The sequence below is a fragment of the Sarcophilus harrisii genome, chromosome 4 (genome assembly GCF_902635505.1).
Source record: "Sarcophilus harrisii chromosome 4, mSarHar1.11, whole genome shotgun sequence".
NCBI lineage: Eukaryota > Metazoa > Chordata > Mammalia > Dasyuromorphia > Dasyuridae > Sarcophilus > Sarcophilus harrisii.
In genome coordinates this window covers 443,733,444-443,805,532 of record NC_045429.1, presented here as the reverse complement: position 1 = coordinate 443,805,532, position 72,089 = coordinate 443,733,444, and positions in this window count along the sequence as shown.

The window sequence follows — 72,089 nt, the reverse complement described above, 5'->3', positions numbered from 1 at the left end:
ATTTGGGCTCCCAATTAACTCCTCTGGTTTAAAAGTCACATAGTGGTCACTTCCTTTTCCATAAGATTGGTTTAGTGTTTGTGGCAGCCCTTTTTGTAGTGGCTAAAAACTGGAAACTGAATGGATGTCCATCAGTTGGAGAATGGCTGAATAAATTGTGGTATATGAATATTATGGAATATTACTGTTCTGTAAGAAATGACCAGCGGGATGATTTCAGAAAGGCCTGGAGAGACTTACACGGACTGATGCTGAGTGAAATGAGCGGGACCAGGAGATCATTATATGCTTCAACAACAATACTATATGATGACCAGTTCTGATGGACCAGGCCATCCTCAGCAACGAGATCAACCAAATCATTTCTAATGGAGCAGTAATGAACTGAACCAGCTATGCCCAGAAAAAGAACTCTGGGAGATGACTAAAAACCATTACATTGAATTCCCAATCCCTATATTTATGCACACCTGCATTTTTGATTTCCTTCACAGGCTAATTGTACAATATTTCAGAGTCTGATTCTTTTTGTACAGCAAAATAACGTTTTGGTCATGTATACTTATTGTGTATCTAATTTATATTTTAATATATTTAACATCTACTGGTCATCCTGCCATCTGGGGGAGGGGGTGGGGGGGGGTAAGAGGTGAAGAATTGGAACAAGAGGTTTGGCAATTGTTAATGCTGTAGGGTTGCCCATGCATGTATCCTGTAAATAAAGGGCTATTAAATAAAAAAAAAATAAAAATTAAAAAAAAAATAAGATTGGTTTAGCTCTTGCTTGAACTCTAAGAAATCTTATCTTCCACCATTTCTTCTCTTATCCCCTCCTATTATATTAGATTAGATAAAGCATTTATTAATCACTTGTTATATGCCAGGAACTGTACCAAGAGATAAGAACACAATACATGCAAGTAAAAATAGATAGTCCCTGACTCAAGAACTTACATTCTTATGGGGAAGGTAACTAACACAGACAAAAAGGTGGGAAAGATATCTCGAGGTAAAAAAAATCCAGAAAGTCAGGCACTGAGCTGGGCTAGAAATGGTATCAGAAGTAATATTCCTTCTCTTTTCCTATCTAAGGCATTCTAGATGGCTGTGTCCCTTGCTATAGCAGTCACAGAACCACAGTTCCATAGACTTAGAGCTAGAATGGATCTTGGGAATTATTTAGCCCTGCTTCCTTTTTTTATTGATGAGGAGACTGAGGGCCAGGAAATTAAGTGAAATGTCCAAGATCATACAAAAACTAAGTGTTATAGACAGGATCGCTCTTTTACATTGCCCCAGGCTACCACCGCCATATTGTTCCCTTCTGTCCTGAACTCTCCATGTTCCTAGAATTTCAGAATTAGAAGGGACTTTTGAAGCCAACCCTTGTCAAGGCAGCTTGTGATATAGTGGTTAGAGTGTTGAGTCCAGAATCAGGAAGGTCTGAATTCAAGTAGAGCCTCAGACACTGTGTTCCTCCTGGGCAAGATGCTGAACTGTCTCAGTTTCCTCAGTTTTAAATGGATATAAAAGCACTTACTTCCCAGGGTTGTTATGAGGTTTAAATAAGATAATATTTCTAAAGTGCTTAGCACAGTGCCTGGCACATAGTAGGTACTTAACAAATGTTTTTTGGCCCTTTTTTCCCTCAATTCTCTCCCCTGGTCCCCCTGTCCCCCCAATCCTTCCCTGCTGTCCACCTTAAAAAGACCTGCTGTTTTGGCTCATCTGATCCTCTTGCAATAGAGCTATTTCTGTCAGTACTGAGAACAATAATTCTCCATGAGGAGAAATAGGTGAAAGAACTAAACCCTTTCACCTTCAGACAGAGCAGCTCTGTATTTCTGATTATCATTAATACTTGAAAGAATGCCTCAAGGATGCTAACTTGGCAGGAGGAAATCCTATCCTGTGAAAGGAAATTGGGAGATAGAAGGAGGACGCTGAGAAGGGAGGGAGGAAGAAAGAGCCATCAACTTATGAAGTCAAAGAACAGGGAGAAGGCCCTTCCCCTAAGAGATGGGATGGACTCTCTGGAAAAGGAGCAACCTCTGATGCTCCAAGGCAAGTTGGTATGGAGTCACAAATATATATAGAAGCAGATGGATGATAGATGTAGAAATGGGTAGAGGATAGATATAGAAGCAGACAGACGAATGACTGACTGGATGTAGAGATGGGTGGAGGATAGATATAGAGGCAGACAGACGATTGACTGACTGGATGTAAATGGGTAGAGGAGAGATATAGAAGCAGACAGATGATTGACTGACTGGATGTAAATGGGTAGAGGAGAGATATAGAAGCAGACAGATGATTGACTACCTGGATGTAGAAATGGATAGAGGATAGACATAGAAGTAGACAGATGATTGACTGACTGGATGTAGAAATGGATAGAGGATAGAGATAGAAGCAGACATAAATAAGAAACAGTTGCTACACGAGAAGACATAGATATAGAGATAGAAAACAGAGAAATAGAAATAGAGATACACATAGACATAGATACTCACAGATAAATACAGATAGAGCGTAGCTGGATATGTATAGGTACCACTGAAAACTTTCTTCCTTGTTGTTGGGCATGGTACCAAGTGCTGGGGTTACAAAGACAAACACATTAGCCAGTTTATGTCCTCCTGGGTCTTCGATCCTATCAAAGGAAGACAGCACAGAGAGGGGATCTGGAAGAGCTGGCCTTGATCAGGGGAAGGGTGAGATGCTATCTGGGGAGTGGGGTGCAAGATGAGGCAAAAATTCTGAGAGTTGAGAGAGCCACAGGTAGAGTCCCAGATTCCAGTGGGAAGGAGACAAGGCCAGTGCCTGGCTTGAGCATTGGCAGCATAAATAGTTGGCCAGGAAGAGCCAGGGGCCAGCAGCCAAGAAGGGTAGGAGTCAAGGTGTGAGGAAGCAGAGGCAGGAGGCTCTTTGCCAGCCCATGCCATCAGGTCTTTGTCTCCGCCTGGAATTAATCCAGGATGTGACAGATAGAGTTCTCAGACACAAACTATCTAGTGACCATTTCTCACACCTGGGGATAAGCGATCCACAGATTAAATGTCAGTCCAGGCTGGAATCCTGGGAGACCAGGTACCTAAGAAGTGGGAAGGAATGGACCCCACCTGCACTTGTGGACAGAACGCAGATGGGGGACTGGGTCTTGTGCCCTGCGCAGGCCCGATTCTCTATCCTCAGTCATAAGAGCCACCCACACCAAGAATCTGCAGCTTCACTGCTCAAACTGGTCATTTGCACAAATTTTTCTAAAAGAAAAGAGAACAGAAAAAGATCAATTATTTTGGAAGACTCACATTTGCTGCTTTGGAATTAAAGACAGAAAGGTGGGAATCCTGCTGTTCGCCTTCATCCCTTTGTCACTAATAATCAACTATAAAGTTTCTGTGTGGCTGGGTTTATCTCTGGGATGCAGCTAACGAATGTGCTAATCCCCCTAAAAGACAATGTGGCATTTCTTCATGTCTTTTAATTTTCCTTCCCCTTTTCTCCCACCACGAGTGGCACAGGAGTCCCATGGAAGGGACATTGCTCATTGCTGGGCAGAGTGGTTGGGTTTCAAGTATTGCTGCTTCCTTAGAAACCGTGGTAGCTCCCTTGTTCCAAGGGCAAGTTGGAGACATTTGACCACGTAGGAAATGATGGTGGGCCCTAGAAACTTACCCACCTTCTGCTGGCACCCAGTGGGCTCTGGGTGGAGTAAAATATGGCCACACTCTTAGCAACAAAGTCCTAGTTCCTACATGCTGGGAGAGAATAGCCTGAGGTGAGATTGATGATTCTATTTAAATTTTGCCCACTCTCCTTGAGATGGCATCCTAACTGATATCAAGACATATGCTATGACAAGCCCTCTTCCTTCCCAAGCCCCGAAGTCTAGACACTGTGTCTATAAGTCCTGACCCTGGAACCTCCACTTTGGGGCTCTCATATACTATGCCTTTTCTTGGTGACAGCCCTAAATATCCCTTTGACCTGTTGTGTCCCCACTCGGAGTTTATTCTAGAAAATCTCTGAATATAGATTATGGGGGGAAAAGGAGGGGAAAAAAGCATAGACCAAAGAGAACAATTAGTTTATTAATTAAGACAATAATTAAGATAACAGCTTCAGACAACCTTGTATGTGATAAGTGGGCTGTTAACAGCCAGTGCTTTTATGATACCAACAGAAATAGAGCACATTCCTAGAACCCACTGTAATTGCATGTTGCCATTTCTTTTTTTCTGGGAAAATCCATTCTTTTTTGTGTGTGTGGTCTTCAATTAGCTTTTTATTTTCAAAATATACCCATAGTTTTTAACATTCACCCTGGCAAAACCTTGTGCTCCAAATTTTGTCTTCCTTCCTCCTCCCCTAGACAATAAGTAATTCAATATATTAAACATGTGCAATTTTTCTATACGTTTCCACAATTATTATGATGTACAAGAAAAATCAGATCAAAAAAGAATTAAAAATGAGAAAGAAAACAACAACAAAAAAACCCAAGCAAATAACAACAAAAAGGTGAAAATGCTGTGTTGTGATCCACATTCAGTCCCCAGTCCTCTCCCTGGGTGCAAATGGCTCTCTCCATCACAAGTCTATTGGAATTGAACTGACTTACCTTGCTGTTAAAGAGAGCCACGTCCATCAGAATTGATCATGGTATACTCTTGCTGTTGCCATGGACAATGAGCTCCTGGTTGTATTCATTTCATTCAGCATCAGTTCGTGTAAGTCTCTCCAGGCCTTTCTGAAATCCTCCTGCTGGTCATTTCTTACAGAACAATAATATTCCATAACATTCATATACCACAATTTATTCAGCCATTCCCCAACTGATGGGCATCCACTCGGTTTCCAGTTTCTTGCTACTACAAAGAGGGCTGCCACAAACATTTTTGTACATGTGGGTCCTTTTCCCTCCTTTAAGATTTCTTTGGGATACAGATAAGTGGAGACACTGCTGGATCAAAGGGTATGCACAGTTTGATAGCTCTTTGGGCATAGTTCCAATTACTCTCCAGAATGGCTGAGTCGGTTCACAGCTCCACCAACAATGCATCAGTGTCCCAGTTTTCCCGCAATCCCCTCCAACATTCATCATTATCGTTTCTAGTCGTTTTTGCAATCTGACAGGTGTGTAGTGGTGTCTCAGAGTTGTCTTAATTTGCATTTCTCTGATCACTAGTGATTTAGAGCATTTTTCCATATGAGTAGAAATGGTTTTAATTTCTTCATCTGAAAATTGTCCAGATCCTTTTGACCATTTATCAATTGGAGAATGCTCGGATCTAACACTCTTATGAATGGATATTATTGAAGGAGATGTTTCTCTCCCTAGCCTTGTCTATGAAGCATTTGTTCCCTAGCCCAGGAAAGTGCTGGACCCTGGTGCCCAATATGTGTCTGTGGTGATTATGGAGCATGATATTTGTCATGAGTGTGGCACAGGCTTTGGTGAGGCCCTTTAATAAATCCTTCTGGCCCACCATCTCTGACGTGTCCTGGCTGGGTGACCCTGGGCAAAGCACTTCACCTCTTACTGGCCCAGACAACTTTCTGAAGTATCAATATGCATTGGTGGTGGAAGGAGGTCCCTCACCCGAGTGCCCGATATCAATAAACTCCCATTTTTCATCCTAAATCCCTAGTTCCCAAAGATGTGAGGACCTGTGCTGGGTACAAAGATATAAATATAAAAACAAAGTAATCCTCTTTCTCTTGGGGCCTACTTTCTATGGAAGAGGGGGAGAAAACAACAGGGATGCTCATAGAATTAGAATCTGGTTTGGGGAGGGGGATTTGGTCCTGGTTCATGATTTCAACAGTATAGGAAACTCCTGGGTAAAAATTCCAGTAATGCTGGTCAGCAAAATGTATAACTCACAGCCTGTGTCAACTCCCTGGGACCCGGAGGATTTATGTCATTCTCAGGGTCACCCAACAAGGGCCAGATGCACTCCTTGAACCCAGGTCTTTCTGGTTCTAATGCCAGTCTTTCAGCTACTGTCTCTTTGCCCAGATCATTGGAACTCAAAGCAAATGGAACACAGCCTGACCAAGAATGAAGGGAGCCTGTTCCCCCAACACGCTCCCATGTACCCCATCTCCACTTCAGTCGGAGCCGTTACAAATATCTGGAAGACTAACAAAAGGAGATTGTAACCCATTCTATTCTGCTTTCTGTGCTCGTCTGTCCAATTTTAGAATGTCTTCAGAGATGGGTGCCTGGGAGACGAGCAGAGAAGGGGTCAGCCCGAATCCCTTTCAGGCATCATTTGCCCAAATAATAAGCAATTCCAGGAGTGCAGACTAGCCCCCGCTCTCTCTCCCTTGGCAGTTGTCACATTTTTTCCCTGAACCGCGCTGGTTATGAGACATTTCATCAGAATGACAGTTCCTTCGACGGCCTGCTATTTCCATCATACACATGCCTTTCTTTTCCATTTCTAACATCAGCGTTTCACCTTTGAAACCTAAAAGGCTGTCTGAGAGACGGTGAAAGGGAAAGGCAGGAACACGGTCCTCTGTGGACAGGCTATCAGAGGCAGAGTGATGAAGGCCAGAGGAAGGGAGGGTTAAGGGTGGAACCAGCAAGGCTGCAGTGGGAATTTCAGACATGGACTCCCTCATGTTTGGGGTTTGTAAGGAGAGAAAAACAGCTGCAGGCTAAGGTTGGGATAAGAGTCCTCAGCCCAAGACCTCTTTTCCTTTCAAATTTTAAAAAGTAGCTCTGTCTCCTGGTACATCTAGTGCAATCGAGTTCAATCAAATTCATAAGTATTTCTTAAGGAACTACTATTTGTCAGAACTATAGACCTCAGAGGGTCCTTATGGCTCAGATCCCCAGCTTTAGATTTGATCAGGATAAGTTCAGTCCTGTGTGATGCTGAGGAAAAGGCAGAGAAAGGCCTTATTATCACTTTACTCACCAGGGTTTCCCTTGGAAATACTAGAATTAGCTTGGGTCTCTATGGAAATTGTTAATGTGTTCTTGACATTCTACCCAGAGCCCTGGGTCTCAAATGCTTTAAGGGTCTTGCCCATAGTGAACATCAGAGGGGGAATTTGAATTCTCAGCCTCTTTTTCCAAAGATTCAATTTCATTTTTCTTATTCATCCAAAAAAAAAAAAAAGCTGCTTTCTTGAATGTATGAGATTTCCTCCTCTTGGAAAGGGACCCACATGTGCAATAACGTTTGTGGCAGCCCTTTTTGTGGTGGCTAGAAACTGGAAACTGAGTGGCTGCCCATCAGTTGGAGAATGGCTGAATAAGTTATGGTATATGGATGTTATGGAATATTATTGTTCTATAAGAAACGATCAGCAGGAGGATTTCAGAGAGTCCTGGAGAGACTTTCATGAACTGATGCCGAGGAAAACGAGCGAAACCAGGAGATCATTGTATGTGACAACATCAATATTATATGATGATCAATTCTGATGGACATGACTCTTTCTAACAATGAGATTACTGATACCAGTTCCAATGATCTTGAGATGAAGAGAGCCATATATACCCAGAGAGAGGACTATGGGAACTGAGTGTGGACCCCAATATAACATTCTCAGTCTTTTTGTTGTTGTTCACTTGCATTTTGTTTTCTTACTCATTTACTTTCTTTTTTGGTCTGATTTCTCTTGTGCACCAAGAGAATTATATAAATATGTTTATACATAATTGGATTTAACATATATTTTAGCATGTATAACATATATTAGATTACTTGCCATCTAGGGGAGGGGGTAGGGGGAAGGAGGAGAAAATCTGAAACACATGGCTATGCAAGGGTCAATGTTGTCAAATTATCCATGCTATATTTTGAAAATAAAGAGCTTTATTAAAAAATAAAACTTAAAAAAACCCAAGAGATTTCCTCCTCCTCTGGGAAGAGTCACCATCCTTCTCAGATCTCAACCCAGATCTGAGGTTGGATTTGAACTCGGGTCCTCCTGTCTCCAAATCCATTTCTCATTCCAATGCACAAAACTACCTTCATAACTGTTATCATTCAGTCATTTGATAACTCCATTTGAGGTTTTCTTGGCAAAAATGTGCTTTGCCATTTTCCAGACCAGGAACTTCATCTTCCTCTGCAGTTCTCCCATCACACAAAAGCTGGCTCAGGGAGTAGGGCTCCCAGTTGTTCTCTCCACTCAGGGGAATTTCTGGCTCACGTGCCAGCCTCGGATACAATTACAAATCTCTCTTACACCCAGGGAAGGGTATCTTTTACCCAAGGGAACATTCCCCACCTGTTCAGGAGTGACAAAGCACCCCAACACCTACCTGATTATCTTTCATCCAGGCTGCAAGTTGGCAGGTGCTCCCAAGCCAGAGGCAGGGAGGAATTCTAAGGTGGCAGCTGGGGGAGCAACGTAGAAGTGACTGGATCCAGGAGAGCTGTAGTGCTGTGTCCAAGGGAAAGGCTAGTGCCAAGAGGAGGGACTGAAAACATTCTTGGTATCACTGGCTCGGAGCTGGAGGGGACTTCAGAGCTAATGCAGTCCAACCTCTCACTTTGCAAATGAGGAAACTGAGACTAGGGGATGTCTAAGTTTACATGGGTACAATTATGGATGATATTTGAACCCAGGTCCAATCACTGATTGTCCAGGTCAGAAATCTCCAACTCTTCCCACATTGCAGGGACTTTAAAATATATATATATTCATCTTTATATATTAATGTATTTAATAAATATATTTGTTATATAAATATATTTGTTTTAATATATTTTATTTAATATGTATTTTCATAATTACACTGAAAAACACATTTTTAATTTTTAAAAACATTATGAGTTCCAAAACTTATCCCTTTTTCCTTTTCCTTCTCTCTTCCTAACACATTTTTTCATAGATGTTGGGAGTTTATTAATTTTTGTGAAGCAATCCTACAATTTCCTCTGGCAATGCAGATCATCATTTATTCTGAAATTTATAGTTTTATGAAGTTTTGTGGGAGCAATGAAAAGTTAATTGATTTCCCTGAGGCCACACAACTGATGTGTCAGAAACAGGACTTTAGCCTAGTTCTGTCTGACTTCACGATTAGCTCTCTGTGTACTACTTTTTTGTTTTTTGAGTAAATTGGGTTAAGTGACTTGTCCATGGCTAGTAAGTGTCAAGGATCTGAGGTTGGATTTGAACTCGGGTCATCCTGTCTCCAAATCCACTCCTCATTCCAATGCACAAAATTACCTTCATAACTATTATCATTCAATCATTCAATAACCCCATTTGAGGTTTTCTTGGCAAAAATGTTCTTTGCCATTTTCCAGCTCATTTTACCAATGAGGAGAGTGAGGGAAAGTGGGTTGTGTGACTTGCCCAGGGTCACACAACTAGCAAGTGTTTGAGTCCAGATTTGCATGCAGGTCTTCCTGACTCCAGAGCTCTAATTACTGTGCAACTGGGTGTCCACTAACAAAATTAGGACTCTTCAAGAGAGTCATGTGACCAAAAGCGATTAAAAACATGGAAAGTGTGAGTGGAACAAGCATGGTTTTGTTCTCTAAATCCCAAATCTCTAAAAATACAAGGTGACATTTAGAAAAAGCAGGTAAGAGACAGTTGTATATGAAATAAAAGGAAGTCTGAAATTACACAATGCGTTATAAGTTTAAGAAGCAACATGGTGGAGTGGAAAGTCCACTCACACCAAGATTTAAAAAACCCGAGTTTTATTCCTTATCCTTCTGTTTACTAGCTGATAAGGGAATTGAGGTTGAGAAGGCAAGGAACTTATCTTTAAAATGAAGATCACAATTTTCAAATTGAAAGGGACGACAGTCAGCTAGAAGAATCTAAAAAAAGTGCATCATATCAGATAGATGATCTTCTGGCCCTTACATAAAGATCTTAAATGAGCATGTAAGGTGAGGGTTTTTGAGTTGTACCATTTCCAGTTTTCACTCCTTGTTTCTATTTCTTCTATTTCTGGGGTCAACCAAAATAAGTGGCAATTTTTGCCCTTCAAAGCCTTAGAGTTAGAGATTATATGTATCCTGAGTTTTTTCTACTCTAGATTGAACACTCCCATTTCTGCAGAGGAGTCCTCATGGGAAAGATCTTGAATCCTTTCACCATTTAACTGCCCTCTTTTGGACATCCCGCATGGCTTCTCAATATCTTCCCCAAAAGGAAACATACAAAACTGAATACTATAAGACAAACTCTGACCAGGAAAGAGAATAGCATGACTATTTCCGCCCTACATATGACTATTATACATCTTTTAATGCAGTTCAAAATCCCATTAATTTTCTTGATTTATTAGTGATTCACATGAGCTTGTAGTTTGAGAGCCCCAAATTTTTCCCAGAGGAATTTCTATGTGTTCACTCTTCCCTACAACTTATGAAATTGATTTTTCGAACCCAAATGTGAGACTTTGCATTTGTTCTTATTAAATTTTATGTGATTACATTTGGGCCAATGTCCTATCCTGCCAAAGTCTTTCTATATCCTAATACTATCATCCAGTGTGTTTTCAATTCCCTTTGAGTATGATATCATCTGCACACTTGATCAATCTGTCATCTAGCATTCATTCAAGTTATTAATAAATACCAAACAGCATAGATCTGAACACAGACCACTCCCCTGGAGACCTTCTTCCAAGTTGATCTTAATCCATTAATGACTGCATTGGGTTAGGCTCTTAATCCAGTTGGAGAAATCCTTGTAATTGTAATATTGTCTAGCCCGTGTTTTTCTATCTTTTCTACATTAATGACAGAGTAGTCCATATTGGACTTGATATTATGAAGGAGAAGCATGTAAAGCCCGTCATCAAAGAATGACTGGGGGAAAAAAAGTCTACCTGTGTTGAGAGCTAAGGATCACAAATCCAGAGATTATATTAGAAACTACATCAAATGCTTGGAAAAATTCTATATAAACCACAGCTACACAATTCCTTTGTCTTCCAGGTTGGCTATGAGAATATGGAGGTAACAACACACAAAAGACTACATATGGCTTCTGGGCTAAAAAATAAAAATGCTAAAAGACTTCATCCCTTTGCTAGCAGACCCTAGGCAAGTCATTTAACTTTGTCCGCCTCAGTTTCCTCATCTATTGAAAAAATGAGCTGAACAAAGAAATGGAAGTCATTGCAGTATCTCTGCCAAGAAACCCCCCAAAGGGGCCACCAAGAGTTACACAGTGAAACTACTGAACAACAACAACAGACCCCTTTCCACAAAGTCTGGCAGCAGCAGAAATAATCAACACACAGCAGCTTAGGTGTCCAGTGGTGGAGGCATCCTACAAAAAGTACTGGGGAGAGAGAATAATTCAACTGAGGATCCTGGTTCAACTTGCCAGGTGACTTTCCAAGGGGACAGCAGCAGCTTTTTTGTGATGGAGATAAAGATTCCCCCAAATATGAATATATCCCTGGTAAGACTTGTGACCTGCCATTTGGCTTCTGGAGCCATAAATCTTGCATAAAGGTTCATAGTCTGGGGGAAGGTATATCCCATCCCTCTTTATGTAAGGAATTCCTTCTGGACATTTATCTTACCTTGCCTATTTAATTAAATATCCTTAACTGGAAAGACTGTGTTTTCTAACTGGTTGCTAAAAAAAAAAAAAAAAAAAAAAGACATCAGTTGGGGTCCATGAGCTGTAGTTCCACACCTACAAGGCACCTCAAATCTGTGCTATTTTTAGGGAATTGCGTAGTGAGAGGTATAGCAACACAAAAAAGCTACAGATGGCTCTTGTGACTAACAAACTAAAGAGCTAGTGGATCCCTTCCCACTTGTGGAGGGGCAGGTGCTTCTCATGCATCCATCTATCCATCCATCCATCCATCCATCCATCTACTCATCCATCCCTCCATCCATTCATCCCTTAATTGAAGGGCCATGAAAGTCCAGTAGGAAACTGAAGGACTAACATGAACAATATGCAAGGGTAAGGCACTTGAACCCAGCAGAAACAGATCTGATGTTTCAGACACACATTGAAGAAAATATCTCTTATTTTCAGCTTTTGTTCAAAAACACAGCTTTCTTCTAGCCTATTCCCTCATGCTCACCTTTTTCCCATTTGCCTCAATTTCTTTAGCACCAAATTCTCAACATGAAAAATCAATTACATGATAAGGATTAGAATTGAAATGCATACGCTTTCCTAGGGTGAGGAAATTCACAGCATCTACAGGAATCTCCATCATCAAGCACTTGAAGGGAAATTTAACCAAATGCTCATTCATGACAGCACAGCATGTAATTGGACACCGAAATGTTGACAATGTGTAGTCAAACTTGGATTAACCAGAATATAGCCAATTGAAAAGCTCAATTAATTAGAATTTCTCTCTACACTTGACTTTTAAGTTAAAGAGAGAAATGAAAAGAAAATAAACTCAAATTAAGGAGAATTTACTCCACAAAAAAAATCACCTTAGGGTCAGTATAAGACAAATCTAGCTCCTAATTCCCCCTCCCACATCTCTAGCAGTGAACAAGAATTGTAAAATGAAGCAGCCAGAGTCAAATGGCCTAGATGGAAACTTGCCTTTCTTTTTTTTTTTTTTTTTTTTTTTTTACTATATGTATAACTTCAGGCTAATCCTTTCATTTGTCTGTACTTCAGTTTTAGGACTACAGAAGGAGTGTGGAGATCATCTATTCCAACTTCCTGATTTTACAGAGGAGGAAACTGAGACCCAGGGATTTGTTCGAGGTCCCATGAGTAGTAAGTTGTGGAACAAGGATTTGACTCCAGGAAGGTGGACTAAACTCTGAAGTTTCTTCTGGCATTAAACCTATGACTGTACTTAAAAAACAAAACAAAACAAAAAATTCTAAATACGATATGAAAGGAGAAAAAACTTCCCAAGCAACCTGGGTAGATTCTAATTTATGGAAAGTGTGAGAGGGCTTAGCCCTTGGTCTGTGGCCCTAAATTTTTCTGGGGGTTCTGTAAAGGGGTTCTACCTCTCTGGAGGTCTTCAAACAAAGATTGGGTGAAAACATGTTGAGTTGGTATAAGTTGGGCTCATTGGTTCACCATTTGAAAAGTCTTTATCTATTGCTAGTCTACATGTCCAAGGTCAGAAAAAAAGGATTTTCAAGATCAGAAAAAAAAGAAAAGAGGGAAAGAAGGAAGGTTTGTGGTTGTTGACCTTCATTCTCAAAGAGGAACAAAATGGCACCGCTACGTTGGAGTCAAGGTACAATGTATAGGTACAAGGTACAAACTGGGTCTGATCAGAACAATAAGCACTTAGTAGGATCTACCACAAGTTGGGCACCAATCAGTCAAGAAACATTTTTAAAGCATTTACTATATTCGAGGCCCTGTGCTAAGAACTAAGGAAACAAAACAAAACGAAAAGGTAAAATAGACGGTTCCTGCTATCAAGGAGCTCACATTGTAATGGAGAGACAACAGGGACACACCTGTGAGCAAACAAACAAGATTTAATCTGGATAAATTGAAAATAACCAACAGAAAGTCAGGGTTTGAGCAGAATTGGTATAGTTGATAGAAATTGGTGGAGAGATTCTTCACTGGAAATTTCCTCTACCAGTGAGATTGCAGGCCTCCTCCCACTCTGGGGGGAAAAAAACCATTACTAGGCCTTCCTGCATTACAAAAAGGAAAAAAAAATGTTACAATCTTTGCCCTCAAGGAGTCTACATTCTAGTCTTAATTACATTCTAGTGTTAATGTGTCAATCAATTATGCTTCTTTCCCCATTCTCTCCATTATTCCCTAATCAAGGCCTTTGTTCCTGGAAAGCCATTTGCTCGATTTCCTTCTCTTTTAGCTTCTGGTTATCTTGGTAATTTGAAAATGTTCTGTCCTGTTTAAAAAGACAGAAGAAAATTAAATCACATTGCTGCCAGCAGGTTCAGCTCTCAGTTACTGCTGAAGGCTCCCCCAGGACACACAGATATGGCTTTCTTTAAATGAAACACTTCCTTTTTGTACTTTTTCCCCTGGGTTGGATCAGCCATCCCTGATGGGAACTTGGAGGCTGGCTCAAATTTTAGAGAGGAGAGGGTTAGTGAGGATGTCTGAGGACCCTAGTCTGAGAAAGGAACTCTACCAAAAAAAAAAAAAAATTTATATCAGATGTGTGGTTTCATTGATGTAGGAAACATCCAGTGAAAAAAGTTCCTTTTCTAATTCAGATCAGTACCTGCCTGGTAATGTATAGCAATTTATATAGAGAGATATAATAACTTGCCCAGAATCATATAGCTAGTCTACATCTGAGGTGGGCTTTAATTCAGGTCCTCTGATTAATAGGACAGATTTTTTAAAATTTATTTTATTTCAGTTCTAGATTCTCTCCCTCTCCACCCTTCCCTCATCCATCGAGAAGGCAAAAAAAAAAAAAAAAACCATTAGAAATATATATATTTATGCAAAAGAAATATTCACATAAGTTACATTATGGGGGAAGGAGACAAGAACAAGAAAAGAAGAGAAAAATATTCTTCCTTCTGCAGTTGGAGTCCATCAGCTGTCTCTGTGTGATGTAGAAAGCATGTTTCATCACTAGTCTTTTGGAATTGTCTTGGACCATTGTTGTGGGGAGCCGTCACTAATCTACAGCCACATAAGGCCAACCTTGAATAGGTTGAATCTCCTAATCACATTATACCAAAGACTTCCTGAACAGGAATCTCCTAATCACATCCTAACTTTGAATAGGCAGATATCTAGGCATCCCCTAATCACATCATAGAGCTTCCTGCCACCTGAAACATCTGAGCAGCTCATCCTTGGGCGGGATACCAACCCTTTGTTTAGGACCCCCACCCTGTACTGTGTTTGAACAAACCCTGCCTTCTTTTCTACTGCTATATATATCTGTACTATTGTACCCATTAAAAGGAGGCTTGATCAGAATGATTTGACTTGCCTCCATTTTGCACGTCCCTCTCTCTTGCCCTTATCTCTTTTCTTCCAGGGTCCACACACTCTGCCTCGCGGGCCGAGGCACATTGTCTTGAGCAGAATAGCCAAGTCTTTCACAATTGGTCATCTGTACAATATTGCTATTACTGTGTAAAATGTTCTCCTGGTTTTGTTCACTTCACTTTGCATCAGCTTGTACGAGTCTTCAGAAACCATTCCCTTCCTCGTTTCTTACAGCACAATCATTGATCATAACATGTTCAGTCATTCCCCAATTGATGGCTATTCCCTCAGGTTCCAATTCTTTTCTACCACAAAAAGAGCTGCTACAAGTTGTGGTATAGGAAGGTAATGAGATACTATTGTTCTATAAAAAATGATGAACAAGCTGATTAGAGAAAGGTCAGGAAAGATTTACACAAACTGATGCTGAGTGAAACAAGCAGAACCAGGAATACACTGTACACAGTAACAACAAGAATGTGCAGTGATTAACTATGAAAGACTTGATTTTCTCAGCAGTTCAGTGATCCAAAGCAATCCCAATAGACTTTGGACAGAAAATGCCATCTGCATCCAGAAAAAGAACTGAGAAGACTGAATATAAATCATTACATACTATGTTCATTTCTTTTTTCTGTTTTATTCCTCACTCATGGTTTTTCCCTTTTACTCTGATTTTTCTCTCCCAACATGATTCATAAAACAATTTGTATTAAAAAGAAATACTTTAAAAAAAAACAGCTGCAATATATATGTTTTACCTATAGGTCCTTTTCCTTTCTCTTTTCTTTGGGGCAAGGAGTAGTGGTATTGCTGTGTCAAAGAGAATGCACAGTTTAATAGATTTTGAGGTGAAGCTTCAAAGTACTTTCCAGAATGGAAATTATTTCATAACTCCACAATAGTGCATCAATACCTCTGTTTTTCTATATCTCATCTTGCGTTTGCCATTTTCTTTTTTATGTTATCTCAGCCAAATTGATGAGTGTGAGGTAGTACCTCATAGTTGTTTTTAATTTGTTTTTCTTTGATTATTCATAATTAAGAACATTTAAATAATAATTATTGATAGTTTTAATGTTTTCCTCTGAAAACTGCCTATTCTTCTCCCTTGACTATAAGTTGGATAATCGCTCTTATTCTTCTTAATTTGGCACAGTTCCCTATCTATTTGAGAAATATGGCTTTTATCAAAGAAATTTGCTGAAAATATTTTCCCCAACTTTCCTGCTTTTCTTCTAATTTTAGCTGCATTGGTTTTGTTTGTGCAAAAGTGTTTTATTTTATGGAATCAAAATAATCCATTTTATGTCTAGTGAATCTTTCTATCTCTTGTTTGATTTTAACTCTTTCCCTACCTATAGATCTGACCAGTAATTTCTTCCATGTTCCACCAATTTGTTTATGATATCACCCTTTATTGCTCAATAATGTACTAATTTTGAATTTATTGTAATATATAGTATGCAGAACTCATTTTTCTATCCACTTCACAATATTGTCCCTCCAAGAATCATGGGATCAGAGATTGAGCACCAGAAGAAACTTCAAGGTCATTTAATTCAATCTCTTTCTCTTACAGAAAAGGAAAGCGAGATCTGGAGAGGTTAGATAGACTTGCCCAAAGTCATATAGCTAGCATTACCAGATCTCATATTTGAATCCAAGATCTCTGATTCTAGAACCTCTTTCCTCTGCATCTCATTGGGGGGAAAAGGCTAGAAGGTAGGAGGGCAAAGGAACCAGGAATGAAAGAAAGATGGGAGCAAGGAAGGAAGGAAGGAAGAAGAAAAAGAAGAAAGGCAGGCAAGAAGGAAGGAAGAAAAAGAGGGAGGGAGGGAAGAAATAAAGACAAAGAAAAGGGAAGGAAGGAAGACAGGAAGGAAGAAAAGAAAGAAGGAAGGGAGGGAGGGAGAGGAGGGAAAGAAAAAAGGAAAGGAGGAAAGCAAGGAAAGAAATAATAAAAGGAAAAATGATATTTAAAAAGTTTAAAAGACAGTTTCTGGGTAATTAATCATTTCATTAATCTTGCTAGCATATAATAAAAGGGGCAGTTGGCACTCTCATATGCCAAAGACCGCTCATGGAACCCACTCAATAATTATATGCCCTTGAAAAATGGGTGTTCCTGAGGACGGCAATCAACTCTGATTGGTCAACAAATAATGAGAGAGAATGAATATTATAATGAGGCAGACCTAGTCTAATGAGGAGCTGGGGGACTTCATTTTGATTATGTCATTTACTTCCAAACCACCTCCAGCCTTGGCAATCTAATCAAACAATTTTTCTCTGTTCAAACCTGAGTAGAACACAATGAGCTTCTAAGCAAGATTGAGGAGAAAATGAATCCAATCTCCTAATTAGCAAGTTCTTTCAGATGCTGGCCTGGCTTATTAGAGAAAAAGGTTTCAGAGAGAGAGAGATAAATCTCCTGTCTCTCCAATATTAACAATTAATTATTTAATAAGCATTTCTCTCAGAAGGAAGGGTAAGAAGGAAAGAATGGAGGAAAGGAGAGAAAGATGAAAAGGAAGGAGGGAGGAGGAAGGATTTTACTTGCTTCACATGGTGCTGGCTTCTTGCTACTCTCGTGGTGCTGTGGCTCTCAACTGCTCCTGGCTATGATCTCTGTAGAAATCCACGTTCTCTAGTCACCAACCATTTGGCTGACATGGCCTTCCTGAAAGCCCAGATGGTCAATTAGTGTAAAGAAGGCAGCAATCCAATAGTAGATACCACAGCATATCATTTGTATCCCTCCCATCATGTCTTATGGCTTCCTGCTACAGAAAATGCTCAGAGTCGAATACTTTCTTTTGTCCTCTCTCTGACATAAAGAGGATTGGTGCTCTCTTGTTTCACAAATTCTATTTGGTTTTTCTCAAAAAGCAGACTTCTTGGTCTCCCTATAAATGAAAAAGTCAATACAGAAGCATGAGTTACTCAACAGAGCAGGAAAACAATAAACTACCTTTGGCATTGTAGTGAATAGAGCCCTGGAAAAGAAAGAAGGAAAATGGAAAGAAGAAAAAGGCATTTATTAAGCACCTACCAAGTGCCAACCATCATGCTTAATGCTTTACAAATACTATCTCACTTGACCCTGACAACAACTCCAGGAAATTGGGGGTATTATTATCTCCATTTTACAATTGAGGAAATTGACTTGCTCAAGATCAAACAATTAGCTAGTGTCTGCTCCAGGATTTGAACTCGTGCCTTTCTTTTTACAGCTCCAGTGCTCTGTCTACTAAACCTATCTGGCTGTCCAAGAAAAGACATGGATTCAAAATTTTCTTTTGATATGAGTTAGCTAGCTGACCTCAAGAAATCTCTTAATTTCTGTAAAGCTTAGTTTCCTCATCTATCAAATGGGGATTTCCCAATGGAAAATGACAGTCCTCAAAGATTTAAATGCAAGGATCACCCAATGGACAATGGGAGTTTGATTATTGCCATGCGTAGGATGTAATGCATTACCAATGAATACATGAGAAGATTGTTACAGGTATTTGAGAAATAAGGCTTTCATCAAAAAATTTTGCTGAGAATATTTTCCCCAACTTTCCTGCTTTTCAGATGCATACATATATACACACATACATAAGTGCACATATATGTACATATATACACATATATAATTGAAAAAAGAAAATCATATAGATAGATGAGAGTGAAAAATAATCAATGGGTAGTCTATGGACATCACTAGTATTCTGGAGTATTCAGAAGAGCTTGAAAAATAAATTGATAGACCCTTGTAATAAATGGATGGAGTGAAAGGTGACAGGAGCATGGATGAGAATAGATGGTCAGTCATTGATGATTTGTAATTTGCATCTGTCTCCCTTTAATTTTCAAACCTCTCACCTGCCCGTTGTCTAGTCCAGTGGTTCTCAAAGTATGGTCTAGAGAATCCTGGGGATTTCTGAAACCCTTTTAGAGGCTCTACAAATTCAAAAATAGTTTTTATTTCCAATATGGTAAATGCTTATAAATATAACCCAGATAAACAAAAACTCTTTGGAGAGATCCTCAATCATTTTTAATAGGATAAAGATACTGAAAACAGAAGTTTGAGAACCACTGGTCTAGTCCATCTGCAAAGCTCAATCAGAGAGGTAACTTTTGTCTTGGAGCATCACAAACAGATGAGATCTCAGGGACCTTCAAACCACTTAAGATGGATGCCTCTGAACCTTTGGGGATGAAGGTGGCAGTTCTCAGAATACTCCTCTCTGACAGGGCATCCTCGGATTCTATTTCCTCACTGGTATTCTTTCCATAGCCCCCATTACATCTAATTTAGACTTCCATTGGTAACAAATAGAAGAGCCTCCAGCTTGGTTCAAACACATTAATTCTCAAATTGAGTTTGCCTTCTATCCTATTTTTAAAACCCTCTTTGGTAAGCATTTCAAAAAGCAATGGCTCTGAAAAGTCCAGATTACTTTCCCATTAGCCAGGCTTAGCATGAATTCATTCTTATTCAAGAATAAGTCAAAGGGAAGGCAAATGTCATGGGAGTTAGAAAGACTCATCTGGTAGTAAAAACTCCTATACTCTTAGGGAATCACCCAGTAGCAGCAATGTTTGTAGAATTTACTAAACATTCAAGACCCCCTTTCCAAGCAATGGTCTCACCTGAAAGCCCTTTTGTGCGGAGGCTTGGAGACAGACATGGAAAAGCCAAATTCAAGTTTTCAAGAATGAGCGGGCAAGGACATTTTTGTCATTTTGCTGTATTATCAAATGGAATAATATTTGCAAAGTGATTCATCAGCTTTAAATGCTATCATTATCATGCCTTTATTTTCAAGAAATATAAGCATTTATCAGGCATGTGCTAGGCTGGTTTTATATATGTGTGTGTATATATGTATATGTATGTGCATATATATGTATATGCATATGGGGTCTATGTATGTATACATGTATATGTGTGTATATGTATATACGTGTATATATGTATGTGCATATGTATGTATATAGGGGTCTATGTATATATGTGTGTATATATGTGTATATATATATTCTCTCTCTGTGTCTCTCTGTCTCTCTGTCTCTCTGTCTCTCTCTCTCTCTATATATATATATGTATATATATATATATATATATATATATATATATACTGATTTAAATAGTACACAACATATGCTGAGTTTATGCTGTTTCCCTTTAAGGGAATATAAGCTCCTTGAGGACAGGGACTGTTTCATTTTTGTCACTGATTCCCCTAGCACAGTGTCAAGCAATCAGTCAGTCAGCCAGTCAACAAACATTACTAAGTGCCTACTATGTGCCAGGCAATGTGTGAAGTGCTAAGAATGAAAAGAAAGGCAAAACCCAGTCCCTGTTATGGAGATTCTTACACTCTCATGGAGAGACAACCTGCAACTATGTTCAAACGAGCTAGAGCGAGGTTAGAGAGAACAGGGAAGCCAGTAGAACAGAGAGAGGTTGGGAAAGGCTTCCTTTGGAGTGGACATGAGAATAAGAACGTCTCAGCTGTGGAGGCAGCCAGGGAGAATGTCTAACGCGGGTCGATGGGAAGGTCTTGTTTGTGGGACAACAAGGAGGCCGGCGTCATTAGATTGAAGACCCATGGAGGTCTATGGGGGGATGAGAGAGAGCTGGAAGAAGCCTGGAATGATAGGGACCGGTCAGGTTAAGAAGAGCTTTGAATTCCAAATGGAGGATTTTTAAATTTAATTCTGGAGATTTATTGAGTGGGTGGGAGGGGGAGTGGGGAGAACAGGGTTGGACCTTGTGCCCTCTAGGAAAACCATCTGGAGGCTAAATGGAAGGCTGGACGGGAGTGGGGAGAGACAGGGAGCTCCCCCAGCTGTTGTAGCAGTCCAGGTGGTAGAAGGAGAGGACCTTGTACCCGAGTGGGCAGTGTTGGGGAGAGAAGGAGGCATGAGCCAGAGATGGGAAGTAGATGATCTTACTATCCTCCTTTTACAGGTGAGGAAACTGAGGCAGACAGAGGTACAATGATTTGTCTACACAGTAGGAAGTGAACTCGGGTCTTCTTGATGTCAGGTCTACCGCTCTATCCCCTATACCACTGAGCTGCATCTATTAGACACGACTTCCACTGAACACTGGCCTGAGGCAGCAGCTTTGGGGATACCCATGCTCACTGAGCCTGTTATCTCTTGGTCTTTCTTTCAGGAGCTGCAGGATCTAATCCAGGGGTCCTCAAACTATGGCCCGCCGGCCAGATGCGGCAGCTGAGGACGTTTATCCCCCTCACCCAGGGCTATGAAGTTTCTTTATTTAAAGGGCCCCAAAACAAAGTGTTTGTTTTTACTATAGTCCGGCCTCCAACAGTCTGAGGGACAGTGAACTGGCCCCCTATTTACAAAGTTTGAGGATCCCTGATAATCAGTGCAAGATTACTTCCATTTTTAAAAGATGAAAATAATCTCCTGTGGTCCCAGTGACTTCCACAGAGCTTTTTAAACTGTTTTTATTTGTGACCTCTTTTCACTGAGAAATTTTTATGTGGGAGTAGCTAAGTGGATCAGCCTTGGAGTCAAGAGGATCTGAATTCAAATCTGACTTCAGACAGTTGACATTTACTAGCTCTGTGACTCTGGGCAAGTTACTTAACCCTGATTAGCCTGCAAAAAAAAAATTATGTATTCCTGGGAGTTTAGGTATATAAATTAGATATATAAATCAAATAGTTACTGATGATAAGTAATAATTTTGCAACCCCCACATTCAGTAATGAGACCTCACAGGAGATTACGAACCACAGTTTAAGAAGCTTTGACCTACAGCACTCCATGATCCCATTTTAATTCCAAAGACTTGGCTTCTGGCACCGTCCCACACTAAACAATGACCCTGGGGTATCTATCACACATTCCTCACTTTTCTGCATCAGTTTCTGCCTGTTATAAATCATGTAAGTAAAGTGGCCTGATGGCAGTGATGTGTGTGGGTATAGATCGTATACAGTGGTTTATCCACTGTGTATGTTCAGACATTCAATGAAATCTTAGACTCACTGAGGCTATCCAACTACTAACTCGGGAAGATGAAACCTAAGATAAATGAAGAAGTAAAAAGAGACTTATTTTTATTAAACTTCTAATTTCTTTCAGAAAGCCCATAGGGCCAGATGAGCTACATCCCAGAGTGCTAAAGAAGTGGGAGATATGACCTCCCAGCTGCTGTCCCTGATATTCAAACCATCCCAGAGAATGGGAGAGATGGCCGATACCCCAATTTTTAAAGAATTGAAGAGGCTGGAATTGACTATTAATAGACTCAAGATCTTGGCTTTAATGCCTGAGAAAATTCTTGAATCCCTTATTTAAAAATTAATTTTTTTCATATCTCTTGTTTTTATATCATCTAAATTTCTGAATATAGCACTCACTCTCTTTTACCCAGGGATACGTTCCTTTGTAACAAAGAAGAAAAATGGAAGGGAGAAAAAACAATTCAGCAAAACTAACCCAAATAGTGATTGAATTTGACAGTACAGTCTATATTGTATTCCATACCCATAAACCCTCACCTCTGCAAAAAAGGGAAGGGCCCAGCTTTCTTTATAATTCTGCAGCATTTGGTTGATTTTTTTCCCTCCATTTCCATCGTTAACATTGTGTATCCTGTCTTCCTAATACTGTTTTCTTCCCTCTGTATGTTCATATAAGTTTACCCATGAATCTCTGCATTTTCACATTTGTTGTTTCTTATGTTACCGAAATATAGACGGCATTAAATATATAGTTCACAAACACTTAGAGAAGCATTTATAATTAAAATTCAACACAGCTTCGTCAGATCATTCCAAACTAATCTTACTTAGCATACTCAGATTTCAGTAAACCAACTGGCAAAATCTCTCATATTATCCTTGCAGACAATATGGTACAGTGTAGGTTTGTTTGTTGATACTTCGATTAGTTAAATATGGAAGTAGCTGAATTAGATCCAAAGAGGGGTCATTACAGGTAGGAATGACAATAATTATTTATGGCATTAAGGTTTGCAAAATAGTATCTCATTGATCCACACAACGATGCTGGGGAGGAGGGGCTTTTATGGTCCCCTTTTACTGATGAGGAAACTGAGTCAGTGTCTGAGGGCAAATTTGGACTCGGGTCTTCCTGACTCCAGACTCATCTTCCGAAGTTCAAACACTTCCTAGCCATGTGACCCTGGACAATCACTTAGCTTTATTTGCCTGTTTCCTCATCTGTCAAATGAACTGGAGAAGGAAATGGCCAGTCATCCCTGTATCTTTATCCCCCAAATGGAGTCATGAAGAGTTGGACACAACTGAAAAAAACAATTTCCTTGCTCTGTTCATTGTGACAATTTTACAAGGAAAGAACCAGCAGATGGGAGAGTCAGATATAGAAGATGGTTCTTGAAGAAAACGAAGCATTCCCAGAGGCAGAGAAGGGTGCCCACCTTCCGGGTAGGGCAAAGATCTGGCGCTGGGGGCTGGGAGAGTCCCTAGCGAGGACCGCTAGCTCTAGTCATGGTCAAAAATGGGACTTGGGGGCAAAGTGCATTATTAAGAAGAAAGATTGTCTTTGTTTCCACAAAGTCTGGGACCCTTCCGAGATTTTTTGGGCACCTCCAGAGGATTTATTTCGTAAATACTACTGCTCATTTCCTGCTCTGCAAGATGGGGTTAAAATGAGTTAAGCGCATGGAAGAAGAGAGAGACTTTGAACTTTCCATCACCTGACTCAGCACCAGAGCAGGAGGCAGGAATTGGATCTGCAGCAGCCCCCTGCTTCTGACACAGGGCTGGCCATGGGTAATGTTCCTTGATGTTCTCCTAGCGTGAGGCCAGATTTTCTAATAAGTGCTGACAGGCACCTTAACGGCAGCGCATGGGAGGAAATCCGGGGAGAGGAAGCCGACAATGAGCAGATTCTCCAGACAGACTTACATTTCCAGCGAGGGCCTGAAAATCCCTGGCAAGATTGTACTTCAGAAGGGAAAACAAACTCATTAAAAAGCTGCTCCTGTCTGCCTTTAAATGAAGCCGCACGGGGGATCACGCAGCAGAAATGTTATCACGACTTCCCCGGCTTCCGAATTTTCATTTAAAGGACAGTATTTGCCTGTATATTTGCAGGAAGGATGAAGGTAATTGATGCCCTCTTGTGCAACAGCAGCCCCTTCACTAAAGAAAGCCTCGCTTCTATTATGACAAACTCCATGGTTCCTCCAAATTGTTTTGTTGTCGTGGAGTCTAGATATAATGAGCCTATTACTAGAAATCACATTCTCAGCCCAACGATAGAGATGGAGCCGTGATGATCCCCAGCTGCTCTGTAATGAGATACCCAATGGAGAGAAGTGGGTGTTGTAGGAATGGCTCCCCACTCCATCCAGCTCGTGATGCCCCTTGAGGGCCCCTTTTCTGCTTTCCTCCAAGTTCTTCTGTGGAAGAAAGGCCACATAATTGGCCATCTCTCACATCCGTCTTCCCTCCTCTAGTACAACCTTCATCACCTTTCACCTGGACTATTGCAAGAACCTCCTAATTGGTCTCCCTGCCTCGTTTCTCTTCTCTAACCCAATCTAAGCAATACTTCTCTGGTCATGTCATACCCCTGCTTAATAATTTGAAGAACATGTGAAATCAGAGGTGCTGCTCACAGTTGGAAAGAGCCTTTTAGTCTAATCGTTATTAAAACAACAGAAGCGATTTCAGTCAATGGCATTGGATTGGGTAACTTCAGCTCTAAAATTCCATTCTTGTGAGGATTAAAAAAAAAATAACACTCATCAACATGTATTTAATAAGTGTCTACTATGTTCCTACTATGGAATTAGCAGCTAGGGAGACAAAAATAAATATGGAATAGTGCCTGTCTTCAAGTAGCTTGTTGTCTGTAGAGTGAATTCTCTCTGGGTGGGGATCAAAGAAAATGTTGATGGTACGGGCTTATTCCCTATAGAAATTTTTTTGGCAACAAAATAACTCAAAATAAAAACAGTGACCATGGGCCTAGGACCCAAAGAGGTTTTTTTGGCTATATAAAATCTGTGTGCATTCTTCTTAGTATGGTAGTATGGATATAAAGGATCTCAGACCAAATCCCAGCTGTGACCCTTCCTACCTCTGTTACATTGGATGGCACAGAACTTTTCGAGACTCAGTTTCATGTTTTGTTACATGAGGGAGTTTGGGCTCAAAGATCCTTTCCAAATCTAGATTTATGATTCATTGATCTGTCAATCTATGATCTCAGGGAAATGATCCTCAATTTTTTTATCTGTAAAATGAGAGGGGAAATGAGTGTCAAATTAGATGGTCTTTAATCTATGATCCTATGATCTTAAGGAACAACTAAATTTGATCTCCCCTAACAGCTAGATTCTAAGAGTTCTTATTTTTATTCCAAAGAAAATGGCCTCTTCCATCCACCTTCCCTACTTCCCTTCCCACCAATTCTCTCAGGATCATAATCTAACAGTTTATAGTTGTAGAGAGGTTATGTAATACATCTGACTCTGTTCTTGGTTTTTCCATTATGCTCAAGTATTTCTTCTCCTCTGTGTCAATGAAGTTACCAGGGCAGTTCCAATACAAGATACAGTTACTAGCCAAAAGTTCACCGTTAATTCCTCTTGGAAGATACAGCTGCTGAGATCACTGGTATTTTCTTGATTAAGTGCCTCCGTTGGAATTCTTGAGTGAAAGATCATCTGTCCTTTCTGTCCATATTATAACACACCCGCCTCTGGCTAGCCAAGCTTTCAATAAAACTTTTGGATAAAAAGCAGCCTCTTAAGTGCAGTTGGGTCCAGTTTAGGATTTCCCTCGAAGGAAAGAGATGATGGAGGAGCTACCCAGACTGTGTAGAATAGTGTGTGATTGAAAATCCAGTTCCTTTTTTTTTTTTAACCCCTCTCCCTTCTTCACAGACAGGGGGAACTGTGGATGTAGCATGCAGCAGTACTATAACTTAGTTGATATGTTGTCTATTATTACTGAACTGCTTCTTTCTTCCCACCCCCTTCCTTCTTTTTTTTTTTTTTAATTGAAGCTTTTTATTTTCAAAATATATACATGGATAATTTTTGACATTCTTCCCTACAAAACCCTGTATTCTAATTTTTTCCCTCCCTTCTCTCCACCCCTTCTCCCAGTTGGCAAGTGATTCAATATATGTTAAACGTGTGCAATTCTTCTGTACATATTTCTTGCTGCACAAGAAAAATCAGATCCAAAAGGAAAAAAAAAAAAAGAGAAATGAAGCAAAATGCAAGCAAACAACAGAGTGAAAAACACTACGTTGTGGTCCACATTCAGTTCCCACTGTCCTCCCTCTGGGTGCAGATGGCTCTTTTCATCACAAGCTCATTGGAAGTGGTCTAAATCACCTCATTGTTGACAAGAGTCATGTGTGTACAATGTTCTCCGGGTTCTGCTCACTTCACTCAGCATCAGTTCATGTAAGTCTCTCCAAGCCTCTCTGAAATCATCCTGCTGATCATATCTTATAGAACAATAGTATTCCCTAACATTCATATATACTATAACTTGTTCAGCCATTCCTCAACTGATGGCCATTCATTCATTTTCCAGTTTCTTGCCATCCCTTCCTTCTTATACTTTGTACAAAAATGTTGCCTTTCTGGATAGGAAGGAGAAGAGACATATTGGGAAATAAAGATGATGTAAAAATAAAATTTAAAATAAAATACAGCTCTTTAAACCCAGCTCCCTGTTAGCTACATTCATGTCTTGATCAATCACAACAAACATTTCCTAAGCTTCTACCAGATGCCAGGTTCTGGGACTCATCTAACCAGGAACAGAAATGTAGTAACAAATGGCCAGTGGGCTCCTATCATAGCCCACACCATTCTTTACCATCAGTCAACTTCCATATCCTATGGCTTTCCCTCCTTAAGAGGGGATGGCAGAGAACCAAGGGGCAAAGGCAAAGTGACCATCGTATGCCTGCCCTAGGTCCAGGCCAGCTAATTCAGCCTTGCCAACACTGAAACCCAACAGCACCAACTTCTAGTGGTATTCACTGTTGCCCTACAGAGATTCAGGATTGTAGTTACTAGATCATACATAAGATTTTACATTTATTTATACATAGAAAAGACTTTAGACCTTAATTGAGTCCACTCTTCACTTTACAGCAGTAAACTAAGTTCCCAAAAAAGTGATCCGAAGGTCACAGAGTTAATAAATAGTGAGCTTTAAACCCAGGTTCACTGGCCAGTGGCTGGTTACCTTACAGGACTATTATTCAAAGTCTTACTCTTTCCCCTTAAGGGATCAGGGGAGGGTTGGATGACAGCAGCTATTTGTTAGAAACTTGCTTGCTCAGCCATACTTGGCAGTGTTTTTAGTTATCAGCTGATGTCTAGTAATCTAGCTTTTGGGAACTGGGAACACACACACTCTCTCTGTCTCTCTCTGTTGCTGTCTGTCTCTGTCTCTATCTCTCTTTCTCTTTGTTTATCTCTGTCTCTCTGGGTGTCTGTCTCTGTAACTCTTTGTTGCTCACTCAGTTACAGCTACTGTAGAGGATTTCAGGAAAAGATGATCATGTTGACTAGCTTGGGGAGGAAGGGCAAGATCATCTATTCAAAATGGACTTGTTTCTTGCCATCCTTACAAACAATCATCTTGTATTTCTCTTTTTTATTGTACAACTCTTAGAAAAAAGGTATCGCTATTTATTGCTTCTAGCTCTTCATTTCTGCTCAATTCTCCAACCCCTTGCAATCTCCTTTCCTCTCCCAGCTCTCAAATGAAACAACACTCTCTCAAGTAACCAGGGTTTTTTGTTAAGAAAATTTTTCTGAGAAATCATTCTTTTTGAACTCTCTGTGATTTTTGTTCCCATTCATTGCTCCTTTCTCCTAGATATTCTCACCTCCCTAGGTCTTTCCTATGAGTCTGTTCTCCTCCTCCTTGTTCTATGATTTCTTCTCAATCTCCATGGATGGATCTTTAGCCATCTCTCTCCCCTACATGTGAGTTCATTTCAGTTCTGTCTTGGAATCTCTCTTCTCTCTCTAACTTTCTTGATGACCCTACCCCAGATTCAATTCGTACTTCTATAAACACAATTCCCAAATCTACATCTCTGTCTCTCACTTGCAACCACACATTTCTATTTGCATGTTCCCTTTTCCATAAGTATCTCAAACGTGACTTGTGCAAACAGAACTCTTCTCCAAACCCAGCCTTTCCAGACTTTCTTATTTCTACCAAAGACATCCCCATCCTTCTAATCACTCAGGTTGTCATCTTCACCTCTTCACTTTTCCTCACCTTCCATATCTAATCAATTGCCAAATTTTGTTAATTTTATGTCTATAACAAATCTCATGAGCGCCTTTCTCTTTCATTCATTTGACCAGGTTCTCATTACCTTTTTATGTAAGTATATACAGGTGTGAACTATCTCAAAAAGCTTCCTAATTTATCTCCCTGCATCTACTCTCTCCCCTCTATTATACATCCTTCAAAGAACCCCAGAATTCCTGTCACTCACTTACTTAAGAAACTTCAATTCTTCTTCTTTTTTTCTTCCAGAATCAAATATATATTCTTTTATCACCATTCTCTTCACTCTGCTTCCATCTATCTTTATAGATTAATCTTACATTCATTCCCCTCATCATCTCTCCATTCTATCCAAACTGATCCACTTGGTTTTCCCCCATACATAGTATTTCTGAATAAGTTACTGCCCATAATGGACATGTTCCATCCAGACCTCTGTGTTCCAGAAGCCTCCAATGCCTTCAGAAACAATGCTTCCTTCAAGAGGACTTTCCGATCTCCCCAACTTTTAGTTCTTGTTTAACACTGCAATTACTTTGTATTTTTGCTGCTTACGCTTTGTATATTCTTTTCTGTATACATGTGATTTTTTTGGTAAAATGTAAGTTTCTTGAGGGCAGGAATTTTTCCCCCCTCCCTAGGACTTAGTTAATAGTAAGAACTGGATAAATACTTAGTGAATTAAATATCTTTTAATATTCACTTTATATATGCTATTTCCTTTAGTGGGATAATTGATAGTACACGTTTGTATGTTCCAACTTTTTTCATCTGTCATATCTTGGTTGGATGCCTGGTTTCCTTCCAATTTATTGCTATTATGTACAATATTACTAAAACTTTTTTTTTTAATACAAATGGATCTTTTTTTCTTTTAATAATAACATCCTTAGGAAATAGTTTCAATAATAGGGAGGGTCAAAGAGTACAAAACATCCTGTAGCATTTATTATGGAATTCCATATTGTTTTCCAAAAAGATTGTTATTGACTCAGAACCTCATCAAGTGTGAATTTCATCATTTCAAATTATTTTTGCCAAATTGACATGTATTAGGTGGAATCTCAGAGTTCTTTTATCTTGTATTCCTTTAATTATTAAAGAATTTGAACATTTTTCATGTGGCTATTGATAACTTGTGTTGCTTCTTTTGAAAACCACATGTGCTGATTCTTTTATCCCTTATCTATTGGAAGAAAGAACATTTTACTATTAACTAGAAACAGACATGAAAGTGCTTTGTGTCATTAAGAACCATATTCGAAACATCATTAATGCTGTAATCTGTTGTTGCCTGAATATGCAGTATTTATATTTGGGAGTGATGGTGATCTCTAGACATTTTCAAAAGGTTGAAATTTGGGATTATTTAAAAATGGTGTTAAAGGAACTGTTTGGGATTTTTTACACGGCATTTAGGAGACCATTGGAAACTATACCACATGGATTTGGCTGTGACTTTTCAGTTCTGCAAATGTCAGGCTTCTCACATCCCTGAGGTCAGAATTTCCAGTAACAGCCTAAAAGCATGGCTGTGGAAGGTTCTGTAGAAGACATTTAGAATCTTGCCATTAAGAGGTAGACGATAGAGTCAGAGCCTATTGACATGCTCTAGTCCACACAAGAGATGAACTTGTATGAATAAGATAAAAAAAGGGGAATATCAAATAGTCGTGTTAGCAGATCATAAATATGGACATAATATATGGATAATAATTATGGACATAATATATACGTAAATGCAGATATAGACATAGACATAAGTTTATTTTAGCTTTCATTTTTTTAAACATGTAGGCTTATCTAAATTGTCCTTTTTGTGCTGATTTTAGATACAGCTTCAGAATTTTGTTATTAATTTCTGTTTTTTGTGGGAATTAGTTTTTATATAAAAATGTTAAATATAATATTTATATAAATAATAAATTTATTAATATAAAATGAATATTTTATATAAAAAGTTTTAATTAAACAAAATTATGCTTGTTTTACTCCTCTATGGTAAAAGGTATCTACTACTGATTTCCTATATCATTTTAGGGGTAGAACATCTTTCCCTAACATTTGAAAGTAGCTGGCCAACAATCTTAGTCTCCATTCGCCCTGTCTATTGATTTTCCACTGTAGGGATTTCTTCATGAACACCATCCCCCATATTCATCACAGATATTACTAAGAATTTCTGGGAAGAAGTACAAATGAGAATCCAAGAAATAGATTTGAGTGGCACATTATATAGCATTTCTTTATGAGTTCTGAGAAATTCATCGACAATTTCTTGGTAAGTTTTTCCCTTGAAACTTGCCCCAAAAGTTCTTGGTCCTTTTTTTTTTTTTTTTTAAAAAAATGGGCCCCATTTTGTTCTTTCAGCTTCATTAACTGTTCTTCAAAATAAAACCTTATTTCAGGTCCAGAGTGTATTTCTTTTTTCACTGTAGTGGTACTGATCCTTGGAAATTTATTTCTCAGATAAAAAAAAAGTCTCATTAACTATTCATTAAACTAAGGTTAATGGGCCCTCCCCTTTTTCTCTTAGAAGCCACTAGTTGTTTTACCACTTTTTTTTTCTGGAACCATGTATTGACTTTGAGGCTAGTATGTGTGTGTGTGTGTGTGTGTGTGTGTGTGTGTGTGTGTGTGTGTATGTTTCTACCATCTCTGCTGTCCCATTCACAAATAAAGTTGAAGTATTTGGAATAACCAAATTCTCAACTTTTTTTTTTTTTTTGGCTTTTGTTGCTTTTATTACTCCCTTCTTTTTCTTAATTCTTCTCAAGATAAATTTCATATGTTGAACTTATTTGGGACCTCTCTTTCTAAGAGAGTTCATCTCTTTTAGTCTCATAGTTTAGAGTTTAGATTGATGTGGGAATAGTTTAAGATTAGGAATGAATTCATTTGGATCTACTTGGATTTATGAGGGTCTGAGAGCAAAAAAGTGGCTTTAAATGATGGATCACTAATTTCATTTTCCCTAACTGAATCTAAGTCCGTTTAACTGCACACTAGGAGACAGAGACTTTTCTCACAGGTCCAGATATAATATCAAAGCCAAAGGGATTTTATGTGATTCTGTTTGTCCCAATACTGGTACATATCTGAGGCAATCGATCAAATCTTTAAAAGATTGTTTGCACCTCTAATGGCCACTTCTTGTTGAATGCTTACTTCAGTTCTGTTTTGGACCTCTGGGCTTCTGACTGATAAGCATCTGCTGGACTTAGCCTTACCCAGACACTCCCTGGCTAGCTCCATGCCATATTTCCTTGTGGCCTCTTCTCTTCATCACTCCCACTTCCAATTCTTGTTCTGGATAACCCTAATCAAAGCTAACAGTACCATTCCAAGGAAGGTCATGTCAGTTTATTCCTCGAGGACTCTATTTACCATCCCAGTGTCTACCACAGTCAAGGCTACCCCTTCTCTGACTCTTCCATCAGTATATAAACTCTGTGACAACAGGGACTCTTTTGATTTTTGTACATGTATTCCCAGAGTTTAGCATCGAACTAGACATATAGTAAATACTTGATAATTATTGTGTTGGTCCATTACTCATTCATACTTAGTTCATTCATACCCGAGTTCAAATCTGGCCTCAGACACTTCCTAACTGTGTGAAGTAAGGCAAGCCACTTAACCTCCATAAACCTCTGTTGTAAGATGAGAGAGTTTGCTAGGTGGCCTCTGAATTCCCTCCTAGCATTAGTTTGAGGATCCTATCATCCATGAGTGAGTTACTAATGATAATATAGTTAGCAATGATAATATAATTTGCTGCAAACCTCTGAAAGTTAGCCACCCTAGAAAAATCTCTAGTTTTGGAAGATTTTTTGGTTCTGGACAGCCTACTTCCCTGGGTTTATTTATTCTCTGAGTCCCCTATGCTTGAGAGAGACTTTGCAATCTCACACTCTCATTAGTACTTTTTTCTTATTTTTAAAGGCAATGGGATCATCCTGATCCTTATCACAGGGAGTTCAAGTAACCAACTTTTCCATGAGGTGGTAAAAGTGATCTGTGCTACCAAGATTACATGGGACACACATTTGAATGGATTAGAATCCTGTTTGGCATATTAGGTCTGTCTTTTCCTTTTTTCTTCTGCCCTGGTGTCTAATATGAGGCTTCTACCTGCCTTACTCAGGCTACTGCAATATCCTCCTAATTGGTCCCATCCTACACATGGCTGCCAAAGTCACATTCCTACAGTACAAATTTGACAGCCCTGCTCAATAAACTTTAGTGGCTCCCTATTACCTCTAGGCTCAAATACCAACTCCTCTGCTTGATATTTAAAACTCTTCATAACCTGTGTCTATCCTACACTTCCAGCCTTATTATCTGTTCCTTCTTTCCCTTATACTTGCTAATTTACCCATACTGGTCTTTTTTGTTTCTTGCCCCCAAAGAGGGTAAGCTGGCCTTTGGCACACATGGAGACTGGCTGGGCACTCAGCCTGATGAGCAGGTGATTTTAGTTCTCTTAATTGTGTCTACACAAGCCTAACTTCTCCAGTGTGGAGAGAATAATCAGGTATGAGTAATTTGGAAGCTGAATTCCATGGCAATACTAGAAGGATCAGGAAGAGCGCCACCTTCTGCCTCCTCTCCCCATCTCAGTTACTTCCCATTGTGTTATGTCTAATTTTTTCGATCTAGAATCTTATTATTTGTCAATGACATAAGAGATTGAAGAGTTTTGTTATGGCAGATAATGGATCTTAGATGATTATCTTGTAATTGTTCTTTGGTGCAAAAGATTTTTAGACAATATAGGAATGAGATCTCTGTGGGTTAGATGAGCTTGCAATTCCTTTTTTTTTTTTTTTTTTAATAATACCTTTTAATTTTCAAAATATATGAAAAGATAGTTTTCAACATTCACCCTTTGCGATCCACCTTTTTCTCCCTCCCTTTCCCCCACTCCCTCCCTTAGACAGCAAATAATCCAGTATGTTAAACATGTGCAATTTTTCTATATGCATTTCCACAATGATCACACTACACACAAAAGAATCAGATCAAAAAGGAAAAAATGAGAAAAAAACAAACACACAAACAACACAAAAAAGGGGAAAATACTATTTTGTGATCCACATTCAGCCCTCATAGTTCTCTTTCTGGATGAGCTTACAATTCCTTAAGAAAGTCGTGGCTTTTCTGATAAGAAAAGTCAACCATGGAACTGTGAGGTGTTCAGACACATCTCAAGGATGTCATCCTTGATCAAGACCAACTCCCTTCTTTTCAAAGTATTAGAAAAATACTTTAGTCAGCAAGCTGGGGCTCAATGTTTTCAATCTCCTTGGTAATCCAAGCCTCCTTGGCAGAAGCATCTGAGAAAAGAGAAGCCAGTGGTGACAGAATGCATCAAATAAGGACTGACTCTTTCACCGCAATGGTGGATGCTGAGAAGTTGGATGCTGGTAATTCTTTTGCTATTGTTCAGTTGTTTTCAGTCCTGTCTGACTCTTTATGACTCATTTGGGGTTTTCTTGGCAGAGAGACTGGAGTGGTCTGCCATTTCCTTCTTCAGCTCATTTTACAGGTGAGGAAACTGAGGGAAGAAGGATTAAGGAAATTGCCCAGGGTTAACAGCTAGTAAGAATCTGAAGCAAGATTTGAACTTGGGAAAATGAGAATTCCTGATTCCAACCTGGTGCTATATCCACTATGGCACCACCTAGCTGCTTCCCACTAACCCTAGTGCCTGACAAAGAGAACAGTCATATTGAGGATTTCCGATTTATCCTTTGTACAGTTTTTTTTTTTTTATATATAATTTTTGCATATTGTCTTTCCTATTAGGCTGTAAGATCTTTGATATCCAGTAACTGTCTTTTGACTCTTTGTATCTCCAGTTCTTAGCCCCAGACCTAATACACAGTAGGATCTTCATAAATGTAAAATATATTTACATTTGTAAATATATTTATTAATACAAGTATTAATAAATATTTAATAATAATAATCAATCCTGACTGAATGAATTTTGGGAAAGGATTGATGGATCATACAGGTAATGTTAGAGGACACAGGTCTTCCAACTCAATGTTGGGAAGGATTGAAAGAAAAAGGAAAAGGGGATAGCAGAGGATGCTGGACAGAGCTTGGACAGACTTCAGGAAATAGTGGAGGACAGAAGGGCTTGGTGTGCTGTGGTCCACAGAGTTACAAGAATCAGACAGTATTGAAGGCCTGACCAACAACAGACCTCCAGTAGCAGTGCTATAGCACTATGTCTATCCACTGGCAAGAATGATGGCACCCATTAAGAAAACATATTACATACCTCATAGGCTGTTGATACATTGGTTAGTTTTACTGAAGCACTTTTTCTCTCTTATGCCTTTTCATTCTTTGTTATGGCTCTCCAAGTATGTGGGAACAGGGGGTGGGCAGAAATCATGAGGAAATGAAAATGATGCAAAAACAGAACAAAACAAAACTAGGAATACGGTTTTTTTTGGAAGAACAAAGCATATTATAGGTTAGAACTAAATTCCTTTTTGAATTTGGAATCTGAGCAGAGATGGTGCTGTATTTGCATTTCCTAGTTTGCCAGAAGATACACATGATTCAAAGCAAAGCTGTTTAATGTAATGACACGATAAAAAAAAAAAGGGAACTTGAGCCACACTATCCCATGACTCCGTGGGTCATCACTGGGGAGACTGGAAACATGTAGGGATAACACATAGTAAACCATTTGTAGAGAGCACCCAGGTACATATATGGAGAGATTCAAACACTGAGAATGTCCAAAGTTGGGCAACAAAGCAGGGAAGGGTAATCCACATCTCTGATGCTGTAAGACCACTCTTGTTTTCTTTTGATATCATTGAAGTTCCCTCCAGTTTAGGACTTCTACTTGCTAGGGGGTAGGGGCTATTCTCTCCTGGCCTGTCTGCTTGGAGGCTGCTCACCTCAGTGAAGTGTATTTTTTGCTGTTTCCCACCTTTCTCTTTTTCCTGGTCTTCTATGCTCTGTGCTTAATGTCTCACCTTGCTGGGTCAGTACTAGGTATTATTCCCTGCTCTGGGCTGACCTTCATCTCCTTAGGGCCACCTGCTGGCCATCTCAGCTCCATTTTCCCAAGGAACAGAAAGTCTCTTTTGAAAAGATCAGGCTGACTGCTCTTAAAACATGAAAAAAAAAAACTTTTCCTCAAGAAATGTATATTTTACTGCAGATTATAACATGTAATCAAAAGAGTGAGTGAATGAAAGAATGAAAATGCATCTGTTAAGGCTTATTATGTGCCATACAGGTGGTACAGTGGATAGTATTGGATGGGGAGTTAGAAAGACTCATTTTCTGAGTTCAAATCTGGTTTCAGGCCCTCCTTAGCTGTGTGACCCTGGGCAAGTCACTTAACCCAGTTTGCCTCAGTTTTCCTTCTCTGTAAAATGAACTGGAGAAGGAAATGGCAGACTATTTCCATATCTTTGCCAAGAAAACCCCAAATGGGATCATGGAGAGTCAGACATTTCTTGCCCTCAAATAGGGCCTAGGCACTGTATACATACATACATACATATATACATACCAGAGGTAGCTGGTAATTGGGTCTATAGACAAGAATAGCTGTGTGACTCTAAGCAAGTCACTTAATTTCTATTTATCTCAGTTTCCACAACTGCAAAATGGTCATAATAACAATACCTACCTTGCTGAGTTGTTGTGAAGGATTAACAGAGATATTTGTAAAAACCACTTAATATAGTGCCTAGAACACAGTAGGTACTTAATAAATGCTTATATCCTTCCCCTCCCCTGTTCAGTTTCTTCAAGATTGCTTTTCCTGTTATTCTTTGAAAACTTGCTCAAAGTTTCATTCTCTAATCTTAGCTCTGCTCTCAACCCTGTAAGAATCTTCCTCTTTATTCTTAGCCATTTAAAATTACTTAGGCTAGACAAAAAGAAACAGTTACTTAAAATATTGTGAAAGCAAAGAACTGTACCAATTGCCCACATTACAAACACTCAGGGACCCAAGAAATCCATTTTTCTTCTCTCCTCTCTTCTTGGATCAAAATATGCAAGTCCAGCCTAGTCCCGGTCCAAGTCTCAGCCCTGGAAGTCAGTATAAAAGATTCAAGATAAAAGACTGAAATGACAATTTGTGTATCACCATAGGAATACTTTGTCTTGAAGCTGTCCGTGGTAATGTTGCTTCCATGGAAGAAGTGTGGGCTTGGAAGAGGGAAGACCACTTTAAATTTTATAATCCAGGTATTAGTGGGAGCAATAAAATCTTCCAGAGCAACATCAATATTCAATATTTAATTTCAGTTGTTGTTCAGTCATTTCAGTTGTGATTCTTTTCGATCCCATTTGAGATTTTCTTGGCAAAGAGAGATTCACTATTTCCTTTTCCAGTTCATTTGACAGATGAGGAAACTGAGGCAAACTTGAAGTGACTTGACCAGCTGGATTTGAACTCATGAAGTCCCCCTGCCTCTAGCCCAGTACTCTGTGCTCTATGGCACTACCTCGAAGGCCCAATTTCAGTAGCAAGGTAGGGGAAATCTCAGCCCTTCCTAAATCTTGGACAAAACATACTCACTGTGAGATTTTTTTTCTCTCTACCATCTTCTCTTCCTCTTCTCCTTCCCCCAGTGTTGTAGTTTAAAGTCCTATGTTATTTCAGTGCTATTTTTAAAAAACCCTAGGTATTAGGAGCTGATCCAATCAGAATCCAACTTGAGATTATGTCCTTTCCCTCCCAATTCTGATAAAGCTTAAAAAATATTTTTCACACATCATTATTCACGTAAAAAATGATCCTCCCGGTGAGTAGAATAGCACTTTTCCTCTTCAGTAAGACTGGAGATCATCACATCCTGGAAACCTGAAAGTGGATTTATCTGACAGATGGCCAAGGTTAAAGGTGAAGACCAAGACTTATATACATGAGAAACTAATTGGTCTGTGCAAATCCATTACCTTGGTCTTAACATTATTGCGACCAAACCAATTGAACTAATTAGTTCAGAACAAAGCTTTGATGGAAGATGGAAGATGAAGTGTGGAAAAGTAGAAAATGAGCAGGTTCTGGAGTCGAAGGGCATGGGTTCAAATCTTCCCTCTGATGTTAACTGATTGTGAGGTCTTGGACAAATTACTTAGCCTCTCTGGGCCTCGGTTTCCCCATTTATTAAAAAAAGACATTGGATTTGGTGGCCTCTAGTCCTAGAGCTCTGAGCCTCGAGGCGAGAATGAGTTAACAACAAAAAGCCCCCTCCCCATGTTTATATAAAATGAATTTGGATATAGACAGATGCATGATGGTAGTTTCTTTCTATGAATCTCATTTAATAGGATCATTCTTCAGAGAGGAAAATTTCTTCTTTTGAAGCATTTTTCAACAGAGTGAAAATAGGAAGAAGGAAAAAAAAATCCCTCACTTTTCACATGTTCTTTAATGTGTTACTTGGTGTGTGTGTACAACATAGAGGCAGGCATATGGTGCTGTTCAAGCCTCAGGCTGCTGCTTGGAGTGCTTAGTTTGAGATCAATTATCTGCCCCCCCCCCCCATCCTTTTTGAAATGTCCCTCTTTTTCTCTGAGAAGGATTTCAAAATATTGGGAGGTTTCTGGAGGGGGTGAGTGACTGGGCGGCAAAGAATCATGTTAATTGCCAAGAGCTGGCTCAGGCCCCCTTTGGGATTTATTTCTAATTCTGGTTGCAATTTCAGAAGGCCAGCTTTAGCTGCCTTTGACGCCAAAGACCCTCTGTTCTCTTGTGCTCTCTACTCCCTTTCCTGTTTTAGCATGTGTTATCTGCCCTGTCCTGGCAAGACAGTGCATTTTTGCTAACTTTCTTTCTATTTTCTTTCCTTTTTACCCCTTTTTAATAGCCTCCTCCTTATTCCCTTTCAAGCAGTCTGGTAGCATTCTACCTCAGCTTCCCTCTTGTAGAAGAAAGGGAAATAAATGAGGATCTGACGGTCTAATCTGCTTGTGAACAAAGCTGACCAAACTTAGGGTCTCTCAAAGCCGCCAAGTTCTCCCAAGCCTGGCCTGCTCTACTGGAAAGCTCTGTAACTTTCCAAACGGGAGCACCAAACTGCTGCGTACTCAATTTATTCCAAAGCAGTAGGTACCACTAACCACATGCTATTTTGCTGTATGAACAATATAGAGTCAGTCAATAAACATTTATAGAGCATTTACTAGGTGCCAAGAACTGTGCTAAGCATGAAGAATATGAAAAGAAGAAACAAAAGAAAGAGGAAGGAAGGAAGGAAGATAAGAATGATTAAAGAAATAAAAAAAGAAAAAGAAGGAAATAAAGGATAGGAAAAGAAGGCAGAAAAGAAAAGGAAAAGAAAGAAGGAAGGCAGAGTGGAAAGAAGAAAGAAAGAAATGAAGGAAAGAAAGAAGGAAGGAATATATAGCCTCTGTCCTCAAGAAGTTTCCAATCTAATGGGAGAAGCTAGAACTCAAAAGGGAGGAATAAAAAGTAATCCATATGATGGAGAATCAAGAGGAGTGAGACCTGGATTGGAAATGAGAAGATGGTTGACGTGGACTCCCTCCTTAAATGGAGGAGCTCTCCAACTCCATCCTCTTCACAGGGAAAGCCTCTTGGGACAATGGTTATTTATTAGTTCTTGGGTACACAACCAATTACTGGCAGTAAAAGATGACTATTAGTGAAGGAGTCTTGAGCCTTATTTATTTATTTTTTCTTATTTTTCCCCTAATTAATAAGCACCTATTCCCTTTCCCTCCCACTTTCCTCTCACCCCCACGATTATACAAAAAAAGAAAAGGAAAATAAAACTCTCCTAACAAATATGTGTAGTCATTTAAAACAAAGTTTTCCATCGTCCACATTCAACCACATAAGTTTCACTTGCATTTTAAGTCCAGCACTTCTCTGTCATAAGGATATATAATTATTCATCATCAGTCCTCTGAAACTATGGTTCATCATTGCATTGATCAGAGTTCTAAAGTCTTTCAAAGTTATTTTTCATTATGTTATCTCTTTATGTTATTTTTTTTTTGTTATGATGGTAATGATGATATTAGATTGTGTTGTTGTTTCTATGCTATTGCCATTGTTTAAATTATCCTGGTCCTGCTTCTTTTGTTTTACATCCATTCATTGAAGTCTTCTAAGTTTGCCTGGAAACAATCAGTTTCATTATCTTTTAGCTCAATAATATTCCATTACATTCATATACTGTATTTTTCTTAACCATTGTCCAATGGATGGATACTCACCTTAGTTTCTAGCTAATTTTTTAAAAAAAACTATAAGTCCCTTCCCTTTTTCTTTGATCTCCTTGGGTTACATTCAAGGCTTGTTTACAGTGGTATCCAGAGAGGGAGAACATTGTAATCCAGGGAAAGAATTGTATTGGTCCCTCTAAGGTCTAGTACAATGCCTGGTATATGTGCCAGGTGCTTAATAAATATTGTTCAAATAATTGATTGGATTTGGATTTGGAATTAGATGATCTAGTTTGAATTCTGCCCCTATGATCTATAAGATTTTGGCAAATCACTTTTGCTTTCTGGGCCTCAACATTCTACTCTAAAAAATGGATTTGTTCTCAAGTCTCTTCCGATTGTAGAATCTGTGACCTTGTGATCCCACCTGCGTGACCTTGAGATACTTGACTGATTTGGGCTTCAGTTTCCTCCTCCATAAAGTGATACCCATTCCAGTTCTAGATCTCTGTAAAATGGGAACTAGAAGAGATGACCCATTCTTCCAGTTGGCAAAGTCACACTGGATTCACACCCAACCCTTTGAATGCCTAAGGCAGGTGACAAAAGACTTCAGTTCATTCTTAGAACTTTTAGGATTTCCTTTGTTTCCCAAAAGCCTGAGTGTAATTCAAGCCCTGAGGTAAGGAAAATGGGAGCTGATCTTGACTTCTTCCATTTGGCGGCACAAACAAAAAGGCCTCTCATTCCCTCCTCCATGCCTCCCCTTCTCCCCCCAGCCATCTGCTGCTTCAGGCTTGGCAGTCTGGGGATGAAATGGGAATAAAAGTCAACCCAAGAAAAACAGAAGGTTACTCTCCTTCTCTCCTCCTTATCCCCTCAGACTTGCTATGAGCCAAATAGGGAAGCAGATGAAACTTGGAGGCTCTCCTTCCCCATTTCTGTTCACTCAGGGCCCTTATGTTGCCCTGGGACCCCTCAAGGCACCATCCATTGGGCTCTCTATGCCAGGGTCTGGGCATCTCATCCCTCCTCACATCACAGCCGACCTGCCCATCCTGTTGATGGACTTACGGTTCCCCTCATCACTCAGGCTTGGAGCAGAGATTCTGGAAGAGCATCACCTGGAACTCCAGCTGATAACCTGGGATGGCATCCTGGGTTACATGCAGTCACCAGGAGCTGAGCAGGAGAGGTAGGAAGTAAAAGATCTTGGATCTGGAGGTGGAGGACATCTCAGAGGCCTGAAGGTGACAGGTAAGAGACGCCATTTATCATGTGATTTACCTCATGCTGCACAGGTAGTCACAGTCAGAGCCAGGGGCCAATCTTAGGTGCTCTGACTTCAGTTCTATTGTAGTATGCATCTATAGCTTGATTAGGGGGCAGTAATAACCTTGTCAGGGCTGGTCACAGCTCTGGTATAAGTAGAGGAAAAGATCTTAAACACAAGTCACTGAAACATGTAGAAGTACAAATACAGCACATGAGGTAACAGAAAATAAGTCTGAGCTTTCAAGACTGTAAAAAGGACCTTTAGATAGGATGTTGAATGCATAAAGTATAGGTGTGAGCAGGGCAGCACTTCAGGGAGTACAAACTGATTAAGGGAGCACATTGATCCCTGGGAACAAGGCTTCTTATCAGGTTTACTAGCCTTGGACACCGAATGCCCATTGCTGTGATTCCACTTTTTCCTCCATGAGAAAATAAGGATATAAGCTTGGTGGGTGCCCTTACTCTTCCTCCTTTCTGGGTTTTTTTTTTTTTTTTCGTTTTTTTAAACTTTGCCGTGTTCATTGGAAACTGCTCACCCTCCTTTAGAATGTTTAAGCACAGGGAAAGAGAGAGTTAAAAACAAAGGGAGAAATTACTATAATTACAGAGACCTTAATATTTATTCTTGATTTTACATGCAAATATTCAGAGAATTGGGCATTATTCCTTAATTTTCTTAGTTCCTTCTCTTCAACCCAATTAATATTGCTTTCTAACTGGGTCTTTGGTCATTGTCAATAAGACTAGTCTTGTTCTAGGTTCTCAAGGTTGACAATGTCATTGGGGAACTCAGAGGAAGCTGATCTTAGAATGAGGGAATATTAGCACATGAATATCCTGTAGATCAAAGAATAATAGGACCATGGATCATGGAAGGGACCTTTAGAATAGTCCACACCCTTATTTTACAGATAAGGAAACAGAGGCCTAAATGATCACAGTTATACAAGAAGTGAGTAACAATTTGGCTTGATGCCATAAATTATAATCACTGTGCTTTGGAAACAAGAGGCTTTGCCTGGAATGTCAGTTTTTCTGCAATCTGCTTCCTCAACTCTTATGTGCAAGAATTGGAGTCATAGACCTGATAATAGTCATCAACTTTAGAGATTTCTCAAATAAATCTTGTTTTAGGCTCCCAGCCTCTTTTTATATCCTGGAGTCTTTGGCCATAGACCTAAGGGCTTGAAGGGAAGGAGGCCTATCCTTTCTGTTTAAAATAATAGATCATATAATCAAAATTATCTATTTTTTTTGTTCAGTAATGATTTCCAGTTCTTCTTTGGCCACAAATTCCTTCCTTCTCTGCAGATCTGAGAGATAAACTATAGTTTGTTCTCTAACTCGCTTATAATATCACTTTTTATGTCTAAATCATGAATCTATTTTGACCATATCTGGTATATAGATGTGGGTCAATACCTAGTTTCTGCCATATTAATTTCCAATTTTCTCAGCAGTTTTTGTCAAATAGTGAATTTTTATCCGCAAAGCTGGGGTTTTGGGGTTTGTCAAATACTAGATTACTATAATCATTGACTATTGTGTCCTGTGAACCTAACCTATTTCACTGATCAACTACTCTATTTCTTAACCGATACCAAATGGTTTTGATGATTGCCGTTTTGCAATATAGTTTTAGGTCTGCCACAGGTAGGTCATCTTTACTTCCAAATGAACTTCGTTATTATTTTTTTTTCTAGATCTATAAAATAATTTCTTGGAAGTTTTTTTTGGTATGGGACTAAAAAAATAGATTATTTAGGTAGTAGTTTTATTTAGGGAGTATATTTATTATATTTGCTCGGCCTACCCATGAGCACTTGACAATTTTTCCAATTGATTAGATCTGACTTTATAAGAGATCTTAAAGGAGAAAAAGGGACCCACATGTGCAAAAATGTTTGTGTCAGCCCTTTTTGTAGTGGCAAGAAAATGGAAACTGAGTGGATGCCCATCAATTGGAGAATGGCTGAATAAATTGTGGTATATGAATATTATGGAATATTACTGTTCTGTAAGAAATGACCAGCAGGATGATTTCAAAGAAGCTTGGAGAGACTTACATGAATTGATGCTGAGTATGAACCAGGAGATCATTGTACATGGCAACAACAAGATTATACAATGATCAATCATGGCTCTTTTCAACAATGAGATGACTGAGACCAGTTCCTATGATCTTGTGATGAAGAGAGCCATCTATACCCATAGAAAGGGCTGTGGGAACTGAATGTAGTTCACAACATAGCATTTTCACTCTTGATTGTTGTTTATTTGCATTTTATTTTCCTTTTGATTTGATTTTTCTTGTGTAGCAAGAAAATTATATAACTATGTATGTGTATATTGGATTTAACATATATTTTTACCATGTTTAACATATATTGGATTACTTGCCATCTAGGGGAGGGATGGGGGAAAGGCGGAGGAAAATTAGAACACAAGGTTTTGCAAGGGTTAATGTTCAAAAAGTAACCACGCATATCTTTTGAAAATTAAAAAGCTTTAACAAAAAATAATAGATAAGAAGCCCCTTTCTTACCTGGTCCACAGAGCTATTTCCTAATGTCTTCAACTTTCAAGAAAATACCCCTGGGAAAGGTAAGATCTTAAGCCTGTTATCAATGATGGTTCACTGGAGATTATTTGACAGTTACCTGAAGGTTAGGGGAGGGAAGAAAAAGTCAATTGTGTTAGAAAGAGGTAGCCATTCTAATGAGAGAGACAACCTGTGAACAGTTCTGAGCATACAAAATATATATAAAGCATAAAGGGAGGTAACTTCGGAAGGAAAGCACTAGTGGTGATGGATAATGATAATGATGATGATGATAGTGATAACGATAGCTAACATTTATATAGCACCTACTGTGTGCCAGACACTGTGCTAATTACAGTTATTATATTATTGGATTCTCACAACAACTCTGGGAGAAAGGTACTAATATTATCCTTACTTTGCTGTTGAGGAAACTGAGGCAGTGAAGGGTTAAGTGATTTGCTCCAAGGTTATACAACTAGCAGTGATCTGGGGTCAAATCTGAATTCAGATCTTCCTGACTATAAGCCCAATACTCTGTGCACGATGGTGCTCCCCTAGAAATCACTTGCATTGCTATTTTAGTAGTTGGTCCTTTGTATTGGAGGACCACCAATGACATCCCTATGTTGAGGTCAAGCTACAGTGTGTATTCAGCTGTGGATGATCAGGTCAGTATGAGTTAAAAAGGCTTTACCACAAGTCAGCACAAATAGTCCATGTGAACATTGGACAAAGCTATCTCTAGATTTGCACATCTCACATTTCCTTTGTGCTATTGCAATTCTACAGCACAACACCTTCTTTGATGGAGTCCACCCTGTCTCCCTAGTTGGGCAGCCCTGTGCCCATGTCTCCCTAGTCTCAAAACTCTCTTAAGATAAGAATAAAAAAAATTTTTTTGTGAGGATGAGCCTTTTTTGTGTCATAGTTCCCTTTGGAAATCAGCTGAAGTGTCTGTATACCTTTTCATAATAATGCATTTAAGTATTTTATGATAAACAAATGAATACAAAATGAGTATATTTATATATGATATAAAATAAAATGTTAGATATATAAAATAAAATATTACAAAGAAAACTGGTTATATATGAAATAGATATAAAATTATATTTTATAAACTCCAGTCCCTGATAATTATAGGTTGCAGAGAAGGTGCCAATCTGTAGTGGTAGAGAGTTTCCTCACCTGGGAGTTCCCTATACCAATGAAATCATACTACTAGTCTGTATCCCTTAATAATAATAACTCATTTTTATATAGCGCTTTGAGATTTGCACAACTCTCTACTTGGCAGAAACCTAAATTGCTGTAACATTTCATAAGCATTTGCCCACAACCTCCATTATCTCCTCCATCCATTTCCTTTCTTGATGTGGATTCATATTTTCAGGCAGGAATCCATTTAAAATTAGGCATCGAGCACTTTAAAATCGAGCAGGTTCGTTAGGTCTCCTCTGCTCTATCTATGGAAGAAACTCATTTGCAGGGCAATTTCAAAAAGCTTTTTACATAAATCTGATTTCAGAAAAGAATATTTTGATTTCTCTAAGAGGTAAAACTTGAAAGGTAATAATTACTTTTTTCTACCAAGTGGAAAAACATGAGCTTTTCGGATTTATGGGCTATGGCAAAGAGAAAAGGAACAGGAAGGCTCTTGTCAAACCAAGCTGGATAGAGCTGTCAGGGAAAAGGGATGGTGAATTGAAGCATTCTGAAATGGAAAGGCTCCATGTGAGATCATTTGGTCTAATTCTGAGCCATAGGCAATTGTAGCTGGCTTCCCTTTTGTCATTGAGAGCTGTTAGCTGGTTCAAGGACATAGCTAGGGTATATTTCTTTCTGCAGATCCACAGCTGTGGCCAGAAGCTCTCCACTCCTCCTTATATAGACTTGTCAGTTTGTCAGTCAAAGAACAGAATTATGGCTCCAGAAGGCATATTGGGGGTCATCTAATGGAATCCCTTCATTTTATAAATCCAATAATTCAATAATGAGCCCATCAAGTGCTAAGCACTAATTGTACAAAGTAAAAAACAAACACAAGTGCTGGTCTCAAGGTGCCTCCCAAGTCACTGGCAAAGGGAGACCTCGACCTCAAGTTGAAATGGGAAACTGAGGCCAGGGTTTGAGTCTTGTAGACAGTTTCAGTGTCATTCTGGTATTTCAGAGCCTATTTGCTGTTCTTCTTGAGTGACCTTATTTTGTTGATTGTCCTGCACTTTCCTCAGAAGGTAAATATTGACCTCTTAAATGCTAAGTTCTCATTTTCTTCGACCTGGCTGCAGTATATGGCACTGTTAACTTCTCCTCTTAACCCTTATAGCCAACAAGCTGTCAACTCTTGACTATTTTGCCTTGGCAATGTCTCCCATCTGGCTCTTCTACTCAACAAATACCAGTTCAGGCCTTCATTACTTTTCCATGGCTTATCATAACAGGTCTATTTGAGTCCAGGCTCTTTAATCTCAATGAATCAAAGAATCTCAGAATTGGAAGAGAACTCAGAGACCATCTAGTCTAGGGATTCTTTTTTTTTTTTTTTTTGTCTTTCTTTTAAAAAAAAAATTAATGGTATTTTACTTTTCCAAATACATGCAAAGATAGTCCTCAAAATTCACCTTTGCAAAATCCTGTTCTTCTAATTTCTCTCATTCTCCTCCCCAAGACAGCAAATAATCTGATTTAGGTTAAATATGCACAACCATTCTAAACACACAGTCATATTTGTTATGCTGTGCAAATATGTATATGTGTGTATGTGTGTATATATATATATATATATATATATCAGAACAAAAGGGAAAAACACAAGAAAAAGACAAGCAAACAAATAACAATAAAATGAAAATACCATGCTTTGATCCACATTCAATTTTCTTTTTTTTTATTATAGCTTTTTATTGACAAAACATTTGCATGCGTAATTTTTTAACATTGACCCTTGCAAAAACTTCTGTTCCAACTTTTCCTCTCCTTCTCTTCACTCCTTTCCCTAGATGGCAGATAGTCCCATACATGTTAAATATGTTAAAGTATACCACATTCAATTTTCATTGTTCTCTCTCTGGATGTGAATGGCACTTTCCACTACAAGGCTACTGACATTGCCTTGAATGACTTCATTATGGAAAAGAGCCAAGTTCAGGGATTCTTAAATTTTTTTATGTCATTGGACCTCTTTGACAACCTTGTGAAGCCTTTGGACCCGTTCTCAGAATCATGTTGTGGTTTTGTTTTTCTTTTCTTTTTTTTTTTTTTTTTTTTATGATTGAGGAAAAAGCTAAATTGTAATTAGAGATTAGTAAAAAAATATGTAATTTTTTTCCCCTCTCTGTGCCAACAAATCCCCTGAAATTTAGCTATGAAATCTATTCTGAGGTTGCTAGACCCAAGATTAAGAACCCCTAGTCTATAAATTATGCATACATTTTACTCCAGAATTACCACTACTAGGTGGGTATCCCAAAGTATATACATTTTATATATATATATATGTGTGTGTGTGTGTGTGTGTGTGTGTGTGTGTGTATGTGAACTCTTTTTTTTTAGGTTGGAAAATTTTTTTTATTATAGCTTTTTATTTACAAGTTATATGCATGGGTAATTTTTCAGCATTGACAGTTGCAAAACCTTTTGTTCCAATGTTTCCCCTCCTTCCCCCTCTCCCCCAGATGGCAGGTAGACCAATACATGTTAAATATGTTAAAGTCTATGTTAAATACAATATATGTATACATATCCATACAGTTATTTTGCTGTACAAAAAGAATCAAACTTTGAAATATTGTACAATTAGCCTGTGAAGGAAATAAAAAATGCAGGCAGACAAAAACAGAGGGATTGGGAATTCTATGTAGTGGTTCATAGTCATCTCCCAGAGTCCTTTCACTGGTGTAACTGGTTCAGTTCATTACTGCTCCATTGGAACTGATTTGATTCATGTCATTGCTGAGGATGGCCACGTCCATCAGAATTGATCATCATATAGTATTGTTGTTGAAGTATATAATGATCTCCTGGTCCTGCTCATTTCACTCAGCATCAGTTCGTGTAAGTCTCTCCAGGTCTCTCTGAAATCCTCCTGCTGGTCATTTCTTACAGAACAATAATGTTCCATAATATTCATATACCACAATTTATTCAACCATTCCCCAATTGATGGGCATCCACTCAGTTTCCAGTTTCTAGCCACTACAAAGAGGGCTGGCAACTCTTTTTGTGGTGGTGGCAAAGAATTAGAAATTGAGGGGATGTCCAGGAATGGCTGAACAAGCTAAGGTATATGATTATGATAGAATACTCGTGTGCTACAAGAAATGATGATCAGGAAGATTTCAAAAAACTTGGAAGTATTTATGAACTGATACTGAATGAAATGAGCAAAACCAGGAGAACATTGTACACAGTAACAATAATACTATGCAGTTTTCACTCATGATTGATTTAGCTCTTCTCAGCAATCCAGTGATCCAAGACAATTCCAAAAGAGTCATGATGGAAAATGCTACCAATATCCAGAGATACTGTTCTATTTCTTTTACAACACGACTAATGTGTAACTATGTTTTACATTATTGCATGTGTATAACCTATGTCAAATTTCTTGCTGCCTTGAATGGGGAAAAAAGAGAGAGGAAGGGTGAAAAATTTGGAACTCAAAATCTTTCAAAGAATGAATGTTGAAAATTGTCTTTACATGTCATTGAAACAAATAAAATATTATTAATAATAAAAGCCTACAAAAAGAATCTCTGATCTAGACCAATTTATCTCTAACAAGAATCCATCTTGGAACATCCCTGATGAGTTGTTCAGCTCTGGCTTGAAAATCTCAAGTGAGGGGGAACTAGGCAGTTTCTTCTACCTGTGGATATATCTGATTATTAGGAATTTTTTCTTTCGTTCAAGCCTAAATTTTTCTCTATGATATGTCCAGCCATTGTTACTAGTTCTGTCTTTTGGGGACAAGCAGAGTGAATGCAAACTCTTTTCTGCACAGAAGCCCTTCAGATACCTGAAAATAGTTCTCATGGATCCTCTAAATCTTCTTTTTTCTAGAGAAAATATTCTCAGTTCCTTTAACCTAACATGGCATGATATTAAGTTTTTCTGCCAACCTTGGAGCTTTCTGGTGGACAATCTTTAAGTTATTGATGATTGGTATCAGAACTGAACATATGATTTCATTGGTATAAGGAAATTCTCAGGTAAGGAAACTCCCTTTACCAATGCAGGCCTAATTTACAGCCTCAGAGAGCTTCCCTGGGGCACTAAGAAGTTCAATGTTTTGCCCAATATCACACAGCCAATATGTATCTATGGAATAACTTGTTAGTGAGTCTTCCACAATATGGCACTCGGAACAATACTCTATATATGATGTGACCAGGGCAGACTGCAGTGAGACTATTATCAATTTTCTTTTTCTGGATACTCTGCATCTTACTGAAACCTAAGATTGTATTAGCATTTTTTTTGGCCACCAAATCATGTGGTTAATTCCCTTTGAGCTTACAATCCACTAAACTCCCTAGGTCTTTTTTTAAATGAATTGCTATCTTCCCCCTGCCTCCCATTTTGTCTTTGTAAAGTTAACGCAATCCTGCTATGCAATTAGTTGCCAAGTCTTGAATTTATGATGTCTACAACATCTGTTTTTTTCCTATTCATAGAGACTAGACTAGTGAAATATACTTCTATTTGGTCTTCTTGCTTCCAGTCTGTCCCTTTTCCAATTTCACAATTGTATTGCTAAAACATTATCTGACAAATCCCCTTACTTAAAAATCTTCACTTGGTCCCTATTGTTTCTAGGTAGAAATGCAAAATTTGCAGTCTGCCACTTAAAACCTCATTTAGAATATAATTTCCTTTTCCTTTTCCAGTCTAATTTCATATGACTCATCTCCATTCCATTTAAACTGGTCCACTGGAATTATGAACTGATCCAACCCATTTTGGAGAGCAATTTGGAACTATGCCCAAAGGGCTATCAAACTGTGCATACTATTCAGCAATACCACTACTAGGCCTGTATTCTAAAAAGACTTTTTAAAAAGGGGAAAAGATGTGTATATAAAAAAGGAAAAGTACTTTTACAAAAATATTTATAGCTGGTTTTTGTGGTGACTAAGAAATGGAAATTGAAGGGATGCTCATCAAATGGGTAATAGCTGAACAAGTTGTGGCATATGATTGTAATGGATATTATTGTGACATAAGAAATGATAAGCAAAAGATGACAGGAAAAGATAATGATGAATCTTGGAGAGGATGGGGGAAAATTGGGACACTGAGATATTGTTGGTGAAGTTGTGAACTGCGCCAACCATTCCAGAGAGCAATTTGGAACTATGTCCAAATGGTTATCAAAATGTGCCTACCCTTTTAATCCAGCAATGTTTCTACTGGGCTTCTATCCCAAAGAGATCATTAAAAAGAGAAAGGGACCCACATGTGCAGAAATGTTGGTAGCAGCCCTCTTTTTAGTGGCAAGAAATTGGATAATGAATGGATGGAGAATAACTGAACAAATTATGGTGTATGGATGTTATGGAATATTATTGCTCTATAAGAAATGATCAGCAGGAAGATTTCAGAGAGGCCTGGAGAGACTTACAGGAACTGATGCTAAGTGAAATGAGCAGAATCAGGAGATCATTGTACCCGGCAACAACAAGATTATATGATGAGCAATTCTGATAGACGTGGCTCTTTTCAACAATGAGATGATTCAAGCCAATTCTAATGATCTTGTGATGAAGAGAGCCATCTGCACTCAGAGAGGACTGTGGGGACTGAGTGTGGATCACAACATAGCATTTTCACTCTTTTGGTTGTTGTTTGCTTGCATTTTATTTTTTTCTCTTTTTTTCCCTTTTTGATCTGATTTTTCTTGTGCAACAAGATAATTGTATAAATATGTATGCATATATTGACTTTAACATGTATTTTACCATGTTGAACATATATTGCAATACTTGTCACCTAGGGGAGGGAGTAGGGAAAAGGGGAGGAATTTGGAACATTGCAAGGGCCAATGTTGAAAAATTATCCATGCATAGGTTTTGAAAATAAAAAGCTTTAATAATAATAAAAAAAGAAATGACAACAAAACTTGGAAAAATTTACATGAACTGATGCTGAGTAAACTGAGCAGGACCAGCAGAGCATTGTAGGTAGTGAAATCATTTTCTATGATGATTATTGTGCTACTGGGGCCACCTGACAGTGGCTTCTGGAGATTTAACCCAGACTTGCAGAATGGATCTACTCATGTGAGAGGATAATACAAGGAGACAGAGGCAGTTGCTATTCTATGACCTTTCTCTTCTTCCCTCTGCCTCCAATTTATTTTCCCAGTCCACAAGCAACACCTGTGTCAATAAAGGCTGCTTTGCAACTCCTTTAGATGCTCACAGATGTGGAGGCTCTTGGAGAATTGACCTGCCCCTTACTTACAGTGCACTTAGCATGGACCTTAACAGATGATCAACTAACCAACCAATAAGCAAACAAACTAGGGAATTGGTTAATCTTATTGTGAAGCTCTGGATTCTTGATTAGAGAGAGTTCACCAAATATAGTCTAGGTCCAGATCCACCATATTGTCCTATAAATATTTTCATCCCAGGACACTTATTCTATGTTTCCTACTTCATCATTCTCTATCACCTTTTATCTCTAGTAATCAAAATAAAAGTACAGTTTTTGGAATGACCAAGTCAATAAATTGTCCCATGCCTCAGCTTAGCAGCTCTGTGACTTCCTAGACCAAAACATTTCTCCAGTCATTGCTCCCTTGTATGGCTTGTCTTCCTCTATTAGAATATAAGGTGCTTGAAGGTAGAGATTTTTTTGCTTTAAAAAAAATTTATATTCCCCCATTCTCAGCACAATGTCTAGCAAAATTGTTGATGGTGTTGGGGCAGCTGGATGGTGAAGTGAATAGAATTCCATAGATGGAGTCAAGGGGACTCCTCTTCCTGAGGAGCCTCAGGAAGGCTCCAGCCTCAGATGCTTATTAGCTGTGTGATTATGGACAACTCGGGGATCCCTGTTTGCCTCAGTTTCCTAATCTATGAAATGAGAGAGAAAAGGAATGGCAAACTACTCCAATATCTTTGCTAGGAAAAGTTCATATAGGATTATTGGACATTATCAAAAAATATTTTTTACTGCATTCATCCTTTCTGCATTTTGCCATCTACAAAGTTGATCATTCAACTTATATTCCTTCATTCAAATATTACAAACATGTTGACTAGCATAGGGCTAAATACAGATTCTGGAGGGCACTCAACTAGAAACTTTGTTCTATAACCCATTAATGGCTATTTTGCTGGTCATTCACCAGTTCTGAACCATTATGAATGCACTATTCTCTAGTTTACATTTCTTCATCTTGTTCATAAGAATAACAAGAGATTTTGTCAAATGCCATTCCTTCACAATGTACTATATTCTCCTTGACACTATGATTCCTACACCTGGTCTTTACATTAATTCAATCACTCCAGCCACAGGGCTAATTCTTTGATGAGGTTCTAGAGTTGTCTTTGGACTCTATCCCAAATATCCAAGAGTCAGCTCACAAAAGCAACAAAGACAATCATGTGAAAGGAACATCTTTTATGATTTGGGAGTAATTAACAATTGCAGACAATAATAAGTCCTCTCCCACCCATCACCTCCTATATTTGTGTTTCCAGTTGGGATTTTCCATATTTTAACAATTTTTAGATTGATTTTTTAAGTAACTCATGATTTTAGCTGTCCAAAAGGTGAATGGTCTACCCCAGAAGGTGGTGAAATCAATTCATTTTGATTAATCATCAATAGTACCTGCTAAATAATTATAAATTTTAGTTAATTTAGTGTTTACAAGCAATGTATAAAACACTGGAGTGATCAAGGTAAAAATGAAACAGTTGTGGGCTTCAATAAGTCTACATTCTATTTGAAGGATGTATAGAATATAACATGTATGCAAATACTAAGTATAAAACTAGACAGTTTCTTGGGAAGAAAGGAGTGGCCCAAACAGGGCCCGGACTCTATGAATATATGAACAGGGAAGGATCATTGGAGCCAAGAAGATTAGAGAAAACTCTGAGTAAAAGGTAGCATCTGAGATGAGCCCTGAAGGAAGATGGGATTGTTATAGCTAGAGAGCAACAAAGACCCCATTCCATTTAAAAGGAAACAGACTCTGTAAATACTCATAAGAGAGAAATGGCAGGTATGATCTGTATTATATGAACTTTCAGGGACCTTCTAGCCTTGATATTCTGTGATTCTCTATTTGAGAATATCTGGATCCTTCTTTTGGCTCTGCTATATTCCAGCCATGTGACCCTAAGTAGTTTGAGTTCTAGTTTCTTTCTCTATAAAAGGTGGGTTATACCTGCCCTTTCCAATCTCAAGGATCAATGAGATATGGTATATGAAATACAAAGCATTTCGCAAGTAAAATGAATGTTATTAATTTCTTTAAAATCCCTAGGAATTTCAGTGGATTTCAAATTTAAGTTAAGAAGGATATCATTTCCATGAGAGCTAATGAAGGAGTATGGTATACATAAAAATATGATGATATTCTCACTGCACTCTGTCCAGAACACATCTGGAGTATTGTGCTGAGTTCACAGGACTCTCATGGTTTTCAAGTTGGAAATGACCTTAGAAGTCATTAGATCTAACCTCCTTCATTTGACAGATGAAATAATGGCAGTTTGCAGAAGTGAATTGATCTGCCCAAGATCATAGGGAGAATAAGCAGTAAAAGAGTGATTTGAACTGCTGTCCTTCAATTCCAAATACAAAATTCTTTGCGCTAAAGCACACTGCTGGATGCTGCAGACAAGAAGACTTAAGGAAGCAGACATCCATAGTAGCAGTCTACAAATATTTGAGGACTTTCAAATACAAGGAGAGGAGTAGCTAGTTGGTAAAGTGGGTAAAGCACCAGCCCTGAAGTCAGGAGGACCTGAGTTCAAATCTGGCCTCAGACACTTAAAACTTCCTAGCTTTGTGATCCTGGGCAAGTCACTTAATCCCAATTGCCTCAGGAAAAAAAGTAAAATACAAGGAGAAAAGAGATTAGGTCTTTTTGTTTTGTTTTGTTTTGCTTTTTCCTGTCTTCTAAAAGGGGCAAAGCCAGGACTGATGGGTGGAGTGACATGGAAGTAGATTTGACTCAAGTATAAGGAGCTGTCCAAATAAATAGTTCTGAAGTAGCGGGCTCCCTGTCATTAGAAGTAGTCAGGCTTATCATAGATAACCACCTTTCAGGGAAATTGCAAGAGTTCCTTTATTGTGTAGAGGGTTGGACTAGATAACTTTTAAGATCCTTTTTAAAGCTGTAATTCTATCAGGTAATTTCTCCCTTTCCCTTTTAACTCATTATGCATTTGAACCAGCTTTTTCTTATTATTTAAAAATTAAAATATGCTGAAGGCATTTGAGATTCCCTGTATTGTTCCAAATTTGGAATCTCTTTTTTTTCTATAGAAGAAAATGCAATTTCTGACTCCGAGTTCTTATACAGACAAACTTGTTTTTCTCCCCAGGGGTCTTGAGAATAACAAACTTCATTATCAGGTGACCAGGTTGGACCGTTTCACAAGCAACTGACATCTCTTCCAATAAATGGGTCCTAGAAAAAGGGGCCAATACTTAAGGGATCAAGTCACTCATCCTACCCACTCACTGTTCAGTTTATGGTCTAGAGAATTTGTCCTGAGGCTTCAAGTCCATTCTGTTATGACAAATGGTGCAACTTGAGCAAAGCAAATTGCCTTTCAGACTGAAAGTACAGGTTTCCCCCAGAGGTGCTTAATGGATTGCCATAGATTTTAAAAGAACAAAAGACCATATTTCAGGCATAATAGTACAGTGTTTGTGGAGCTGTAAATTGGCCCAACATTCTGGAAGGAAATTTGGGATTATGAAAAAAATAACTAATATGAGTCCATACCCTTTGACTTAGAGAGTCAACCACTAAGCAGGATCCCAAGGAAGTTAAAGACAAAAGGAAACATTTTACAAATGCTCCAAAATATTTGTCCATTGGCATTGGTGAATCCCATTTTGTGATAACAAATAAGTGAAAATAAAGTAGGTGCCCAGTGATTGAAGAATGGCTAAACAAACTGTGGCATACGAATGTAATATAATATCACTAGGTAGTATATGGATAGAACACTGGATTTGGAATCAGGAGCACCTGAACTTGAATCCTTCCTCAGACATTTACTGGCTATATGACTGGCCAGGTAATCTTACCTCTCGTTGCTTTAAGATAAAATCTGTATTTGTAAAATAAAGATAATAATAATTCTTCCCTATCAAGGGTATTTTGAGAATCAACTGAGATGATGTGTGTAAAGCATTTTGCACACTTGAAAGTGCTAGGTGGATACTGGTTAATATCATCGTCATCATTATTATTCTAGAAGTAACAGCTAATAGGAAGAATTCAGAGAAGCATATGGAAATGTATGTAAACTAACGAGACTAAAGTAACAAATTCAAAATCCTTAACTTGACATTCAATGCCCTTCATAATTGGGATTTTGTTTTAAATGTCTCCACTGTACAGATTGTAATGCTTTCCTGACACATTTCATGCTCAATCATTGAAGTGATATTCGATTCCATTGGCTCAATATTTAAGGCTGTTAAGATGCAATGTAATTCAATTCAATACACACTTAGCAAGTACCTACTTTTTGCTAGGCCTCTTGCTGTTCCCCAACTTAGGTATAAAGCCCAAAGTAAAATGAATTCATCCCTGTTCTCAAGGAGCTTACATTATGTTGGGAGGAGGAAGAAGAATAAAACATACATACATGCAAGTTTTTGCAAAATACATAAAAGATGGTTTTGGGGAAAGGATGTATTAATAGGTGTGGGATTCAGGAAAGCTTTGTGTTGAAGATAGATTTGAGATTTAAAGGGAATTAGGAATTCTACTGGGTGGAGATGAGCAGGAAGGATACTCCAGATAGAGGAAATAGAACATGGAAAGCCATGAAGATAAAAAATGGACATTGTATGTGAAGAATTATAAAGCCAGTCTGGACTTCAGCTTTTATGGATGTGAGTAACACATAATAGAGTGTCTGAGATAAAAGACTGAGAGAAAGCAAGAAAGAATGTTGAATCTGGAGGCAGAAGAGACTTGGGTTTGGATCCCAAGTCTAATATTTTTTTACGTAAATACCTAAATTACCGGAGCCTTAGTTTCCTTCTCTGTAAAATGGGAGTCATAATTTATGCAATACCTAACTCATTGGGATATTGTAAAAATCAAATGACTTAGTGCATATGAAATATTATTGCCTTTAAACTCCCATTTCTTAAAAATGTCTATTATTGTTATTATTACTGTTATTGTTATATAATAGGTAACTGCCAAGGTAAAAATGACTTATTTCATAACTTTTTCCAGAATGCCCTTGAAAGTGAGCATGACTTCTTGCCTGTGGTGAATATCTGAAGCAGTTTCTTTTTTAATCAGTTCTTCCCAATCTGGCCCTGTCCACTTTCCCTCCTTGTCAGGCATTATTATAAGTACTCTGAATTGCTGACCTTTTTGGTTTTGCTCCTCACTTGCTGTCAACAGAGGTAAACAAGTAAGATGGATTAGGGAGAATTTTGCTTTTTAAGCAAAATGTGATGGAGAACTTGCTTAGACCCTCAACTTCCTATGTGGCCAAATTTTTTATACTAAAACTTGGCTAATCTCATTGTAAAGGACAGAAAATTAATTTTCTCTTAACCTTTCTACAACACTCGCAGTTATATGCAATTAGAATAGCACCAAGGCATTGTTTAAACGGACAGCTGATCTTGAAAACTTGGACATAGACAGAAATAAAAGCATTGACTTTCTTATCTTTTCTTACAGAAACAGGATAGATCTCCTTAGCCAGGAGACACATATTTGCCAAAAGGCCTCATGAGAAGCAAAAACCAGTGCCAATTTAGAATACAAATTCCATTTATAAACCATCGTACAGGAGGCTGACTAAAGATTGTAAGATGTACCTTGTCACAAAGTTGGAAAAACAAATGAGAAAATGAACCTGCAGCGAGCTTGGCAAAAGATTCAGCTGTGTTGGTTGATTCCAAGAGCATGTATGGATGAAATCAGAAGGAGGACAACAAAACAAACAAGAAATGGAACAGATCTGCTGGTCCCTCTACGATGATCAATTATTATTACTTACAATAGTATCATCTACAGTTACCTACAATACCACATTTGGATTCTAGTATTATGTGGCAATGGGGCAATGGCCCTTAAGAAGATTAAGTTCAGAAGAATAGTGGGAATAGGCTAGGTAAATACAGAAAGGAGAAATTCATGCTACAAGTAATACAGCTTTAAAGACACTCCTGGATCAATTAGTAATATAAACAAAAGAAGAGATGATTTTTAAAAGCTAGGGAAAAAATCATAGATATTAGTATAAAAATGCAACCAATTAGAAAACAGTAATTATTAAACTGTACACTTTTCTCATTTTTAGCATTCCATTTCAGTATATCTCAGTTTTTAGAGTTAGAAAAGGCCTTAGAGGGCATTTATTCCAATTTCATAAATTTCACATTTATAAATTCATAAATTTATATGTATAGCTATATGGCCTTATCCTCTATGGGCTGGTAACAAACGCTGATATGGACACCTTTCACTGGAATCTGCTCCTCTTACCTTTCAGGGCTCATTAAGTCCATTGACATTTCCAAAACTTCTTTAACTTAAAGCAAGTGGTAAAAAGATGCCATGTATTCATGACCCTGGATGGGAAGAACTCAAGGTTCTTTTATCTAAAGAATATCTTGAGACTTGATTTGTCCTCCCTCAATCATGTCCTAGAAAATTTGGTACATATGATCCATTTCCTGCCAATTGAAGGGACCCTTTCTTCACCTTTATTAAGTAGATTCAAAGTCAGGGAATACTAACACAAACTCCAAAGCCCATATGGGGATTGTATTAACTAAATACATCAATCATACTCCCAAGGGCTAGACTCTTAATGACCAGTCCTCCAATCTATGCAGAAAGATTAAGCCCAGCCATGGGAAATGACTTGCTTAAGATCACACAAGCAATAAGAAAGCCAAGATTTTTTATTTTCATTTTAAAATTCCTTGCTCTTTCCACTATATTAAGTCACAGATTTTTCAGGTCCCTGATAATAATGGGCAAAATTTACAAGTTGTTGAAGGAAAAGTTTCTAAATGTATTAAGAGAATCCTTAACGAGACCATGTTCAAGAAAGATGAAGCTCTTCACAGATGATTTTCTATGGCAGACCACATCTTTATGGTTACACCACTGACAGATGGAGAAGACACAATCATGCTCTGTTTATGGTTTGTCAGTCTCTAAACAAACAAACAAAACATCAGAATTGGCAGCATAGAATGCAGGTGCAAAGATATCTTCCAACCAGGGACTCTCCAATATATATGTTTTAATGACATAGGACTCCATGACAGATGCAACTAGTAGTGTGCTGATAAATGTTTTACAACTGGATCACAAGGGAGAAAAAGTATGCATGACACATTTTTAAGTTTAATCTGCAGTATTAACATTTTTTCCATCACTTTCTTAGGTCTAGACAATCGATGCCACAATAAATCAAAATCTTATTTCTAGCATTTGCTTAGGTGTAAAAGTTCACCATCAAGATTTAATCAATTGAGCCTTTGAGCTGGTTCAATCTGACTCCAGCATATTCCTGGATAAAACTAAAGAGAGAACTTTATTCATTGAATAGATTAGCATTCTATCGGGGAAACCTTCATTTGTTCATTTAGGGTCTTAACCAGTTTCATGAGGAACATATTATTCAGAGTTCAAATAGGATTCTTTTTTGATGGAGGAGAAATTTAAGTTCCTTGAAGTTAAAAGTTGTTCATTTTTTATCTCTGTATCCCATTGTCTAAGAACTTGGCAACTAATAGATGCTCAGTTAATGTTTGTTGATTTGAATCATTTAAAATAACATTGCACTAACTGCACAGGGGCCTAGAATACCACAAAGTCTCCTCTCTGAAAACTATAATATGAAGGAGTTTAGTGGAGTCATTTACCCTGGAAAAACAAAACGGATGAAAGATGAATGTTTTCCCAACTTTGGATAGGTAACCTATTAAGATAATCTATCTATCTATTTATCTATCTATCTATCTGTCTGTCTCTAAAGAGAGGAAAGATGAAGGAAGAGAGAGGGAGGTATGCAAAGAGAGAGAGAGAGAGATCTCTAATATTCTTTTCTTATGATCCTAAACCCTAAATGCTTTAAATTTAAATCTATTCTTATTAATATCTTTTATCTTAACGCCATCTACATTTCCCAGGGTATCTTCCATTGCCCTGCCAGAGAGCCAGCCTTTGTAAGAAAAAATAAAAAAGGGAGGGGAAAGTTAAAAAAAATATGAAAAAATCTGATATTACATAGTGTTTCAAATCATAATCTTCCAGTTCTGCATAAAAAAGCAGCAGAGGTACCCCCTCATATGTATTCTTTGGATCCAAGCTTGGTAATATTCCCAATTCTTAAAGCTTAAAGTTACTATTTTTATGGTAACCCCCTTCCCAAGGACACAGAGCACTTGCTCAGTAACTCTAACCTGTGCTGACAGGTTAACATACAGAGAACCTCTTTGCTCTTTTTTGTCCTAAGGTTTTTTAAACTCCCCCTCAACTGTGAAGTGTGTTATTCTTTTAAAGGTTGGGGCTTTGTCTCTGATCAACTACAAACCAAGCACAGAATAATGATAATGTTTAACTCCCCAGGGTGTTCATCTCCCTCCTCCCTCCTCTTCCCACCTCCCAGCACCCACGGGGGTCAGATTATATGGCTACTTAACAGCTGTGCCACAAACCAACTCATTTGGCTTACCCAGAAAGCCTTCAGAGCAGGCTTAAGGGAAAGGGCTGGAGGCACAGGGAAAGACTATTTCAGGCGGCTTCTTGAAATTGAGTTTTGCCATTGAAAGGTTCCTTCAAAGCTGAAATAACTAATTGATTTGATGGAAAGTTAATAATGATGATGGTGATGAACATCACTTTAAAGCTTACAAAGGGCTTTCCATATGTTATCTTATTTGATTTCACACCAACCTTTCAAGTTAGGTGCTGTTACTTTGCAGTTGGGGAAAACATCCTGAGAACAGTTAAATGGTTTGCCTGGAGTCACACAGCTAGTAAGTGTCTAAGGCAAGATTCAAACTCAGAAAAAAGAAAAGGATCAGGGCAGCCAGACTGACGAATGATGTTTAAGTAAATAAATGAAATTCTTGTTTTGATTGAGTTTTTCATATTTCAACTGGTTCTTTTGACTTTGTGCAGAGATAATCATCTTGGCTCAATCCAATGCCAAGGCGACAAATAGAGAAATGAAAGAATTAATCAAATTAATCAAAATCAATTTGATTTTTCACCAAATATCCATTTTGGGGGCATTTTTTGAACTGCACCATACCAGGAAAATCACTGGATACATGAAAAATTCAATCCATAAACTGGATATCTTGGTACCACTATGAGTTGTGGTCTTTTTTTTTTTTTAAAGAAAGAATATTTTTAAATTTCTTTTTAAAGAAATGAATATTACAATTATTGTTCTTGAATCTGCAAAATTAACAGGCAACAATTGTTGTGATTTTAATACAAAAAGCATCATTCTTCTCTATATTGAAATTGTAAAACAAAACTTGTTAATAGTGTGACCAGGTGAGTGGAGCCAAGATAATAAATTAGCAGCAACTCAAATCAACTTGCTCAACATTCAAAGTCTTTTTTTTTTTTTTTTTTTGCTGAGGCAATTAGGGTTAAGTGACTTGCCCAGGATCCCACAGCTAGGAAGAGTTAAGTGTCTAAGTGTTTGAATTCAGGTCCTCCTGACTTCAGGGCTGGTGCTCTATCCACTGTACCACCTAGCTGCCCCTCAAAGCCATTTAAAAATAATTTCTCAATTCAAATTTTGGAGCAATAGAGCCAACAAAAGGTTGAGTATGACATTTTTCTGACCAAAGAAAACTTAGGACAGAATCTGGAAAAGTTTGTGATGCTGGGATGGAAGTTTATCCAGAACCCCCACACAGGATGGCAGCTGAAGAAGGAACCCTTGTCCCAAAGACTATAAAAAGAGTCAGAAAGAGACTTATAGAGAATTTAATCATTAAAACACTATTATGGTTGCAGGAAAAATCAAGATATAAGCTCAGAAAAAGACAACAAAACAACCACTCTGAGAAAAATGCTAATTGGACCCAAGCCCAACCTGAATTCCCTATAGAGTTAAAGAAAGAGGTAAGAGGTAGAGGAAAATTGGGAAAAGAAAATAGAATGAAACAGGACAGTTATGAAAAAAGAATTAACAGCTTTGTAAAAGATGCAAGAAAAATACTGAAAAAAATCTTAAAAAACAGAATTGGCCTAATGGAAAAAGAAGCCAGGTCAGAAATATCTCACTGGAAAAACAACTTACCTGGAAAATAGATCGAGGAGACATACATTAAGAATTATTGGGCTACCTAAAAGCTATGTTTTTTTATTATAGCTTTTTATTGACAAAACAGATGCACGAGTAATTTTTCAACATTGATCCTTGCAAAAACTTCTGTTCCAACTTTTCTCTTCCTTCCCTCCACCCCCACCCCTAGATGGCAGGGAGTACCATACATGTTAAATATATTAAAGTATATGTTAAATACAATATATGTATACATATTTATATAGATATATTGCTGCACAAGAAAAATCAGATTTAGAAAGAAGGTAAAAATAACCTGAAAAGAAAAACAAAAATGCAAGTAGACACTAACAGAAAGAGTGGAAATGTAAAAGCTGTATTTTTAAAAAAAATCTAACCAGGACCAAAATAGGTTCACAAAATATTAGTCACCATTGAAACAATTGAGCAACAATAACAAAATGAATTATCGCTGAAGTTATGAACTGGTCCAACCATTTTGGAGAATAATTTGGAACTGTGCCCAAAGGGCTATAAAATTGTGCATACCCTTTAATCCTGCAATACCATTTCTAGATTTGTATCCCAAAGAGGTCAAAGAAAAAGGAAAAGCATCTATACATACAAAAATGTTTAGAGTGGCTCTTTTTGTAATGGCAAAAAATTGGAAATTGAGGGAATAGCCAACAATTAGGGAATGGCCGAACAAGTTGTAGCATATGACTGTCATGGAGTACTACTGTACTGTAAGAAATGGTGGGAGGGTAGTTTCAGAAATTTAAAAATAAAACATGGCAAGAACTATATGAACTGATGCAAAGTGAAGTGAGAACTGAGAGAACACTGTGCGCAGTAACAGCAATGTTATGATGATCAGCTGTGAAAATTTGTCTGCTTCAATCATGATGAAAAACTTCTATTTCCAGAGAGAGAATGAGGAACTCAGTGCAAATCGAAATATAATTTTCTCACTTTCTTTTTTTTTCCTTTTTTTTTCTTTTTGTGAGGGGAGGGAAATAGCTAATATGGAAATTTGTTTTGCATGAGTTCTTATGTATTATTATTTTACTTGCCTTCTCAGTGGGGTGAGGGAGTAAGAGAGAGGGAGAGAATCTGGAACTCAAAATTTAAAAAGAAAAGAATATTAAAAATAAATAATGAATTTAAAAAACATTATTTTTTAAAAAAGAAATTGTAAGACATATTTCCTGCCTTTGGCAAAAGGGAAGAGGATTAAGAACTCAGCAGATGTTGGACTAAGTAATGATTCCCTTAACATGAATTCATTAGTCAGTGAAACTACCTCATGGGCTTTAGCTTCCTTCTGCTTTGTTAAGCTGCTGCTTCTCTTAACTTCAGGAACGTGGGATCCTAGATCCAGAATTATAGGATACCAAAGTAGTCTCATAGTCCAATGCTCTCGTTTTGCAGATGAGAAAACTGAAACCCATGTGGTTAAATGATTTGCCCAAGATCCTGCAGGTGGTGCATAGAAGAGGCGACATTTGAACCTAGTTCCTTTAGCTCCTTCCACCATGGCACTAAGGCTGGGTCCCTTAGACTTAGTTCAAAGGTGATGAAATTTAAAGGGCACTGGTAGCACTTCCAGCCCCTCAACAGCATAGAAACTGTGGAGTTTAGCGCCTAATTAGGAAAGCTAATTAGTTAGACTAGAAATCCCCAGTAGCTTCCTCCCTTTGCAGCTGTACCCCAAGCAAGCTTCTTCCTCGTATAGTCATGGGTCCTTGACTTTTCTTCCTCTCCAGGCTGCACTTTAGAGTTTCTCTAAAAAGCCCCCAGAGACCTGGAAACTCCAGATCTTGAATTCAATCTGTGTGTTTGTGACCTCTTTCCTGATTGGATGGCTCCTCCCAGAACCTTCTTTTGAGGAGAGAAATCTGCATCATTTTCCCCCAGGATGCTCTCCAGACTTTCTCTATCAGGTCCTGCTACCAGTTACCTTTGTCCAGACTCTCTTATTCCATTTACCCTTCCCATCCCTTTCTAGCTAAGTGGGCCTAGCATCAGGAAAACCTGAATTCAAATTACTTAAGCAATTTTTGCCTCAATTTCCTTAATTGTAACATAGGAATAGCACAACACCTACCTTATAGTGTGAATAAGGATCAAATATTTGTGAGGCACTCAGCACAGTGCCTAGCACACAGTAGGCACTTAATAAGCCCACTTTTCCTTCCCTTCCCACCTCTATTTCCTTTTTCTTTTATTCATAATGGTTAGCAACATGCCTCACAAATCGATCCAACTTGCTGACTAAGGCCTTCCTGGCATTGATTGATCTCAACATGTTACCAGCATGAATCTGTATTTCATCTTCCTTGCCATATGTACAAAAGTTCCAAATTTGGTCCTATTGAAGAAACTTTTTTCTTGCCTAAAGGTTCTGATTTGCTTCATGTATTTAAAACTTCCCTTTCAGCAGTTTCCTCATCAGTTGAAAACTGGATTTTATGATAGGTGAAATATGGGAGCCATTTATTTCCCTTTCTTCTTATGAGATCTTGAAATCATCCCATTACTTGTAACTGTGGGAACAGGTAGAAATGTACCTGTAAAGGGTCTGCCAATATTAGGATAGACTTCTTGTGCGGTCCTCTCCATCAGTGCCCAGTGAAATGGTCATTATGAAAGCAGTAATATGACTCATAATGGGATTTAGAGATGTATGGGTCATGATTAAGGTACAGAGAAATTTTAGGATCATTGATTTTGAGCTCAATGATGCCAATTGGCAAATCTGATCCAACCTCACTGTTTAATGCATGAGGAAACTGAGACACAGAGAAAGCAAATTCCATGTCTTAGGTCACACAAGTGGCAGAGTTGGTATTCAAATCATGATCTTCAGAATTCAAATCTAGCATCCATTTCTTTAAGGCATATTAAGCATATTCCCCACAGTGACTTTGGGCTTGCCAGGGCAAGCACTGTTATTCCGGATTTTGAAGTGAGACTGAGAGTTTGAGTTTAAATGACTTGTCATGGTGATAAGACTAGTAAGTAAGAGGATCAGGACTTGAACCCAGTGCTTGTGATTATGAGAACCTTGTTCTCTCTATTATTGAACAATGGGATCATTGCTTCTCTGTCCTATTCCACATCCTTTCCTTCCCTGTTTCTTCAGGGTTGGATTTGAGTGGAAGAAAATGAAAAAAAAAGTCTTATATTTATGGCTTCTGCCTGAAAGGATGGTCCACTAAGCCCAGTTTTAGCTAAACTGACTGGTGTTTTGAATCAAACTAGACAGACTTTTGTACCTAAATCGACTTGTTGAATTGGTGTCCTGTGTACATGACATTACTGTTAGTCATAATAAAGAATTTTTCAGAATTCACTTGTGACCATTCAGGGATGATATGGATGATGGAAATGGCCAATTGCTTCACTCTAGTATAAAAGACTCTAATGTCCAGTGCTGGTCAGTGTCATGGTAAAGGGTGGTAAAGATAGAATGGAATCTCCCAAGCCTGAGCCTTCTCCCTCTTTCTAAGGCTTTTATTTGATTGAAGAACCAAAAAAAGTCTTGGGAGCTTTCATTACAAGCTCAAAATGAGTCAATTCCAAAAGGCAAGGCAATGTTAACAGAAGGACAGTGTTCTTATTAAATATGCTGATATAAAAAGCTTTAATTTAAGACTGGAAGAAACTCCAGGGGTTATCCAATTCCATTCCCTTTTTTTCATTTGGGGAAATAGAGGCCTAAAGGGTTTTAGTGAATTGCCTAAGCAAGTAATTAATAGTATCAATATTTGATGTTAAATCCTCTGGCTCCTGAATCATCATTCTTTCTGATTACTTTATTATACTATCTCTTCCTCATTCTATAATAATCAGAAAATGTCTGAACTATTGTTTTAATTCTGAGTGGCACATTTAAAATGGGACAATTGCCAGACCAGAGAGAGAACCAGAGAGAAAAAATGGTCAGAAGGATGAGTCAATTAATTAGTCAGTCAAGAAACATTGATTGTTTCCTATGTGCCAGGCACTGTGCCAAATATTGAAGATACAAAGAAAGGCAAAAAAACACACTGCCTGCCCTCAAGAAGCTTACACTGTAATGCAGTAGGGGCAAAGAGGAAAGATGCACAAAATGTAGTGCAAGACATGTATAAAAGTGGAAGACAACCTGGGGGGGGGGTGGCTAGGAGAGAGGCACTAAGAAAGGCCTCTTAAAGAAGGTAGAATAGGAGTCTATCTTGAAGAAAACCAGGGAAATCCAAGAGATGGAGATGAGGAGGTAGATGATCCCAAGCACAGGAGACATTCAGTGAAAGTAACCAAATAAAGAGATGCAGCATTCTGTGTGAGGAAGAGCAAGAAAACAAATTTGGCTGGATTTGTGGAGGGAGATAAAACATGTGAAGGCTGGAAAGGTAGGAAGGATCCAGATTATCAAGGTTTTTAAAAACCAATTCTTTATTTGATCCCAGAGATGATAATGAGCTATTGAATAGGAAGAATGACATAGTCAGGCCTACTCTTTAGGAAAGGATAATATTAAAAACTAAAATTTAGAGTCATCACTATGTGTCAGGTATTTTGTAAAATACTGAGAATATTAAAAAGGCAAAAGACAATTCCTGCCCTAGAGAAACTCACTATTCAATCTTTTACTCACAGTTAGATGCCATCTAACTCACTGCCCTTCATTCTACAGGAGTGGAAATTGAGGGGCAGAAAAATTTGCCCATGGATACACAGATAACAAATAAGTGATTGAAAAGGGATTCACAGAATCACAGAGTTTGAGGACCAGAAGGGATTCACTGTTCATCTAGTTTGTCGTTTTTTTTGTCCTTTGTTCTCGAAGAGGACGATGACATTAGGGAAGTGATGCCATAGCATGTGATGAATTGGATTTAAGTGAGGGAGGGCTGGGCAAGGTCATCTGCCTCATCTGGTTTAATCCATACACAAAAGGAACTTCCACTCTAACAAACCCACAATTTTGATTTTAGCATGCTACCTCCAATAAAGGAAAATCCAGAATCTCTCTAAATTCTAATAGGAAGTTTATAGAGCCCAAAATTTTCTCTTTGTAGGTTCTACCTCTTGCTCTTGGCTTAAAACTCTGGAATCAAACAAAGGTCCTCCTAGGCAAAATTCAATATTTTCTTTCTTAAAATTTTTAAAATGATATCTTACTTTTACATTGCCTGAATTTCTCCTGGTGCGCTTTTCACCTAGGGAGCCATCCCATGTAACAAAGAATATTTTTATCACTGAGTCATTTGAATAGACCCCATGTAGAAGCTGGACTAGGCCTATTCTGTTCAGAGGCACTAAGCCCAATGAGCAGAAATTTCACTTTATATTGATTTTGCCTCAATATAAGGAAAGCCATTAAAGTTTTAGAACTCTTCATAAATGGAATGGCTGGCTGACTACGAAATAGCGAGACCTCTTCATGAATAAAAATATCCATGCGGACGTTGGATGGCCATCCATCAGTGATACGTTAAAAGAGAACACTGGATTGGGGCGGGGTGGTTGGACTAGATAACTTCTGAGATTCTGGAGAATCTATCAGTGAGAGTTACCAAATTGACTAGTGGTATTTCAGATTTCATCAAAAGGAGTAAAAATACATAATGTTTTTAGCTTTAGAATATCCATACCTGAACATCGAGCCATTTTTCTTTATTATTGGTTGGGGAAGCTCCAGGAATATAAATCCACCCCGCAAATGTCTATAGATTGGCAACTAGATGCATAGGGCATGAAGCCAAATGGGTATGGAAAAGAGTCGATGAGATTACAAACTTAATCACAACCTCCCATGATCAATCGATGAAGAACCACAAGTGGGATGAAAAGTCAGAGAAATTACATCAAACCCAAACTTAATGGTGGGCACATAAAAGAAGATACCAATAACGGCCATGTCTTTGATTGTCACAATCCAGAAAGTGAAACTGGACACAAAATACAAGAAACCAATATTCTCTCCATCAGGGGAGTGCATTTTCATCTCAATAGCAAGTCTGACTGGAAAGACTATAGGTTTCAAGCTGAAATGGACCTTAGAGTCTGTAGAGTCTAAACTCTTCATTATACAGATAAGGAGGCTGAGCTGCTAAACTATTTGCTCAATATCTAAGAGGTTGTAAGCATCAGAGGTGAGATTGGATCCCACATCTTTTCCAGGGCACCTTTTACTCTATATTCAGCCCTTCTTCTTGGACTGTGCTATGTATAATCATCGAGTGGATTCATTAGAGCATCCTAACATATCCATTGTAGTGTCATTTTAGATCTTGCTGAGAACACATTATTATTTTCAATATTGAAATTATATAAATGGAAAAATGTGTATTACATTTATTTATTTAATAGCCTTTTATTTACGGGATATATGCATGGGTAACTTTACATCATTAACAATTGCCAAACCTCTTGTTCCAATTTTTCACCTCACCCTCTCTCCCAGATGGCAGGATGATCAGTAGATGTTAAATATATTAAAATATAAATTAGATTGTGTATTACATTTATGTACACACATGAGCACATATGCATACATCTCTTGCCTGCATGTTATACATTTATATACATTTACATATATGCATATATGTGTGTGTTTATAGACATATTATTCATGTGTGTATATATTCATATATGTGTGCACATATAAATGTGCACATATCATTATGTGCATATATGCATTTGCATGCATTGCATAGGCATATAAATATATGTGTATGTATGTGCACACACATGCTTGTGCATGTGTATTGGGTATATATGTGCATGTGTGTATATGTATGTTTGCATGCATGCATATGTATATGTAGACAGCTAGGTAGTGCTGCAGTGGATAGAGTGACAGGCCTGGAGTCAGGAGGATCTGAGTCCAAATTCATTCTCAGATATTCCAAGCCATGTGATCCTGGCCAAATCACTTGATCCTGTCTGCCTCAGTTTCCTCATCTGTAAAATGAGCTGAAATAGGAAATGGCAAATAACTCAGTAACTCTGCCAAGAAAACCCAAATGGCGTTACAAAGAGACACAACTGAAAAAATGGCTGACAACAAAGTAGGTCCTTTGACTCTGAGCTCAACTTTCATTCATTGAAGAGAAAATACAAATAATTAGGGACATCTGGAAGGCTTCATACAGGAAGTAACACCTCAGCTTTGAAGGAGGCGAAGGTCTCTAAAAAGTGAAGACGAGAAGTGAATTATTCTAAAAATGGAAGAGCAGCTGTGCAAAAACATGAAAGTGGGAAGTAGAATTTCCTATAAGGCTCACAGGGAGCCAGTTCCAAGGGAATGTAGAATTTGTAGAAAGGAATAATAGGAAATTATTAGACTAGCAAGATCCCCAGACTGACTCTGTTTTCCCTACTTGAGGTATAACATCAGCAGTGGAGATGATTGATTGGGGTTATTAGAAAAATGAAAATATTCTTTTCAGAAAACCATTCTGTCACAAGAGGGACCTCTTGCCTCTTTACTTCCCAAGTAACCTTACTTTCTGTGTCCCCTTTACCCTGCTGGTAATAACTTTTAATCAGATCACTTAATCTCTGCTAATATCATGATCAGCTAGGGACAACGCGGGCTGTTCCTCCCAGTTAACTTGATGCCTTAATCCTGTGAATGTGTATGACATTTTTTGTAATAGCAAAAATTTGGAAACAAAGTAGATGCTCATTATTTGGTTACATAAACTGGGCCCGTGGAGATAATGTAATGCTATTTGAAGGATATAGAAAAGAATGGGAAGATTTATATGAACTGATGCAAAGTGAAATAAGTACAACCAAGAAAAAACTATACAAGGACTACAACAATGTAAATGAAAACAACAACAATAATAACAATCATAACCCTATTCCCCTGTCTCTCCCCAAAGTAAATATTGTATAATTATAATGACCAAGCTTGGTCCAAAAAAAAAAAAAAAAAAAAAAAAAAAAGAATGCAAAATGCGCCTTTCTCCTCTTTTTCTTTTTTCTTTTTTGTTTGTTTGGTTGATTTTTTTTTGGGGGGGGGAGGGCAGGACAGAGATAGGAAGCAATGGGTGTGGAAGATTGGATATACTATCAGACTTGGTGGATATATATTGGTTAGTTTTGCTGAACTGCTTTTCTTTCCTTTTAAAATTTTTTTTTTCTTTTTGGGGCAGCTACTTGGTGTAGTGAATAGAGCACAATCCCTGAAGTCAGGAGAACCTGAGTTTAAATCTGACATCAGGCTGTACAACCCTGGGAAAGTCACTTAACATCAATGGCCTCAGCAAAAATAATAATAATAATAAGGAATGACTCTTGAAGAAAGGAGGAGGAGGGAAATATATGATACAAGAGTATAAATAAAAACAAAAGAAAGCAATAGAAATTCAAAATTGAGTTTAAAATATCTTAAGGTTACTATTAAAGGACCTTAAAGAATGAAACTTAATAGGATGCCAGGCAGGTTGTTTTGGGAGTATATTTTTATGAAGATAATTTTAAAACTGGAAAGGTTAAAAGTTAAAACTAGAAAAGTTATAGATTGTCTAGTTCTAATCCAATTTTTATATAGAATGTAGGCTCCCAGAGGCCAGGGATTGTATCTTTTCTACTCCACTATCTCCAGCATCTGGTGCCTTGCACAGCATGTGTAGAATGAATGAATGGTTCCCTTCATTTGACAGAAGAGGAAAATGGGATACACCACAAAGAAACCATTTACCCAGTATCACAAGGTGGAAAGTATCAGTCTTTGGACTCCAAATTTGGGTCTCTTTCTACTACATCTCCTTTGTTGAGGACCTCCAATCACCCTTGCTCACCACACACACACACACACACACACACACACACACACACACACAGTTGCCTAGACAACCAGCAAACAACAGGAATCCCATCTCTTCCAAAGCATAAACAAGTCTGAGATTATTTAAAGTTCTTAGAAAGCCCTGCCTGCATTTTTCTTTCTGTCCCCTCCCATGGATCAGCAGGGCAATAACCCAAAGAGAAAGGAGAAACTCTAGTTTACTGTTCTGGAAAAGAATTGAGATAGAACAAGTAAACTGGGAGAGCTCCTAGTGACTGAAAGTTGCTTTCGAGAAACCCCCATTACTGTAGGGCTAAACAGCAGTCAGAGAATTAGGTTGGTAATCAATTAAACAGTGCTCAGAACTGCAGATGGCACGGGCTCTGGCCTAGGAGGAATACAATTCAGAATGAATAATTGACCAGGTAGAGAGATATTGAACCTGCCACAGGGAGCTTTACGAATAAAGAAGAATTCCATTTGGTGCTACTAAAAAGACAGCATGGGGTAGTGAAAAGGACCCTAGCTCCAGAGAATTAGCCTGCCTGAATTCTAGTCTTAATTTGACTAATGTATGACTTTGAACAAGTCACAAGCTCTCTGGGTCTTAGATTTTTCGTCTGTAAAATCTCAGATTTGGACCTAATGAACAAATCAATCCCTTAGATCCTTCTAAGGGAGCCATGAGTAGCAATTTTTGCACCTGAAGTAAAAAATAGTTGGGTAAAGAGATGGGAGAGGTCTACCTACCTGAAGAAAGGAATTGTGTCTAGGGACAGCAGGAGGTTTCTATGCAACTGCAAAGGGCACCCTATAAATTCTCTACCCCAAGGGAAAAGCCTTAATGGCCTCAGCCTGGTTACACCTCTGTTTCTGAATTTAAAATATGGTGGCTCTAAGCAGCCAGGTGGTACAGAGGCTGGATCTAGAGTCAGGAAGACTCATTTTCCTGAGTTCAAATACGACTTCAGATGCTTACTGGCTGTGTGATCCTGGACAAGTCACTTTGCCCTGTTTGCCTCAGTTTTCTGATCTGTAATGAGTTAAAAAAGGAAAGGGCAAGCCATTCCAGTATCTTTACCAAGAAAACCCTAAATAGAATCACAAAGAGCACAACTAGAAAAAAATTACTGAGCTGAAGCAAACTAAAACTGAAGCAAAATTCTCCTTCATGTCTGGGTATTGAATTGCAAGTCAAACTACAATCTCATAGAGACCAGAGGTATCCAAAAAAAAAAAAAAAGGAGGAGATAAAAAATACAGGATTAAAAAAAAGATCCTGCCTTAGTGGTTTGTTTTCTCTGAACAGATGAAAAAATTGTTTCAATACAAGTGTAGACAAAAGGTATGGGGAAAAGAGGTCAGAGTAGAAATGAAAGCTTGGTGAATTGAATTGAATTGAATTAAATGAAACTGAGCTAAACTGCTGTCCAGCTCTCTTGGCCACTGTGAGCCCTCTTACAGAGAAGAGGTGGATTGTGTAAAGATGAAAAGGAAAACGGGATTCGTCTCTGTGTCTGACTATTTTTGTCTATGGATCCTTTCACTTCTCCTGTCTTTCCCCCATCTCTCCCTAATCCTATACCTCCTACTGCTATACAACAATAGCAAGTACAAAGATATCTTTCACTGGCCTCTCTTTACATCTCTCACCTAGTCTCCTGACTTTCAGACAAATCAAATTTAAGTCTTCTTTTTCTTGCTGAATCTCTTGTTTCATTGTTATTGCTACCCAGGGGCTCGGCTTCTGGTGCAAAGGGCTAAGACCAAAGAGAGCAATCCAATCATTTTTACCAAGCAAATCCCATTTTTAAAAAAAGAAAAATTGGAGCAGCATTTTTTAAAAAAATAACATATCAGGTACAGGTTGAATTCAAGAAAAGCACTTCACATGAAAGCAATCTTTGCGTTTACAGAGGATGCTTTCCAATAACGCCCTGTTGTCAGACACCTTGTTGCCAGAGCTTGAGATGATAAAGGAGGCCCAAGGACACTTTCCAGAGCATCAGAAAAGGGCATGGAGGTTTTGAAATAAAAATAAGTTAAATATTCATTAAAATAATGCTCAATGTGTCGGGAAGCATGAAATATAGATCTTAACATGGATTCAAATATTTAACATTTATTTTAGAACAGCAACCCGGCTATGCAAACATTCTACAGTATAACTTGGGCTGCAGACTGGTTTCTTTGCATTGGCAGGGGTGTGGGCCAAGGGACCAATTCATCAAAGAATGAACAAGTATCTATTTATCCCCCACTGTGTGCCAGACACTTTACTGGGGAGCTGCAAAGAAAAGGCAAAAAGAGTCCCTGCCCTTAAGAAGATTATATTCCAATGAGGAAGAAAACACGTGTGTACATATGTGTATGTATATTTATATATAGCATGTGTGTACATATACACATTATATATGTGTCTGTGTACATAATGCACATGTACACATGCATGTATATATGTATATGTGTGTATGTGTATATGTATGTAATATTTATTTCTTTATTAGCCTAGTTAAATAATCTAGGTATTTACTAACCTATTTATTAATCATAATACCTACTAT